General features: G+C 38.4%; 1 protein-coding gene across 2 annotated transcripts; it reads right to left on the reverse strand.

Moving 5' to 3' along the window:
- Positions 1 to 29,862: 29,862 nt before the first annotated feature.
- Positions 29,863 to 49,692, reverse strand: CHRM2 (cholinergic receptor muscarinic 2). 2 transcript variants are annotated; one of them, XM_027897214.1, is made up of 3 exons: positions 49,560 to 49,692; positions 33,667 to 35,099; positions 29,863 to 30,450 (listed from the first exon to the last, which is right to left on the reverse strand). In XM_027897214.1, exons 2-3 carry the CDS (start codon positions 35,058 to 35,060, stop codon positions 30,429 to 30,431), a joined length of 1,416 nt encoding a protein of 471 aa, XP_027753015.1. In that variant the 5' UTR covers positions 35,061 to 35,099; positions 49,560 to 49,692; the 3' UTR covers positions 29,863 to 30,428. The 2 variants fall into 2 exon arrangements, with proteins under 2 accessions (XP_027753015.1, XP_027753016.1); XM_027897215.1 differs by lacking the exon at positions 29,863 to 30,450 and having other exon boundaries at positions 33,614 to 35,099; positions 49,560 to 49,691.
- Positions 49,693 to 72,029: the final 22,337 nt, after the last annotated feature.

Genomic DNA, 72,029 nt, shown 5'->3' on the forward strand with positions numbered 1-72,029 from the left:
GTAGTAGCTTGGTTTGCTTTTATAAGTCTTGTTGGTTTTATGTAGTCTTGCTTTCAGGGAACAGAGATGGGTTCACTTTCTTTAAGATCATTCCTCTCTTTTACGTTTTGATTTGGCCTATTTAGAAAGGAAGATAGATCCGTTGCAATGAAGAACAATATGACATGGGAAAAGACAGAGCTGGAGCCAGGGCTGGTACAGGCCCATAGGCTGGTCCACTTTTTTTTTTCCAGAGAGTTAGAGATCTTCCAGCCACATTCCCTCACTGCCAATAGTGCTGTCTGTGTGTCCCAGCTCTACCCATTCACCTGGTCAGTCAGCAGTGCTGACTCCTCCTGTCTGCATACCTGGCTCCAGCACAGCACTCCCAGTACAGGGAAATACCTCATCTGCCTCCTGGCACACACTCTCTCCGACTCAGTTTTTGAATGGCTATCTAGTGGTGATGCATTTCCACGCTTTTGCTATAGTAGCAAAAAGTAAGAAGGGAAGACAAGAAACTTCAGTCAAAGAGAACTGATTTCACTTCCAAAAGGAAACAAACAAACCAACCAAACAACAAAAAAAACCCCTTGTGTTTGTTAGAAAAAAAGTAATCTTAAGTCAATTCAGAAAGTGTTGAAATTGCAGGCAATATGGTCCTGTTTTGTTCCCTACTCAGTTTCTGTTCTGGTTGTAGAGTGTTTATGTTTATTTTTTATTTATAGCTATTTTTAATCTCACAGTCAGCTGAGCTAAAAGAGTTTAACCTTAGAAACACGCTATAATTTATTATGAATTGTCTCATTTGCTGTGTAAACTGTCCCAGTCTTAGGCATTTGCACCTTTTAGCATCTTATGGCCCAGAGAATATAGTGATAAACCTTTTATATCTTCAAAGTCATACCCTTGTTCTATATTATTCCAAAATCCTCTAGACTGAATCAACACTGAAGGTAGCCTATGATAGATGGAAGGAAGGAAGGAAGCAAGGAAGGAAGGAAGAAGATTAACTTTCACAGTAGCAAGAGACATGATGCAAAGAAAAAAACTCATTGAAGGAAGAAAAAGGTCTAATTGTATCTCCTGAGATAAAAAACAATGAAAGAAGCAGTCTCTTAGGAGGTGAAATAAGACTTAAGTCCTGAATTCTGCTGTGACTATTTTATGCTTTGGAAGATTCCTTTATGCAAGGGTAATCTGGCAATATCTAACTGTACAGGGAGCTTTGACATTATACCTAAAAACTATGGAAGGGTATAAGAAGATGGTTGAGAAAATGAGACATGATTTGAGCAATCCTGGCCTTCAACACAGTTAGCATCTTGAGATATTAAGTTCACTGGAAAATATTGTCACGAGTGTGTAGAATTTTCTCTTATAACCATGCATTTAACATGACCCTTAGAGAAGCTTTCTAGTGCATAAGTCTTGGACACTGATCTGTAGTCATCTGTAGCCACCTCTCTTCCATTTGCTGATATTTTGCACTTATTTTATGTAAAGGATGACAGTGGGCAAATACACCTGTGAGCTTTCTGTCAGACTTGTGGGCACGTAAATGTGCACTGTGCTGTGAAGAGTGATGCAAAATTATGTCAGTGATGTAAAAACATTGTAAATATATAGTGTAGCATTCTAGCTTCGAGGATTTAAAGCAATACAGCATTGGTTGGAAGATTTCATTGTCATTAATAACAGCTGTCAATGACAGTAGACAGTGGCAGAGGAAAAGCATCAGTTTGATTTACACTGAATTCTACTTGTAAAAATTCCTAACTCCTGTCTGAGGGGTTTCCAAACAATTACTAGTACTTTGCATTGAAGATGACAATTTATTCTATTCTATAAAGAAGATCACAGTGACTGCATCTTGTCTGTGACCCTTGCACTGATAGAGGAAAAATTTTAGGGAAGCCTCGGTCGTAATTTTGCTTAAATTAAGTGAGTTGCTCTGGATCCTACATGGCATTAAATTCCTGGTATCCTCAGGCAAAAAACTCACTTGAGTTAGAGACACTTTCTCACAAGATCCTTTGCTGAACTAGAGCTTAACAACAATCAGTTAGTTCTTTATCTATTTGAAATTATGTGTTGTCAATACCATGGGATTGGAATTAACATATAGGTATTTTTTTTAATATTGGAAGGCTTTGGGAAAGATAAGCCTATTTAGTGTAAGTGTTCTGGAAAAATTACTTAGTATTGCCACAGAGGAGCTATTTTTTTACTTTTAAATATTTCAAAAAACTTTGGTTTTCACATCTCATGTTGAAGAAAACATGATTTTTTTTGTAGTTGGTGAAGAGACATGCCAAAACTTCCCAATAAGGGACTTTTGAAGAGATAAGCCATAAAGTGGAAGAAAAAACAACTTGCACTGGAAAAAAATGTAGAATTATTCCATAGTTTGGAAAGTAAAATCTGAAAAAAAGAGATATCTTCTTTTTTCTTTTATCTGAAATACACAGAAAGTGTAGTAGTTGTTGATTCACATTTTTCAGTCTACAGAAGTATTGTCACTACAGTTAGTGTACTTGCTACAGAGTATGTAAATGTAAGATATACAGATGTATAGTTTCTTATGGAATAGATGGATATGGCTGCTGTTGTGTTTCATTGACTTATCACATACATCAGGAGTGCAAAATGTATGTCTATGTCAGACAGCAGGATCAAGGGCCACACTAGGAATTAAAATCTTTAGCTCTTTTTTATTCACAAGTCATAAACCAAATTATCTCACACTAATTTTATAGATATTTACAATTAAATTAAATCTTGCCTCCTCTGTAAACATCCCCTCTTTTGACTGCATTTGGGTTTCTAGTGAAGGAAAATTATGCTGAGCTTGTGTCATCCTTAGCAAGATATTATCTTGACATCAACTGCAGGATCAAACAAGGGCAGGTGCCTTATTGTAAGAAGAAATAGCTTTAACAGGAAGCCTGTCTGGTGAGGTAAACGTTCCCATCACTCCAGGTTCCTTCAAGGGAGTGTTAGCCAGCACACATATGTCGTTATCAGTTCTAAGTAGTGCAAAGACTAAAGGAAAAGCAAAGATCCCTTTTGCTTCTATAACACACCTCAAACATACTGAAGGTCAGACAGATGTGTCAGTTTGAGAGTTGCATTTTTCAAACATTGAAAAAACCAAAATAATGAAAACTATTCTAAAAAAGCCTTCTATCCTGCAGAAAGATTATTTGTTTTTTTCTGAACTTGAAGCCACCTACTGACCTGAACATTTCAAATGTCTTTCCTGAAAGATAATTTCTTAAAATGTGGAGCACATTTTAAACCATGAACGTAGTTAGGCAGAAGAATTTCTACTGAATTTTGATGGATTCTCTGTTCTTGAAAACTGTGACATTAAAAATGATCATTCTTCCACAGAGAACACACTTGTCTAAACAGAAATAATTCACTCCTGAAAATCATATGACCTGTGTTGTGCTGTTGGCCAGACTACCCTGTCTGGTACTGTGGGATAATTTATGGGTATAACTGTGTGGTACTGTTTACTGAAGAATCTGTCACTTACTTTTGTTCAAAGATTTTTATTGATTACTGGCTTTGTTTTAACTAATTTTCTTTTTCTCAATATTCGCGCACTAAAATTAAATTTTAATTACCTATTTGTGGGGAAAACGTGGGAAAATGCTTCTCTTCATTTCCTCATGTAGCTGTTTTGCTGCAGTCTAGAACAGTGTGTAGGAGAAGCAGAAAGCTGTAGGCAAGGGTTATATCAGCCTGTTAGGTATGTGCCTCTTGATGTTCACAGTGCAGACAGCCTTGGCAGCTCCCACCTGAGCAAATCACAGGCACAGACAATAGCAGCACACACATGTTATTTAAAGGATGAGAGAATACTGTTTTCTGCTGTTTCAGCTTTGGTAAAGTACATAGTTCCTCTGTTCTCCAGATAAAGTAACTGCTGAGGGAAGTGAGAGCTGGGCTGCAATCAGCACAAGGACTAGGAAAGCAAATGCAGTCTTTAGTAGCTTCAAATTGTTTTCTTGACACCAGCATCAAACTGAAATGGTGAAAAGTCCTTAGTATTGGTCCTGCTCTATCTCATACTACAGTTTGAGGAGAAGGGTCATTACCCTCTAACCACCTTCCTTCTACCCTGCCTGTGAGCAAAGGGGTACACAGACCTTTTTATGGAATAATAGAATTGTACAAGTTGGAAGGGACCCACAAGTACCATTGAGTCCAGCTCTTGGTTCTGCACCAGGCAACACCAAACCCTATACTTCTGCTGATATATGAATGCTTATGTAGATTGAAGAGAAGTTTCTGGCTTTCTATACCTCTGGCTGTTCTTTCCTATACCTCAAGATTTTACTTGGGCTACTACTCACGAATGCTTGTAGTATTTTCTGTTTGAGGATTGATTGCAAACAAAGCATAACTTCTTTTTTAATGTTAATATAATGTCTTATGACCGGAGCAATTAAACTGTTGTTGTTAAAGGTGAATATATATGGCAGGATTTATTTATGCATATTCAGAAAGAGCTTGAGGGTGAGTCTAGTGGAAAAATAAATACTGACAATGTTTTGAAATCTCTAAGTGAAAAGTGCTATGACTAAATCAATGATGATGCTGGTTTATATAATGTCTCTTTTAGTGAGAAGAAAGCATGACATATTCACATGACATTATTTTTGCTTCCCCAGATGGCCTTTCTCAGGGAACTGGAAAATTTGCTTTTTCAAGAAATGATTGCAGTATTTATGAGTTTTTTGGTTTTCAAATTTTCAATGTTGTGAATAAAAGCAAAAATTCACTGTCAGTATTTCCCATCTCTGAAGTGCTACATCAGTGAGTTACTGGCTACATATGTAGATGTTTTTTTTCTCACACACCTATAACTGTTTCTTTCCCCCAAAAAGATGAAGAAATTGAATTAGCAAAAAACTCAACAGAATTTTTTCAAGATTCTGTTGAACAAACATCTTTTTCAATTATTTAAACTAGATTTTAACTAAGGTAGTGAAGAAGAGAAACTAAGAAACTAAGAGAGAGCAAAACCTAGCTATCCATCATCTATATCAGTCTAGCTTTTATTAGGGCTCTTCTAGTTTGAATTAATCTCTGCAATGAATTCAAATTTCTGATACCATAAATTCCCTTAACTAGTTTTGACACTAGGGCAGTAATTGCCGTGCTCCCTAATTGTGATCTTTTACAAGACATCATGGCATGTCATTACACTGAATGTGCACTTGACAGAGTTAGAGGGATGTGTCACATCTGAAACAAAGTCTATCTATTTCTGGTTTTGGAAATCTACTCCTGAAACAACTGTACTGCCACACTAGTAAAGAAAGATTGTAACAGGTCAAAGATGCTTCTGAAATGTCACCTTTTTGTTATCCTGATGGAGTGGAACCTGCTGATCGCTACTTTCTGCATTGACAAAAAAAAAGTCTTTTCTAAATTGACAAGGAATTGTCATAATTCAGGTATGATGAAAGGAGACAGAGAAGGTGAAGATTCATTTTGGTCACATTGTATGGTTTTACCTGATAATAGTTAAATAGTTCCACCTTGTTATTTCCTGCATTTCTCAAGGAAGTTGAAGTTCCCTGCAGCTCGAGGGCAAGGCAAGAATGAGTACAGTTCATTTGTCAAAATGTCACTGACCTATTTCAGAATAACCTGTACAGTATCTACAAGTATCACATTTATTTCTCTGGTGAGACAGTGAAAGCAGTTTTATTGCAGATAAATTGACACTGGAAACAAGCTCTCTCTTTCCCTTGCAGCATTCCTAAGGGCAGCAACCCAGATGGTACCATGGGAGCCATTGAAGGACTCTGTATGACTGAAAGTTTTAGTGCACAACAAATAAACATGTATAAACTATCAGATGCCACCAGATAACCTGCTGGAAATGTAAGGTGCAAAAAGGAATGTACATTCAAACACTGACACAGGCATCAGCCTGTTTCCACCTGTAGGCTTACACAGAATATATAGGCACACCTACACATACCTCCAAAAGCATGTTAGATGAAACAAAGGTTTTCCTGTTTCACTGTATCCATAAACATACAAAAGCTTATTACTTTCTCACCTTTAAAACTTAATACCCACATAGAGAGGAACAATTAGGCAAGTGTTAGACTCCTATATTTATCATGTCATTATTAGGGGCAATTTGTTACCATTGATGGAGTATTAAAAAGGGGGTGATAGCATTATATGGACTTGGCAATGCCCTAAGGAGAGAGGAAAAGTGAGGAAGGGCTTAGAAAGCCCTTTCCTGGTAGGCTCCTGTAATTTGTGATCTCCAGGAGGATAGAAGAAAGGTAGGAATGAGTTGGGACTTTTGGATGTATTACTTTTTCCCTGTGGCACATGCCAACCCCCAAGACAAGTGTAGTTGTAATTATCTCACTTGCTTGAGGACCAGCATTGTTTATCAGGAAAAATATGTTTCACATCCTTCCTGCATTTAGTGGAAATAAAAAACTCCTACTAGCTCGGTGACATGAAGCACTCTCAATTTAAAAGAGATGTTTTATTTTCTTTTCAAGTGCCTTCTCTGTTAGCCCCATATTTTTGAGACCATTCACAGAGTAACAGCATGATGATTGTTTTCTAAAATCCTCTTGAAGTGTCATTAGATTTTGTTGAAGCTTGTAATAAGCCGTGAGCAACTCTTTGAGACCCATAAGTGCATTTATTTTGCTAAACTTTAGTTTGCTTTCCTCTGTTGCCCAGGGCTAATATTTGTTTTGTGTGACGCCTTGTAAATGTAATAAAAGCCTGTGGACATGCAGAGAGGGAGGTGACTGCATTTAATCAGTAAATGACTGTAAGAACAACATTTGATTTCTCTCTTGTATTACCAATAAAGGAAAAAAGAAAGGTAGAGAGGAAGTAGTGGTGATTTCCATGTTTCGTGTTTAAAACCTGCAAAGGAATTATCAACTGCATCAGCCTCAGAGTTGACATAGTAGATAAGCTGAAGCATAAGCAGCCCAGTCTACCTTTTCATTCAGTCTGTGACTTGTACTGGGGCAGATGAAAATGGAAAGGGCCAAGATGAAGGATTTGTGGAGGGCAGTCACACCAAGGTGGTGCATGGCTTCAGAAAGCCATCTGCTCACAACACTTTCCTAAGACGTGTTTCCAAGGGAAAATAGCTCATGTTTATAATCTCAATTTCTGAATTGCCCTCTTGCAGGTGTAGAGAGAAAATGCAAGGCAAGGGAGAATCAGACACCAAGCGTGGGATCGAGAACATAAAATTAAACCATTGAATCCAATTTTCTATTACTCTACATTCCAATTAAGCTAACAGGCTTGAAAAGATATAGAAATAATGAAATTTCTTCGTAGTAGCTTGTGCATTGCTGTTTGGGTTTTGTGATGAGAACAGTGTCGAGAACACAGGGGTGGCGTCAAAGGCCTTTTCTACTTCTCAAACCGCTCCACCAGCAAGGAGGCTGGAGGGGCATAAGAAGCTGGGAGGGGTCACAGCAAAAACAACTGACCCCAGCGGACCCTGGGGGGATAGTCCATGCCATATGATGTTGTGTTCAGTAATAAAAATCTGAGGGAAGAAGCGGGAAGGGGGGACATTCGGAGTGATGATGATTGTCTTGCCTAACTGCTTAGGTGTGATGGAGCCCTGCTTCTCTGGACATGGCTAAACACCTGCCAGCTGATGGGAAGTAGCTAATGAAGTCCTTAATTTGCTTTATTTAGATGTGCAACTTTTCCTTTACCTAGTGAACTGTCTTTGTCTCAACCCACAAGGTTTCTTATTTTTACCCCTCTAATTTTCTCCCCACAGTTGTGTGGAGCTGAGCTATCAATGAGGGTTAGCAGGCAGTCTTTTGTGGTGCCCAGCGTATGGCACGACCCATAATGCTAGGATTAGTAGTTTCATGCTCCCATGCCGGTAAAATGTGTCTTTTTGGGCTTAATGTTATTGTCTTGAAGCAGCAATTGTTTACAGCAGATCAAAAGGGACACAAAATGGACCCTGCTTATACATGGCAGTAATTACATCTACCTAATATAGATTGAAGTGCAAGTTGAGTATAAAACAGAGGTAAGCAGCTCCTTTTTTTGGAAATGAGTCCTTTTTCTGTATGCTAGAAGAAACTGAAAGTTGAAGCCTTTTCTGCCCTTACACTGAATTAATTGGTGATCTAACCCATGATGTTGTAAAGGCGTGTTCTTTTATGAGATTTAACATATGTACCTGGGCGATTCACTGTCAGTTCATTAATCAATATGGAGTTGAGTTTTTATGCAAAACTGAGCTTCTAAAATTTTCATGATTGCTTAATGAAAGGGACCAAAGAGAAGGCAGCCAAAGCCTGTGGGCTATTTGGAATTTGAATATGAATAATTTTTTTGTTCACAGTTAATGCAGTGATGCACTTGGCATGACGAGCAAAGTCACAGGTTGTCCCTGAAACAGTTTTTGTATGAGTTGGAGGCACATGGTTTTGTCCTTTCATTGTGTACTTAGGACAATAAAATCCCTGAGGGATCCTACTGGAGACATGTGTCGGGGTAGGCGGCGGGTCCCCCGTGCCCCTTTTGAGGGATATAGAGGAAGAGGATTTTGATCTAGACACCCTAAGGCCTTTCCCCTGAAAGAAAAGCAGGGGCCATAGAGATCTTGGTAAAAGGTGCCAGTCCTGACCATGGGAGAAAGAATGTAAATAAGAGGTGAACATCCAATCATATGTGAAGGCTAGTGGTAAATATAGATAATAAAGCTAAGAATAGTGTTAGTGTGTAAGATTCTAGGAGACAGTGTGTGAGTGCAGCTGTGTGAAGACAATGTAATATTCTGGATGAAGAATAAAAGCTGAATTTAGGTCATCATCATCAAGTGCCCCGTTTTATTTACATGGCCGTCCTCATATACTACATCAGACATGACTTGGATACTTTGTGCTAACTAATTCCAAGTGAAATGTCATAGCTGCTGATTAGAAGCATTCATTAAGTTAGTAACTAGTTTTAAAAAGTTTATGGTATTTCTTTCTGCGTTTTTGTTTCACTTAAAAATTCAAAGCCTCAGTAGAGCAGAATAGAGAACATTAAAGATTTGTAAATATGTAGGAATAAATGTTCTTTGAGACAATCCTTTGAGAACAGAGTTGTTTTGTTTTTGTTTTTGTTTTTTTCCTTCCTTTCAGGACAGTGCAAATTTGCCAAGATAGAACATCACTTGTGTATTAGTAAAGCTGTCTGTTAATACTAAGTCTTTTGGTAAATCCAAGTGTTAAGAACTTCTATAAGACAGTGAAGGAAATTGTATGTGGAAATCGTTATAGATGGAACAAGATAAACTGGTGATAGTAGTTTTTCATAAATGATAAAAAATAGAGGCCACTTGTGCCAGTTTAACTTCTTGTGTTAGGAAGTTAGATAACTGGGACACTCTACTGACACAGGTTAGAAGCTCTTGGTCTGTTCACAAAGAAGATGATTATCATTTTATAACTTACTTAGGTTCAGATTAAGCAGTAATGTAATATTTCACTACCTAAATAAGCTATTTATTCATATAAGTTTGTGCAAATAATAAAAATAAATGAAAGACCATCATGGAGAAGGTGCTCTCCTTCTATTAATCTTGTGCTCATGTACAAATTCTCATCTTTTGACACCTTAAAAATACCTCTGTGACTTTAGCTCATGAATTTAGGTAACCTGGATAAGGTTTCTGGTTTAATAAGTTAAATTCTTTAGAAATAACCTTTACATTTGCTTTGTATAATCCTTCATATCATATGGACTTTCCAGTGTAATTGTTGGCTGCATACCCTTTATATCTCTGTGTGACAGGATATGTATGAGATACTATTTACTTATTTAGTCATTGTGTTGCAATTTCAAACAAGAATTCTTTTTATCCCTTACAGTTGCTTGGGGTGGGTTACTTGAACTCTCTTGATTCTCAGCTAATATCAACATGTGAGAGAAACAGAACCTGTTTGATTCATGTTCTTTTTTGCTCAAAACTTATTTGTTGCATGTTCAAGGAATTTGCAGCATTGCCAAATGGATAACCCCATGGAGACTGACATTATAGCTTGCTGTGGAGTGCTTGTGCCTGGGATGAAGCAAATTCCAGAGCAGCGGGGACCTGAACATCTTTGAGCACAATCTGTCTGATTTTACCGAGTATCTCACAGAGTTCTGGCCTTTAATCCAATGCAGAATGAAAACAAGGCATTTTCTAAAAATGTAATTTCTGTTTGCTATCAATCTAGTCACATATTCTACTGATCAAGACAGCATTGATGGAGAAAATGAACTACCTTAAGGCTGGATATCACCCCAGACTTAGCTCAGTCTGCCCAATAATTTATATTATGCTTAGAAACAGCAGCCAAGCGTTGCTTTAAATGGAGGAAGACCTGTACTTGAATTCCTACTAAAAATCCATCACATTTCTCCATAAGCTACCACCTGTTTTCTGTGAAAGCTTTGATCAAGCTGTGTGAAGTAAACAGGAGTTCATTGGTTCAACCTAGTTGAGTTGAACAGACATTATAACAACTGCAGACTGGCAAGGTAATAGCTCTGTGTGATTGTTTCCACTGTTCCACCTCACCTTTCACAAGTTGTCACTATTTTACCCATATTTTGTATTCAGCCCAACGCATACATTGTTTGTTTCCTGCAGCATCAACAATATCAGTTTTGGGGTTTGTTTGTAAACTGCGGCCCAATGGAGTCCAAAATCAGTACCTCAGCACCTCAATAAAAAAGTTAAAATAATAATAATAATAATAAAAAAATGTCTGTCTATATTAGTATCTGTTTTAGGAGCCAAAAATCAAGAAAAAAGGGATATTAAACTTGAGTGGTACACACACTTTCCTATTGCCCAGAATAGTCTACATGGTAGCCTTTGAAGATTTACTTCATTTGGGGATTGTCTCTTCCCCCTGCCTCAGGAGCCTGGATCAGAGCTATTTGCCCTTGAAGGCTGCTTCTGGTTAAGAGGAGCTGCTGTCCTCCCACACTCTTGATAACTGCTCCTGGTGAGGATGGCTGAATTAAAAAAACCAAAAGCACTGTGGATGTCAGAAATATTATTTTCCTTGTGATATTTTAATGAGGTTACAGCTTATGGTAATGAAGAAATTCCCCACTCTGGAAAAGAAAAGGGTTTTATGCTAATCTACTGTGACGCTGATTGTTTTCCTCGTGTGAAATTGTGTTTTGCCTTCATAGCAGCAGCTGCAACCCTTGCCCCCTCACTGCCGAGCCTGGAGGTACAGAGCTGGGCTTGTGCAAAGGGTGATGGAGAGCTACTCCTGTTTGACACAGGCTGTCTTTTACAGGCATTTTAGTGAAGTCCTTCCCTTTGACCACCACCTCAGGGAAGGTACAGTGTTTTCTGTGTTTTTCTGTGTTTCTGTGTTTTGTTTTTGCACGTGCGGTGGTTTGTGAGACCAAGAACATATTACACATTTTAAAACATGCAATTACATTTAATGAGAATCTTCCTGTTGAAATATAATTTTAGGGTTATGTTAACTCTCTCCCTTAAATATTGCTTTCATAAAAGCTGTCTGTTTTCCCTGGCAATTTTATTGGCTTGTATTTAGAAACTTGAAAAACCAAGAGACTGAGTTTTCATTACAGTTGAAGGGTGAGAGTGCTGGGCAGATTTGGACATAAATATTTTAATTGTGGAATTTAAAATAATTTTCCCAAATATCATAACTTTAAAATTTGGACTGTATAACTAACCAGGAATATATTTCAATGAGAGGTATAACTGTTTTGCCAGTAGACATTGGGATATCCTGAATTAACCTGTAATCATAATATGTGTACATATCGAAAGCATTGTCTTGTTAATTTACAACACACTTTTCCATGCAGGGATACACCCTGCTCCTTCAGGCTGTGCTCTGTTGACCCTTAAAGTCCACTGGCTTAGGGGAGATGAAAGAGAGGCAGAGGAGGAAAGGAACCTTCTTTCTAGTTGACAAAAGTTAATATTTCCAAGAAAAACTTTTTAACTGTCTACAAGTAAAAAAAAAAAACAACAAAACAAAACAAAAAAACAGCAAAAAATCAGCAAAACCCAACTGAAAGTTATTGTCTTCTGAAATGGAGGGGTAATTCAGGAATCAACAGCACAGTAAATGCTTCAGGGATCACTCTCTTGAGAAGATGGAGTTAGCTACCTTGGGAAAAAAATATGGTGTGAATAACTCTCTTGTCCATCCAGAGATAAATAGGAAAAACAGACACTGATGAGAGGAGTCCATTCAAGCTGACGAATTACAAATATTCTACTATACAATTCTACACTGAAAAGACAAACTCCACAGACAAACTTTCATGTATAAAGTGTAGTCCTACAAGAGTGCTCCTGCATATCTTTGAAAAGCTGCACTTTATATAGAGGAAATTGTAAATAATTTCATAAAATACAGGCCAAATAGAAAACACTCCATTGTTACCTCGAATAGAGACAGTCACTTCACTAGTTCTGAGCAATCTTCTGGGAATGTTGCTCTGTATTAGGAGGCTGGAACAATTACTGAAAGAATCAGCACAAGTTGAATAGTCATGAAAAAACCCCCACACCAAACATTAAATGCTACCCTGTGCTTGAGACAAATAAGAACTTGGCTCCCATGGGGTTTTGGTCATGCAACAGCTGAAAAATACTTTTACCTGGAAGAATTGTGTGGGACCTAGTTAAGCTGTGAAATTGTGTGCCTACAGGCACATATTCTTTCTGTGTCTCTTTTTTTAATTTGCCTGAGGCCCAGTAATTATATCTGTATTTTGGGAAAACACAGGCAGACCCCTCCCCCAGTCATATAAATTCTTCTGCTTGGACTGCTTTTTATTTCTTGTCACAGAGAGAGTGAGAAGGCTATGACTAGCTTTCAAAACTGATTGTCTCTATGGGTGACTGAAGCTACAGGAGGGATGAATGTTGTTAGTTTCAATCTGCAGAGCAAGAGAGGACTCTACAAGATGTGAGATTCTCCACGTTTCCCAGGGACCTGGTTTCCCTCAATGGGATATGCAGCTGGTAGGTGATTAAAAACTAGAAATCTTTTCACTGCATTTTTTGGAGTTACCTTTCTGTATGTAAGGGCAAATCTCACTGGGTTTCCTGTTTTCTCCCTTTTTGTCCTCATCCTTTTCCCTTTGCTCAGTTCCCTCAGCCACATCAGCTGTGGAAATCTTGTCTCCAACTGTAAGGATGAGATGGATGGAAACTTTCCAAAGTTACGTGTTGATGACAGCATAGGGGTCTCAGCCAAACAACTATCACTTTTTTTTTTTTTTTTTAAGACAGCTAAATAAAAGGTTGTTCATCTAAGAATGAAATTGTAGGCCTTATTTATACAAGATGAAGGCTGCATTTAAAAATCATGATTGAGATAAAGGACTGAAGGATCAGAGTGAATAATCATTGCAACATGAGCTCTAAGAATGGTGTAGTAGCAACATAAGAGTCTAAGCAGTCCTTGACTGTGTAAATAAAGATAGACAGAATGACAGTTACTACCATATGTAGTGAGACTATAGACAGCTTTCATATTTAAACCAAGATTATCTAAGAAGCAGGAATATTGTTTTGCAGGGTATTTCAATGCACAGTCATTGTTTTTAGTCCTGCAAAACAAAATTGTTTGATACTTGTTGTGCGAAAGCTAGAGAACACAAAGGAAGTCAAGTTAGCCTGTGGCAAGCAGTGGTACAGCTCCCCTGGGGCATTGCGGACTTAAATTCAAGTGGCTGGATTGAGTGTCCCACTGGGTCTCCTGGAGCCTGGGTACATCTTGGCCCCTGATGCATTTGAGCCTCCTTGATGGTCCCAAACCACAGCCACCTCCTTTCCTTGCCATGGCAGAGCTCTCATCCTGTGGGAGTGCTGCAGCAGGGCCTGGGCATGTTCATCCTTTTGGACACTCCCTCAAAAGGAACCCCAGGGTGGTGTTCTTCCTACTGGGTCATGGCTTAAGGTTTGTGGGTGTCTGCTTTGCTGGATTTGGATTAGGATTTTGAACCCAGGAGGTCTTGTGAAACACATGATGAACTACTATTTTCTCAGTTTAGGTCCCCTGACCTTCAGTGACAAAAACTGCAATAACTCCAACCAGAGACAATCAATGTAGAGCATTGCTGGTTTAGTGAGTAGGTCAATCCCTTGGATTATGAGAGTTAAAAATTCGAGATCCCTGCTTTGAACTTAGATGACTTGAACACGTGTCAGCCATGTCCCTGGAAAATATTTTCATTGTTGGACTAATTTGGAGGCAGTTCAGCAATCTTCTGTAAAACAATATGTTTCCATGGGAAGCTTTGTTTTACATTGAGAAAATGTGTTTCAAATAAAACAGTATTCACAATCAGCTCTGTTTCATATTTTTAAAAGCATATTGACAAACTGAAAAGTCTAGAAAAGAGCTGCAAGACATACTAGAGTCCTGCAAAATCTTTTTTATGACAAAAAGTCTTTTTTTTTATCTTTAAAGGTAAATGGTGCCTGTTCACAGTAGATAAGTGCCTATGAGAGGAGTGGATTTACTGTGAGAGAGCGTTTTAACCTGAAAGTAAAAAAACCTGCAAATGGTTCTCATGGCTTGAAGATGAAATTCAGAACAGAAATCAATGGTAAATGTTTAAGATAAAAATAATCAATCACTGAAGCATCTTTAATATAAATGGATTATACCTGCCAACAACCGCTGTCATTAAACCAGGATTATTTTAAAACTGCCTCTAGATTTAGCAAAAAGTTTTCTGTAAACCAGTTTTTAATTCAAGTGGAATTTCTGAACTTGTTGTAGGAATCACTTGATGGTAACCCATGCCCTCCCTTATGCAGAAGGTGATCATATTGAAGTTAAAGTTTTGCAATTAATTTCTGTTTCATAAGTTAATAGAAAGTTAAGTATAATAATAAAATATATTTATTTAAACAAAATGATTTCTCACCAGGTATTCTGTTAAAATATACTTAAATGAAACAATGATTGTTTTTCTACTCCTTTTCTTAAATTTTCCCCTTACTAAAATACAATATAAGTGATTTTTAAAAAATATTTCTTTGTTTTTGACATTTTCATGAAAATGTTTTAATTACTCATTCTAAAACTTTGGCTTTCAATTTTTTTCAAGTGTCATTTGTGAGAAACATTAGACAAATGCTTTGCTTGACTCAAATATGTATTTTTTTAATCCCAGCACTAAAAGAGTCTATACCTTATCTGAGCTCACAAGTTAGGATTTTGGGAAAGGAATCTGAACTCTCTCTCTGGTGTCTTGTCCTGTATTGGAGGGCATGCAAGCCCTTGGCTTAATGTCATTTTTTTCCTTGAAGATTTGTTAAGTAGCAGTCTTAATTCTCCAGAGGTGATAGAAAAAAAAATTGTAGATTCTTGTTTATATGGCTGTTCACTAGTAATATTTAATAAAGAGTAGCCAATTGCCATCATAAAGGCAGATAAATAGCTGATGAAGGTAAATTAGTATCAGACCACCTTACTGCTGAATAGGGTTATAGCTGGCTAAAAGAGAAGACTAATGCTGAATTTCACCAGTATTAGTGATGATTTCAGCACAGGGAATAGGTTGTTCTGCCAATTTCACTCTCTTTCTACTGAGAATTTTAATATTTTTTTTTTTTATGGGACAGGTCATGGAACTTTCCACACAGATGAAAGAGAAAGGTTATGAGAAAAATTTTAACCATAAATATGTGATGATTTGTTTTCAAAATATCCTCTTTGTTTTCTACTGAGTGTACCATAGATGAGGAAAGCTCCCAGGGATATTTAGAAGTGAGGTACCTAAAAGCACAGAGATGACATTCTGGAATTACATCCCTCACGCTTTCTTACTGTGTGGTGAATCTTATAAAAGTATAGTTCTTTTAACTTTCTTTCATTTACTGTAAAATGAGAAGACTGCAAATGGATTAAGTTCCAAGGAAGGTTTGGTACATGCTTTGGATTATCTGAGTGTCTGTCTGAATCAATTTATATCTAAAATAAATAGTGTCATCTCAAAAATGTCTCAGCTGGATGACTCTAGTAATAGCCTCATCTCATTATTTTCAAAAATTTGCATGTTGTTACTTCAGAAGAGAAAAAGCTTTCAGAATCCTCCTTCATTTTTGTTGGCATCCCCTTTCAGAGAGTCCTAAAGGTGAACAGCGTTCTCATCAACCCTGCAATTTAGTTTCAAGCAAGATTCCTGCCTACAAGGAAATGAGTTCATGTTCAAATGCAACCTCTTGTGCAGTGAGACCATCACCACTGGTCACTCCACAAGGTCAATAGCCTGTGGCCGTAAGCACAAGGCTAAGGCTAAGTCTTTCCTGAAGGTGAAAGCTGAGAGAAGGAAGGGGAGGGAAGAGGAAGGATGGTAGGGCTGGGGAGAGTTGGGTGAGATCAAGAGCTCAATTTTAACTCAAGGAATAGTGCCGAGCAATAAAACCCAAGTTGATTCATCATCTCAGCTCCCAGGCCTATTTCTGTGTGTAATTCTAGTTAGCCTACTTTGTGTTTTTGGTCAACTGTCAAATCAGGTTACAGAGCTGCATATGAAACACTCCTCTTCCAGTGCTGGAGAGAAGAAACCCTTTGAATCATGGTTTGAAGAGCCTGAATCATTGGACAGGTGACAGAGCATCCTGGGTGACAGCCTGGGGTCCCCAGCTGGAAGCACTGCCTGTGAAACTCCTCCATGGGAATGATTTATCACTGCAATGCATTTCCCTCTGGTTAAACAGCAGGCAACAATCATCTTCAGCTGCAGAAACATCTGTAAGGAATGAGGAATATACTGCCTTCTCAGAGAACAGAAGAAAGTGCAATTTTTTTTCTAGGCTATTGCCATAATTAATCTGTTGTGTTTGAATTACTCCCAATATATGTCATGGATGGGAATGAACCTTATGGGATGTCCCTGGATGCCGAGCTTCAGTGCATTCATCTACCTCATTTATAAACTCTGAGTCACCGAAGGAGCTGGGGACTCAATGCCAGACCTTTTGGTACTCTTCCCTTCCATGACAGGGCACTGAAAACCTCCCTTTAAAAGGAGCTGAGTGCCTTGTAGTGGAAGACCTGAAAGCTGACTTTCTGGTATGGAGCTGCTTTTTTGATTAACTGGGGACAGTGAGGAATAAAAGAGGGCTTAATAAAACTGAACACTTTCTTCTACTTTGTATTCCTAGGTTCAAATTTGTGCCAGCTTGCTGCCTGTTTCTCAAATTTGAAGCAATACCTTAGTGGCCCTGGAATTTTTCCCTACCTCTAGAAATCTTAGTTCATATCCCTCTCTGTCATGTCCCTGTCATGAGGAGAAGAACTGGGAAAAAAGGAAAAAAAATGAAAACTCACCGGATGAGATAAGAACACCTTAATAATTGAAACAAAGTAAAGTATAATATCAATAATACTAGTGACAATAATAATATTAGTAATGAATAAGAGAGAGAGAAAAATAAATCCTAAGATGTGCAGTGCAAGTGTTCACCACATGATGCCCTGCCTGTCCCTGAGCAGTGATTGGCCACCCCAGCTGACTTCCCCCCATATACTGAGCACAATTTCTATGGTATGGAATTGGTTAGTTTAGGTCACCTGCCCTGGATATGCTCCCCTCTGGCTTCTTGTGCACCTACTTTCTAAAAAGTCCTTGATTTTGAGTAAGCACTACTCAGCAACAACTAAAACATCAGCATATTAACAACCTTATTCTAGTACTAAATCCAAAACACAGCACTGTACCAGCTATTAAGAAGAGAATTAACTCTGTCCCAGTCAAAACCAGGACAGACGGATAGACGGATGGACGGACAGACAGACAGAGGAATATTTACTTATGAGTTTTTGAATCCTGGTAGATCTTGGGGACAAACTGAGAGCCTCCTTGGTCAGCAGTCAGCAGGCAAAAGCAGCTCTAGCAATGCAGCTGCAAGTATTTAGGCACTAGGGATGTGTTACCAGTTCTCTACTTAGTCTGCTGCCTGTGCTCGAGTTACTGCACAGGAGATCTGTGCCAAATACTCGCAAACTCAAGGTCCTTGCTCAGCTACCATGCAAGTTCTTAGCTCCTTTAAATAAAATGTTTTTCTGTGACATTTTCTATGGATGTTTCTCTGTTCTTATGACAAAGAGCTTGGATGTGTCAAGAATGTTTTGTTGTCTTCATGTATTATAACTCTTGTTGAAACTTCTGGGTTATTTGTTTCTTATGTCAGAAGTGTGGGCACAGGGGAAATGAGACCTATTTGGTATTGCTGACTTCTGCTGAAAATGTTTCATTCATTTTTTCCCCTTGTTGTGGTCTAGTGGCAAGAAGTCAATCACCTTTTTTTTCTTCTTTGTCCATTACAATCTCAATATGAGAAATGTCATAAAGCCAGGATGGAAGTTGCTTTACACTACAGAACATAGCTGACACTACTTGAAATAACTTGTATACTGCTAAGAAACACAACCAAGAAAAGAGAACTTGTCTTGCTTTTTCCTGAATATAAATGTTATATGTTCAACTTCTTTTTGCACTGTCTTTAAAATCAAGTGAATTTGCTCTGGTTTTGGATTTTTGACCAGCAAACAGAATTTACTACTTCCTGGAAAAGAGCTGTAGGTAATTTTTTTTTTTTTTTTTTTTTTTTTTTTGCTTTGTTCTGCATGCTTCTTTCAAGCTGTTTTAATTTTCTCTCTTGCTCTTGAAGACCACACAGTAGCCAGTTCAGGTTGCTAAACACAGAAGGACCTGGGGAGTTGACAGCTCTGTACAGCCCTGCCACTCTGCACCAGACAGTACCCACGACAGGCACCAAACCTGCTGAAAATTCCTGATTAAGACACAGCAGCATCTGACATCTAAGTGCTTTGTGTGGGAGTTTTCAGCGAAACATCCTGAGAGTGTAATAACTTTTACAATTGATGGCATTTCTTGGAGTCCTTCTGGTTATTTAATTGATTCCAGGCTGGTGCTAAGAAAAATGCTGTTTGTGGGTGCTTGGGCTGTTTATTACCCATTAATAACCATGTGGGTGGACAGCTGCATTGTGCTGATCAATAGGCAGAGCTGTGCTCCTGAAACAGAGGCACAGGAAATTTGGCACCCAGGCTTGCCTACAAGGGTACTTGTCACCCTTGCTCAGCTGACCCGAACTTTTATAGGGGTCCATCACTCCCAGGTGCCTGGAGAGACATCTTTCCACCAGGCATGAAGGATAGGCTGTATCATGATGCTGAGAAACTTAACAAGACAACAAACATCCATGCTCCAGATGGGGGAAAAAGTACTGCTTTTCAGTGTCTTTCTGAGGTTTAAAACAGCAGATTTCTTTTTTTTTGTTTACTCAAAGCATATTCACTGTACAATTACGTTGAATACAAATTTTAAATTAAACTTGAAATAAATGTTTGTACTGAGGAGACAGTAGTTATCTATACTTCAGCTTCTGTGCCTGTTTTTGTAATGTCTAGTATGTCAACATCCTGGTCTTCAACATTTTCCAACAAGACTGAAAAATATTTTCTGTTGTATGTATGTCTGTGTTTATGCACATGAAGAAGACATGAAGAGATATTAGGGACACTGAAATATAGTTTTTCAATTAATGTAAAATTAGGAAATCATTATTTTGATTTTTTAGTCTTGGCACAAAAACTTGTTTCTACAACTTCCTTTGAAATGAGAAATCTTGAAAACCTTTTTCAATATTGTATGTTACACGGTGCGTGACTTCCACTGATTTGTCATAACATCATTCAGAAATACATAAAATATTCAATGAATAAATGATGGGATTGTGTTAAATGAAATTTTTATTTTACTGAATTTTCCACTTCTGTTTTCAAATTGCTTTTCTGATGCTTATGTCACCACAGGTATGATACTACAAATCCCCCTTCCCCCCTCGGTTTCACCCAAGTATAATTTCCTGAAAAATATTGAAAATGGGTGAGATGTATTCACAAATGGTTACTGGGCTTGTATTTGCTCTAAGTTCAAGATTAGTTTTGAATTTGTTTCAGATAAGTTACTGACCTGATCAAAATCAGCAGAAATTAAAGATAGAACTCATAACCCTCCCTCCCTAAGTTCTACATTTTCATCTAGGTTCTTTCCCTAAGTGGTTTGCTTTGGGGCAGCAGTAGCCACCACCATTAACATATTTTGTCATCAACAGATTATGATCACTTTTAGCCACTGAGAAACTAGAGGCGGTTTCAAGGCAGCGACCTAGAGATGAGGGGTACTTTATCTCATTAGAAGATAATCAGCACTGTCTGGGCCTCCTAGGAATTATTTCATGATTAGGCCCATAACCTAATAGAGAAAAAGCCCCTTGGAGGAGGTTGCTTTGAACAACAGGCAAGAGGCAATACAGCAGGAGATAGGCTGTGCAACGGAAATTACTTTAAACCGGAGTCTCAAGGTTTCTGCTGGCAAATTAACAGCCAAGGGTGGATTTATTTTTTTGTTCAGTATATTTATTGCTTATCCATCACAGTCACAATGTGAGTGTCCAGCATAACAGGAAAAGCAGTGACTTGTATGGAATCAAATCCAAATCTTCTATTTTTTTTTATCCTTTGTCCCTTCTGCACAAAATGCAAAATTAGAGAGGGAGGGGAAGATGGAAAAAATGCATGTCCCTTCCTTGCCCTTTGGGTGATTGTCACATTAGGCCCTTGCAATCTGATTCACAGTTTCCTCTGTAAGGCTCCTCTCATTTCAGGTTAGTATTCATGTGGGGTAATGTTGTTGTGAAGTGACTTTCCCAGAACCTTCGGTAAGATGCATGCTAATAGGGAGTGATGGAGAGAAGCTAACATGATGGGGATGTCAGACATTGTTAATAGAGAAGGACTGCTCTGCTCTTTTCAGCTTGTGCCGGAGTCTTTGCTGTATTTTTTTGTTCCCTTCACATGAAGATCCTTTGTAGAGAAAGAAGAGGGCAGCTTCATGCCAGCCATGGCCACTGCAACTAGACCAAGGAAAGGAGACTGTTCTTCTGTGCCCTCAGGAAACTTATCTCAAAGGTAACTCTGCTGCATCCAAGGACATTCAAAACTGGACATCAGAGCATCCGCAGCAGCTGCAGAAAACCAAATGTTCTCCAAGAACAAAAAACCACTACTGGATACAGAACGAAGGCATAAGAAACAATCAGCTTTATTTTCTTCCTCTGTACAGTTTGCAGCTTTGCATAATGAATTTCTCTTCCTTCCTCCCTTCTCTACTTCTTGTCCCATCCCTTGCACAACCCATATCAGGAGTACACCTGAGACTGTGACTCTGATTGCAAGCACAAGGAACTAATTAATCATTAAGAAGTAATTTTTTTTCTCCAGCATAATACTAGTTATTATAATTATTGTTACAGCTGCATATAAAAACTAACAAAGTCTGAAACCCCGGGGCTGTGAATACATGGGCTGGGAAGCATCTCATCTAACTGTAGCTATTCAATAAAAAGGGTCTGCTGAGCCTGTACCACTGGTTCTCTCTATCATCAGTATAGGCAGGGAAAAATGTATCCAAAGAGGCCTTAAAACCATTTAAATAAGGTTTCTTTTCTAACAAAAATTATGTTTCTACAATGCCCCTAGGAGGGTGTCCTGCTTTTGACAGCTGAAGCATGACATGCCTCATCTTAATTTCTTGCTGTGGCTTCACAATTCTTTGCAAACACCACTGACTACTTTTCAACCCTTTCCACTCTGAACTGTGTCTGCTGAGGGATTAACACATATTTTAGCATGTATTTTTTAAGGTATATATTCTTCCCTTTTATTCCTACTTGCATTGTCCAAAGTATTAGAGCAGCCCCACTGTAAGTGTACATAAAAGCATAGTCATGATGATTGTGTGCTCTGGAGTATGACACAAGCATGTGTAGCCCTCCACAACACTCTGTACTTGGCAACCTAAAACATCCCCTCAAACAAGCCAGCAATGCAGGAAAACAAGGTTTGGACAGGACTTTGGATTAGCATGGAGACAGATCTGTTGCAAGGATGTGCCTAAGAGGTGTTTTCACTAGTAGATGGTTCCTAGACTGTTGTGCAGGCAGAGTTGTATGCCCAGTGATGGAAGATCAGGGCCCTTGTGTCCACTGTACAAGGGAAACTAATAAAGGGCTCTTGAGCAAGAGCAAATTTTTCCTGTTCCCCTCCAAAATCTTGGTGTATAGTTAATCTCTGAAGAATTTGATGTTTCCTTCCAACCAAATAAGGCTGGATAAACTAATATGCATTTTTTAAAAGGCCTTTTTGATTGATTGGTGGGTTTTTTTATGTTTGTTTGGTTTTGTTTGTTTGTTTGCTTTAATTTTTTTATTTAAGCTTTCTGAAGAAAGGATATCTGAACCAGAAAAACATACTTTCTAAAATAATCTCCTAAGACAAATTTGATTTATTTACCTAGAACATTTCAAGTCCAGGCATTTTATAGTGGAAAAAAGTTTCACTAGAAAGTTCCCAACCAAATACATTATTTTCTAATCATCTAACTCATGTCTTCTCAATTTGATGTAAAAGCCACCAAACAGAAGACATTCACCCTCCCTTGCATAAAATTATGGGGGTTTTTTCTATGTATGGAAATTACCTTCCATGTAATGGAAAAAATATTAATTAAAAGACTTAGAAACTTTTGGCTTCTTTACTTCTCATTTTAGGAAGACAGCATAAACAAATCAGGAATCTTATGACCATATTTGAAATACACAATTTATATTTTCTGCAGAACATCCACTATTTTAATAATTAAGCCTGTATACACTGTATTCTACTCTCATCTTTACCTCTTGGCTACTGTCAGGAAAGTTGAAACATAACTTTCCTGTTAAAAGACAAGCAATCATATTCAGTAGCTTAGCTCTTGTTACCCAAAATGACAACCTGGTCAGAAAAACTAGGAGTGTCTTAATTTGTCCCAAAGAATGAGATTCTTTGGGATCAAGAACTTTAAATGTTCTTGCTCCTTTGAGCTACTGGCACTTCTTGGTCTTCCATCTGTAAGGGCAACTGAGGTATAGCTTCTGTGCTGGAGGGATTTAACTGCTTTGACCTTGCTCCCTATTCTTTTATTTAGGCTGTGTTTTAGCAGGATGAATTTTTCAAAGCCACAGATCCATTGTGTCTATACTTCCAGAAAATGATTTTATGCAGCTGCCATCAGTAATGCTTCCATTTAGGAATATTGCTTCTGTGCCATATGGATCCAATCACCTCTGCTCAGCCCTGTTTTTAAGTGTTTTTCAACTGCAGGCAAAATCATAGTAGTGATTATGATGGGAGTCAGGGGAAGCCTTTGGCCTGTAAACTAAATGAATTAATTCAGAGTTTTTTTGTGGCATTACTCCTTCCCTCCTTCTCTGCTACATTGCTTCACATTTTTAAGCCAAAGGTTTAGATTCCATAGTGATTTATTTAGCGCCTTTAGCAAAATGCTAATGAGAGAGTGAAACCTGGAGAGCTGGCTGAGACTTGACAGACAGATGAGGAAGAAAAGTGAGAGGGAGGAAGGAGCAAGATAAGGAAGGAGAGGGAGGCAAGGACTGAGGACAGAAAGAAATGGGGTATTTTTGTCTCTCCATTTCTTCAATGTAATTCTTGCTGGTTTTATCATTTCCCCTGATTCTGTGTGTTGGTAGAAATGAAGCTGGCAAGCTCTTTTGAGAAGAGGGCGTCAAAGTCAATTTCCTAGTGCTGCCAAGTAGGTTCCCATGTCTAGACGGTGCATACAATGGTTGGCAAAAGTCCAGAAACAGTGTTAATGGATTTACTAAATAGCAGCATTTTTCTGTATTGATTTTCCTAGGTGTTTCCAGAACTCAGGGTGAAGTAGGTAGTTACATTTGACATAATTTTTTCTGCCAATAAAAGACCTCAGAGAGAAACACTTAATAAAGACAATTCTGGCCTGGTGAACATTGTCTAAAGATGTCTCTCCAGATGAGAGATGATGTACATTATTAGATGGTACATTAACCACCAATATTACTGGTTGTAATTGGAGATTGGGGTAGCAACTTTTATTATGCTTAAGTGTGACTCTTTTAAAGAAAAAGGTAGCTTTGCTCCCAGTCCGGTGGTGAAGTTGGGAGTCTGAGTGAGTGGCTTAAGCAGGTAACTAGGCATGTCTATGTCTCTTTTCCACTATGTACAATCAACTCTCCAAACAAAATTTTCAAAATATGGGTGGTCACTGAAACGTGTCTAAATCTCCTCTGGGAAGACAACGGAAGTTTGGCTTCAGTGCTCTGAATTTATAGGTAGCTTTAGTTGTACATTTCCATAATGTTAAATGAACTTAAATACATGTACAAATAAGAAATGTGTATGCTGTAAAAAGGGGGTTGTTTGGACCCTGCTTTCCAAAACACACAGGGCAGGGAATTGAGTCTTGGCCTGCCGTGCTGTGTTTCAAACAGTCATTGGCAGCTCCACCCATTTGGAAGTTAACCCCTGTATTTGCAGAAACATCTTACATCTGTTAAAGCTCACCACTGGCATCTCAAGGCTCCCTTGAAGCCACATGTTGGTGATTGTAGGGTGGTTTAGTGTGTATGAGAGAGAGAATGATTTGGACTGTAGCCTTATATGACAGTCTGAGTTATGCTTATGGTCTGTGATGAGATGGTTGGCAGAGCAGGGTCTGAGAGAGGTAACTTGTTCTTTGAAGGGAAGAGATAAATCAGAGCAAGTAGCCTTTGCCTTGAGAAAACAGAGTTCAGGTACCTATTTGTGTCTTTACTGTGATCTTGACAAGTGTCAGGGTCTACTTGCAAAAGGGTACTTTCCCACGTTACAGGCTATCAGTTGAGTCTAAGCTCTGCAGAATGCAAGGAGATTAAATACAGGGCAAGCAAAGACATCTATTCAAAAATATCAATCTATCTGTTTATCTGTTGAAAAACGCAGATGAAAAAGAAAGTTGGTGAGCAGGAGGGTGGAGAGATGGCTGAAGGTGAGTTTGGACTGCAGAAACAACAGAGCAAATGGTAGAGATGGAAAATCTTAGGCAGAGAGAAAAAAGACAGGTGTAAAGTCCATATTTTCACTGTGTAAACAGTGAAAATCCTCAAATATTAACAAAGGGAAATTTCAGAAAGAAGAAACCGGTATATACCACCTTATTAAAATTGCTTCTTTCATTCTGGGGCAGCTGGGTTAAAGCATCTTGATCCTGACAGAGCTGATGCACCCACTTTGCCCCACGAGACCCACTCTTCAATCACTTGTCAAATTGCTAGACTGACTGTGCTCCAAAACCTAAATTTACCTGGGCAGAGATGGTCCCCCGTCACTACCACCTGCTTCCTCTGATGCATCTGAGCCCTGGCTGCTTCTAAGTGGGGGTGAAAGAGTGTCCCGAGACCCTGAGAAGCTGAACACATGCAAACTATTTTTTGCCTCTGCTCCCAGAAGCTTTCTGGGTATGCCATACAGCTAGGTCTGCATTCATAAAGCAAAGGGAGCTCAAAATACATGTGGTTGTTAGTGGTGCCATCTCCCTCCATAACTAAAAGTTTCTTTTGCTTTGATATAACACCATCTCCCTCCATAACTAAAAGTTTCTTTTGCTTTGATATAACAGGATGGCTACAGAAGAATCTTATCTATTCCCTTTCAATACTTGGATGACAGAAATATATAGAGGAATGTCTTATTGGAGACCCTTGTCAGACTGCTCAAGGGACAGTGAGATTAATGGTGAGACCTTCTGAAGGTGGAACAGAGATGTGGACAAGATAAGGACTAGTAAAATAGTGGTCTAGACTTCCCTCAAACTTCATGCTTGCCCAGAAATTCGGGGAAAAGAAGGTTAGAATTTTTTCTCATTACTACAAACAGTCTTATAGCCAGTGGCTACTTTAGGGCAGTTATTTTTCTATTTATTCCCATTTCACATTTCGTAGTGTATCTCACTCAGTAAAAAGATAAAATACACAAAGATACCACATACAAAAACATTTTTATTATTGTTATAATTCTCTGTTTAATGCAATGCTTTAACTAGGAATACAACTCAGCAGAAGTACATACACATACATTGCATGTAATTTTAGTTGTCTCTTCAAAATGTTTCAAACCCTCATCATGTCATTCTTTCCAGCTCGTTTTGGTGAAACACCTTCTTTCTTCATCCTGTGTTGCTGAATAACGCAGACATCTTCTTCCAAATGGATCACAACATTACATCCAAATTCCCAGTTAATACAACTTTATCAAACTTTGCCTTTACTGTATGAATGTTACATATAATATGTGTATATCTATACAGCATATATAAATATATATCTATAATGTATATATAATCAAGTGGGTCAGCCTTACACAGCTAACCATAAACTTGTGCTTATCTTATTTAAATGAGATCAAATGGACGGCATTAAGAATTTGACCAGTCCCCTACTTGTAAGATCCTCAGTTCCCAGTTTTACCACGTGATTTTAGATATCACATACAGGTAATGCATTCCCTTCTTTCTTACAGTAGTATTTTCTTTTGAAGAAAAGAATGCAGGGGTTTATATATAAACAATTAACAGATTTTTCATACCCTTAAGTTAAAAAAGGTCTCAAGAAGAGATGAGGTTCTTTCCTCGTACATAGAGCTTGAAGAGTAATTTGACATTCATTGTAGATATATTTACAGTATAACCTTATCTGGATAGTATTACACATAATGTATTATTTTGTACACAGTCAGAATATGGTGTTGGTCATGTTAAAACACACTATCTAAAGGTATTTACAAATTACGAGTCTTTACCTTTACCAACCACCTCTGCGAAGTGGCAGATAAGGGATAAGATATAAGAACATCTGTTGATTGGCAACCATGGTACTCTCACCAGTGTTTTTATTATTATTAATACCACTACTACCATGAAAGAAAAAGGTTTTTTTATTATTATTAATACCACTACTACCATGAGGTGCTTCAGGGAAGAGCTGTCTTTGGGCTAGAGATGTAGAGACAGAGCCTCTAGTGGGGGTAGAAATCCCTACCTCCTCCCTGAAGGCTACACATGAGCTGGTGGGTACAAAAAACCAATCCACCTGTGACTTCCTTCTCCCTTTGCAAGTAAGGGCACACCAAGCGTGTTCCCCTGTGCTTTCCTCAGTGCTGTCAGATGAGTCAGTCCAGACATTAAACACTCAGTGAAATCCTTCCTTCCAGTGGCCACTGTAACATGGGCTGCAATCAAACGACCTGATGTACCACACAGAGATGCTTCTTCCAGAGAGTCAGAACATTTTGGGACATCTCTTAGAAAATAGTTTCTGTGTACTTCTTGGTAAGTATGAATAATAAAAAAAAAAAAAAAATAAAAAGAAAGAAAGGAAAAAGAAAAGAAACTCACTGTGGGAAGATGAAAAGAGCAGTTATCAAATAGCACTTTTTCAGGTAATGCAGAGCTTGGGAAGGCACCAGAATTTATTTCCCTTAATTTGAATAATACTAGAATGAAACTTGGGAAGCAAATCTACCCATTATCCTGAAATATGAGGCCTAAGAGGACTGATACACTCATGGAACCCACTGGTTCCACAGTGTAGCAAAAGAGGCCAAAGCAAAAGGAGGGAAGTAAAAATATAGCAGAAATAATTGCATTGGTTGTGATAAATGATTCATGTTCAACTCGGCCTTGCTATAATTACACTCTTAGGCTTGGATTGTCAGTAAATGCCAATAAGCTCTGGAATGAAAGAGAATTCAAGGGAAGGGAGCACTGCCTTATCATTGCACAGAGCATAAAATTAATCCGTGCATGTTGCTGCATGATATTCCACTACAAGAATATTCACTCTTTGACATTATCCACAGTTGTTTCTAGTAAAGAGATGACAACAGTGGGAAACAAAAGAATTGTTTTGGCTTTGTTTTATACGAGGGTTTGTTTTACTTCCAATTTAAAACCCATGCAGAAAGGATTTATGGAACTTTCCACTTCACACAGTAGTTTGGGCTTCAGTGGAAGGGGATTTGCATGCTAGAGCAAGCAGTATTTTGGTGGGGTTAAAGAGGTTGAATACCAACATTCACAGTGCCTAAAAGACAAGGGAAACTGCATGCCTGTAGCTAAAAGACAGGTGACATACTTGTTAAAGTGAAGAAAGAGAAAAGCTTTTTGTCAAGACTGTGACAAAAGATGAAAGACAGGCAGAGAAAAGAAGCCACAGCAAATTAATCTCTCAGTTTCCTTCAAGGATAAATTTTCTATAAATTTTTAGAAAAACAAGAGGTTTCAAGTCTAGAGCTTTTCATGATGTACAAAACCAGTAAAACAGTAAAAGCGATATTGGATAGAAATCATTCTCATATGTCTCTAGGCACTGTAGATAGACCCAGGGTGAAAGAAGAGTTAGCTTCTTTTTAGCTTCTCAATTTCTACCACTTGCACTGCTGTCAGGTGAGAGTACAGAACCATTTAAGAGAGCTTTAAAAATATCAAAGGCTGTTAAACTCCAAACTCATTATCTGTCAGTAATAGCCCCCCAGCAACAGCGCCAGCATTTGTTTTCCTGCATTTTCTTTCTTAAGACTGTATGTTCTCACAAGAAACACACAAATTTGTTAAAAAATTAAGATTTTTAGGAATTATTTTAAGAGGAGGGAGGAAAAACATCATCATCACTCTTTTCTCCCCCACCCCCCCCCCCATCCTCCAACTGCATTCATGACAGATTTGCAGGAGGATGGCTGTCAGGATGCTTTACCTATTTGGTCCTGCTAGGCTGGTACCATGAGTAGTTTTGGGAAACAGAACTGGCACGGAGAAGTGCTGTCAATTGAAGTGAAAAATTCAAAGTGTGCCCCCTCAGCACCACAGAAGAAAATGGGAACACTATAACAAGGTAACATTCATCCATAGAAATTACTCATCCATGGGAATGAAGAACAGGGATCAAAATCAGTCAAAATTGGGGAGAGGGCAATGAGTTTACTAACAAGGCCCACTGCAAAGCAGACAGATGGACACATTCAAATCCATAAAGAGATAAAACCAAAAAAATGTCCCTCCCCTCCTTCTCCTATCCCATATGGGATGGTGAGGAGTAACTAGGCCGTCCCAAGGATTTCTTCACTGTGTGTGGGCTGTTTTCACCACAGACACTCTTAATAAAAGCACCTCTTCTTGTCAATATGTTTTCCTCCACCACAAGAGTATAAAACAAAGGGCTGATAGATTTAGCAGTTGCTTTTGTCCCCTTCATGCTTTGTGAATGCCAAACAACAGATCCCTGGGGTCCGTTTGAGCACTCTCATCCCCATGAGCATTTGTAAGACAAAAAAGAAAGAAAGAATGAAAGAAAGAAAAAGGATTCTGACCTGTATAGATATGTTGTATTTGGAGTATTTTTCATCAGGCAACATTGAAATACTTTGCTACCTTTGAATGGATCCTATGATTCCAAGTAAATCAAAGGAAAAATCCCAAATAGAAAGGACTGACAAAAATTTTTTCTTAGATTTGCTCTCACTGGAAAACAGATTTTTGATATTACTTCAGTTTTCTTTCTTTCTTTCTTTCTTTCTTTCTTTCTTTCTTTCTTTCTTTCTTTCTTTCTTTCTTTCTTTCTTTCTTTCTTTCTTTCTTTCTTTCTTTCTTTCTTTCTTTCTTTCTTTCTTTCTTTCTTTCTTTCTTTCTTTCTTTCTTTCTTTCTTTCTTTCTTTCTTTCTTTCTTTCTTCCATCCTTCCTTCCTTCCTTCCTTCCTTCCTTTCTTTTCTTTCTTTCCTTTCTTTCTTTTTCTTTCCTTTCTTTTCTTTCCTTTCTTTTTTTATTTCCTTTTTTTCTTTCCTTTTTTTTCTTTCCTTTCTTTTCTTTCCTTTTTTTTTCCTTTCCTTTCTTTTCTTTCCTTTCTTTTCTTTCCTTTCTTTTCTTTCCTTTCTTTCCTTCTTTTCCACTGGACTGACATCTTCAGGCTGCTGTTCTCCTTCTGGAGAGTGAAGGTAGGGCTGGCCTGTGACAGTACAAGAGATTACCCTTGTGTTGCCAATGAGACAGATCCTGCTGCAGCAGGGCTAATGTCAGAGGTTGATTGGAACTTTTCAGTCTTGGCCTCTTTCTGGAAATAGTAGAGGAAAAAAAAGAAGGGGCAAGAAGCACTAACTGCAAGTTTTTTGTTGGTGGTTGTCTTTTTGTGGCAGGTTTTTTGTTTGTTTAGTTGGTTGTTTTTTTCTCTTGAAACAAGGGCACAGTTTACTCAATTTCTATGTGAAACAAAAGTAGCCAGTGCAGCACATGGTGTGGATGTACCACTGAAATGTTCTGGCCAAACCCAAGGTGAAGATGTGGCAGTTCCTGAAGCAGGGCACCTGGGGCCAGTGGTGTGCAAGGTGACAGCCAGGGAAGCTGGAGGGGTTACCCAGGAAGAGCTGCTCTTCAAGACCAACATCTAGATCTCGCAGAACTCTCACTCAGAAGGGAAGCGAAACCTGGTGAATGTGGTTTGGACACAAAGGAAAGACATGAGAGCTCAAAGGATATTGAAAAGAACAAATTATTTTGGGGCTTTGAATGATTATCACATTTTTATCTTAGTGAGCCACAACCAGACGAAGATTCCAGAGGTTCCAAGTATCTCAGGGCAGACTCTACCTCTTCTCTGCCTTCAGGAGAGGGTAGACAGTGTAATATGTGCTGGCTCTGCACCTCCCATCAGCTGGCAATGAGCACACAAACAAGATTCCATGCAATGGTTTGAATATTAGATGATATTTTCCATGTATATAAATTAGGTTGGGGTGTGTGCTTGCATGCCTGTGGATACATACATAGGTGTATTCTGCCATCTATTTTTACATTGTTTAATTATCTGTAAATGTGGATGTGCCATGAAACTGTTACAAGGTGGAAACACAGAGGATTGTGTGTCCCGCAAGTTTTTAAATATACTATAATACAAATCAAAGCATTTTGTCTTTTAGGTTCAAAAATGGGGCTCATGCTAAATAAAATGCCAGAAAGCTTCAAACTGATGGGTTTCATTTGCTTGTTTGTTTCACGAATGCTGGCCCCAAGATATTTTTTTTCCCTATGGTACTGAGTGTCATCACATGATGAAGTGTAATTGTAATGTTTATCTTGCACTTCTTAACCTGTAGAGGTGTCCTTAGCTGCTAGATTAATTCATTATGAGCAAGGGACAGCTTCAAATGGGAGAAAAAAGGATTTGCACACCTGCTGGAAAAATGGAATTAAAAGATTAAATAAGACTATACAAAGCAATATTTCCCAGTTTGAGTATCTGTACTGTTGACATGCACAGCTCTTGCCGAAAGAAAGAAGCAGGTGTGTTTCTCTTAGGAAACTTTTCTAAAGAAGTCAGATTTAGAAATGAAACAGATTTCATTTTATCTTTGTTTTTTTTTATTTGGCTTTTTTAACAATGTAAAAGAATGAATAAACTAGAAATGATAGTTTGTCTTTCCTTTGACCTGCCAAGATAAACCTAGTGAATGTAGTTTTGAAAGGCAAGCAGCAAGCTTTGCCATTGAGTTATTCTTCCTTACAAATAAGACAACGAAAATAGTGATAGTAAATATGACTCAAGGCAAGTGAGGGTTGCAAAATTGCATCCTTGGCTGTATGGAGACCCTTAGCTATAGTAGGATGAAATCACTAGAGGTATAAAATCAATGATGGCATACTAAGACACATTAATCCTGAGTTTATTGTGGCCTTAATTTACTGCAGTTTAATCCTCCTCATTTTCACCTTCTGCTGGGAACTTGTACTATGAAACATGAAAATTGTCATATTGCCAAAGTGCTTTGACACTGTGTTCCAATAAGCTTGTTAAATGTAAAGCTTAAATCTGCAAGATTAATTTTTCTGTAATCTCAGAGGTTGCTGTTTTGAAATGCATTTTGGAAGACTTTAATGCGGTAACATGGAATAACAGAATGATTTGGTACCCTATTTGGTGGGTGGCTTTCACTGAAGAAGACAGACTCTCAGGACACTGTCTATACTTTTTTGAGTAATGAAATCTGTAAATATACTTTCACTAGTGCCTGGAAGTTTGTTACTAAGAAGGAGGTAATATGCATAACTCACAGACAATTGATGTTTTCAGTAGTCTGATACCCTTTGACTTGTCCACACAGTACCCAATTGTGCTACAGTAAATATCAAATATTGAAATAGTAAATTCTTTGTCAGGCAGAAAGAAACTAAATTTGAGCTGGTGTGGAGTAGGAGAAAATATTTGAACTCGACCACTGCCAGACTCCCGTTCAGACTACTCAGTATCTGGTTTGGTGTAATTACTGTTTTTCTCTCCACCTTTTTATTAATAATATCCCTCAGCTTACAGTCAAAATATTGCTCCCAGCTGGTACAAAAGGCAGTTTAGACAACATCTTTTCCAGAAGGTAAACATCTTCTCCAGGATACATTCAGAAAACATCCTAGTCTCACACGAAGCTCTTAGGCAGAACTTGGACTTGGACCCACATATACTTGTGGGTATATATCACTCTTTTTATTTTCCTCAATAAATTCATCATAATCATCTTTTGATGAATCAAGAACATGTTCATCTAATATTAGCTATTCATTTTGTGAAGCCTTAACATACCTCTTAATGGATACACCTGACTTTAAAAGGATGTAACCTTCATTTTCCTAGTAACAACCTCGTTTCTGTTCTTCAGCTGAGACCCTTTGTCTGACCACTATTATGGCTGACTGGATGAGACCTTTGAATTTACAACTTTTGATATTCAGTCTTTGTGCCCTGGACAAGTATGCTACAAACAGGAAGAAAAGGTTGATGGAGGTAAAAGACAAGTCCACAGTTTGATATTATGTGACAAACAAAGTGAACAAAATTGTCTCAAAAGCTTTGGTTTACATGGATGCTGAAGTAGTCTTGGGATGCAGCAATCTGGAGGAGACCACATCTTTTCATTTTGATCTTGGCATGATGAAGTAGTCACAGAACAAAAGCCTGTAGAATGGGACAAGCTGCAGACTTCGAATGATATACAAGTTAGGCAATGATTATGTGTTGAACATAAGTACACTTGCAGAACTGATGCAGTTTTGGAAATGGTGACGTCATAAACAACATAACTTTCATCACGATGTACCCAACATTAAGCTTCTTACACGACAGTGGCAAAAAACAGTTAGACAACTTCAAACTTCAGAAAATTTCTGCCATGATGCCTTTAGATTATGCAGTGATCTTCTATACTCCTATGCCTCTTCCACACAGTTATTATTAAAATTCCTCTTTTTTTTTTTCTCCCTAGATGAAGATGTGTTAAACGGACACAGGGAAAAAAAATTGTAAAAGAAAGAAAAAAGAAGAACAACTATTTTGCACAGAATGACCAAAAATAGTAGACTCTAAAGCCCTTCTGCAGAATATTCCCCGAAAGTAAGGAACTGTGCCTCCAGTTCACATCCTTGAATAATTTCTCAAACATCTCCATGTCCTAAAGACTTGTTTTCAATTATTAAAAAAATGTTTTTAAATGTAGTTCTCAGGGGTACAGCTGATGCCCCTATCAGTATTTCCACAAAACATCCTGGATTGCACATTCTATAGAAGAGCATAAAGTGCTATAGCATTGTGGGTTTTTTAACTTAATTTGGAACTTCTTCACCCTTTCCATAACTATTTCTACTTTTATTTTTACCTTGTAGCTCCTATATTTTTGTAATGACACATAAGGAGGTGCTTAAAGGTCTTCTTGAAGGTAGCATTGCAGAGAGCGTAACAAGCAGGGTTGATGGTGCTGTTGATATAACAGAGCCAGTAGCCTATGGTCCATACAGTGTTAGGGATGCAGGATGTGCAGAAGCTGTTGATGAGCACCATCACATTGTATGGGGTCCAGGTGATGATGAAGGCCAGAAGGATGGCTAAAATAGTCCTGGTCACTTTTTTCTCTCTAGAGGGGGGTGGTTTCTTTTTGGCTGGCTGCTTTGTCATCTTGACTATTTTACGGGCTACACTGTTCTGCTTCTCCTCCTCATTCGTACCTACGATCTCCACGGTGGTGTTGGTAGGGGCGCAGCAGTCTCGCTTTTGGGACTTTGTGACTATCCTGATGCACGTCAGCTTGGAGTTCTCCACTTTAAGATGGTCTTGGGAGGCAGAAGCCTGTCTGGCATCTTTGGTAGCTTCGTCCTCTTTCAAGTTGGAAGCAACCACACTGACAGAGGTGGACTCGTTGGAGCTCTCTTTCTCCGCTTGAACACAGTTATCAGTCACAGTCTCCTCACTGGTTTTTCCATTTTGAATTTTGCTGTGCTCCAACCCATCTCCACTGGTCGGGATGTTGTTATTGTTTGGTTTCACTATTTTACCTTGGACAAGGCTGGGGGAAACTGTATCTTGGTTTTGGGCAGCTTCCTTTTTCCCCTTCTTTATTCTACTCTTACTGGCTCGAGAGATTTGCCAGTAAAGGACAGTCATGATGATAACAGGCAAATAGAAGGCTGCAATGGCAGTGCCAAAAGTGACAGCAGGGTTGGAAAAAAACTGAATGTAGCAGTCCCCATCTGGGACAGTCCTTCCTCCCACGATGAATTGCCAGAAGAGAATTGCAGGGGCCCACAGGATGAAGGACAGGACCCAGGCAGCTGCAATCATCATTCCTGCCATCTTAGTGGTCCGCTTCACAGGATATGTCAGAGGCTTGGTGACACAAAAGTATCTGTCAAAGCTGATAATGAGGAGGTTCATTACAGAGGCATTGCTGACCACATAGTCGAGAGCCAGCCAGAGGTCACACACCACAGGCCCCAAGGGCCAGTAGCCTATCACAGTGTAGAGGGTGTACAGGTTCATTGAAAAGATGCCGATGATCAAGTCAGCGCAGGCCAAGCTGAACAGGAAATAGTTGTTCACAGTCTGGAGGTGCCTGTTGACTTTGATAGACACCATGACCAGGATGTTCCCAATTATGGTGACCAGACTGAGAGACCCTGCTACCAGGACGATGAAGACCACCTCAACAGTTTTATAGGGGCTCTCCAAAGCCATCACATTTTCCGTGGAAGAGTTTATGTACGTTGAGTTATTCATTTCTGTTCTGCTAACAAGATACCCAGTTACCGCTTAAACCTACAGAGAAAGAAAAGAAAACAGTTACTATCAGTAAATTAGTCTCTTTGCCTTTAAGAAATGGATCCCAGAAAAACTACTTGGAAAGACTTTAAAGATAGAAGATGTATTCAGAAGAGCCAGTCAGCTTTGGCTAATGAAAACACCTTACAACACATAATATCCATTTATGAGTCACATAACAATAAGCTGCCTCTAAATAGGTAAGAAAGGCACACATTTGAAGCCAAATCTACATTTTTAGGTTCCCAGATGATTTCTTTTTTTTTCTCTTTGCGCTTTTTTAAAGCTAATATTGACTTGAATATTTTGGAACCGAATCTGCATATTGTTTTCTTTCTTACTGACAAAATAGTGCACTCTGTTTGTTTCAAACCCTAATCCAAATAAAAAAGTCCAGACCTGAGGGTATGACATTCTTATAAGCCAGAGTAATGCTGTGATTTACTGGGAGACAGACACAAGAAGGCAACTTCTGTTTCCATCTTTTCTTCATGTTCCACTTGGGCATGCTTCTGTGAGATTTATGCAACAAACAAGTTTGTTTCATGTTTCCCTCTAATTTTCTTATCCTGCAGTTCCTTTTTTTTTTTGTCAACACATACAAAGATTTTGGCCCTGCATGAAACTAATTAGTCTGTCAATAAACAAAAAAAAGTAGGCCTGTTGAAGTCAACAAAATAAGGAAACTCACCTCAGTTGAGCATCTAGCTATCTAGTTAGATGCATAGTTATTTTTTCTTTTTTTTTTTTCCCCCAATTTCAGTGAGATTAAAGTTATTTTTTACATACTTTTCAGTATTTGTACCTGGAAAAGGCATTGTTGTTCGTTTGATTTTTTTAAACCTGATGAGATTATACTTGCTAGGTGCTTGCTTTCTTGTATTTTTCTCAAATCACAATGTTTTTAATCTGTATCACGTAAAGTTACAACAAAAGGTCTATGGAAATGGATAGTGGGATAATGAGAAATAAAGAAAAAGATAAAAATCAGTTCTGTTTATACACAGCATTCTTTTTGTGTCTTGTATAGCCTACCAGCAGTACTCAACAAGTTGTAATTAAACTACTAGCAATATATGTATGATAGAAGACTAAGAAAATGGCACATGCTTTTGCCTTCAGGATATGTACTATTCTTTTGTGCATCTCCTGGAAGTCAATAGAATACACTGGAATTGTACAGCCCAACTCTGAGTGCTCATTATTTATGAGCTGCACTCGAGGGATTATTGAGGCATAAAGGCCAGATGTGAGAGAGAAGTTAGATTTTTTCTAATTACAATATTCTCCTTTATTCCCCCCAACCATACGGGATCACGTTTTTAAAAAAGAGCTTCTAGACTTGGTGGTGCAATCAAAGGAAGACAAAAAAAATCATTTAGGTTGGCTCCCTTATACACCCAGGGTTAAAGAATTCTCCTCTGGTCCCTTTGACTGACCTGCAGATGCACAGACATATGCAGTCCATGTCACTCAAAAGGAGTAAAGTATTTTCACTGCCATTTCAGAACTGTGGTTTGGTTGTTTAAGTGGTTTTTTTGTTTGTTTGTTTGTTTTTTGTTTTGGTTTTGGTTTTGTTTTTTTCAGATGCAAAAGGAAGAAGATGATGCAAAATGTCAGCGTAGCGGCAGAAAGCCTTCTACCTCCCAGAAAAATAAGCAAGTCTGTCTCCATGGAAAAGTCAAAATGCTCTACCAGGTTAAAGGTTTCCTGTCTGTAATCTTGTAATTTATACATAAAGAAATACAACTGGCAGAATGTAGGACTCATTTGCCTTTGCTTTCAAAAACAGCTAAGACATGTTTGTCAAATCCGTATTGAAGTGAATATACATGGATAAACACAAGGCTACACAGACATTTTTTTCCAGCTATCTCTTCACAGGTATATCCCTAAAATCCTTGGGATCAGGGTCAAGATGACAAAACAGGGAAGTAAGACTAAGCTGAATGGAATGTAGCAAAATTTATACTCTGTGCAAAAAAATAGACAGGATACCTTTAATATACAGGACTGTCGTTTCAGCACTTCACAGCGTATTTTTCTCCCAAAGCTTCACAGCTGAGCAGCTGGTTGTCCTGTTAGAAGTGTCAGATATCAATTTTTGGGACAAGCTAAGAACTTCTCCCAAGCAGATTTGTTTATGAACATTCTTAACAGAATGCATTTTTAATGAAGCACAGAGAAATGTATTGATTTAAAAAAAAAAAGTGCAGCTGGAAAGCCTTTGTGATCCAGGGCTCTGCAGCTACCTCTGGTGACAGAGAATGAGTGGGGAAGCAAAATGGAAATAAGTGAGAGAGGATCAGAGCTGAAAAAATTGTGCTTTATGATAAGAAAACAAATGTTCCTCTTCAATTTATTTTTAACAAAATGTTCTGAAGTTCATTTTATCCCACTGAAAAACAATAATTTGTTTTAGAAAATTGAAACTTGTGAAACCAAATTACCGTCTCCCAGCTAACTTTATTGCTACGTCTTTTCAGGTGAAATTTTTAGCCACTTGCACTGGAAATATCGGTAATTCAGTAGAAGTTCTCCTGATTTTATTGTCTGGGCTGTGAGGAGTAGGATGAAAGCTAATGGCTAATTTTACTTGCTGGGAATAGGATTTCAGTGTGTTAATGTGAATGGAAGCAAAGCAGAGGAGTTGCTTTCCCCATGATCTCTTGTGGCACAAACCTTTCCTCCCGTAAGAAGGCTGCTAGTTCTGGACTTCAAATTACTTTGACTATTACAGATTTCTTAAGTATGGAAAAAAACATATCTGCTATCACCAACTCCAGTAAAAACTTCCTTTCCTTGCATCAGTATGATTGTAAAGTGACCCATGTTTTGCTGTGTCTCTTGACGAGAAGGCAAAGAACTGGAGAGAAACATTCAGTTTCAACTGGTATTTATTGTAGCTGCTGATAGTATTACCCTTATATGAGCAGAGACAGGGGTGTGCATGTTTCCTAACCCAAGACACCCTGAAATCTTCTGGGCTCTTTCCTATTGGCTCCAGGAGCGTTTGAATCAGGCACATAGAGAGGTTTCTGTTTCTTATTGTGATCACTTGCTGCCTTGGTAGAGGATTGGATGTGGACTGCTTTTGTTTTTGTCATGCCACAGAGCCCATCTCTCCTGCTGGAGAGGCAGTTGTTATGGGAGCAGATGTTATTCATCAGGCAGAGCTACGGGGCAGAGGCATTTCAAGGTAATATGACCTCCTGCATGAGAAATACCAGATCTTATTCCTGAACAAACAGAGCTCTCCTCTGCAAGCCCATGGGTGTTTGTGTGAGTTGCACAATATGGCACTGACTCCCAGGGGCTTCTATAATTTATCCTGCTTTACTAAGTGCATTCTTGCTAAACAGAGAATACCCAGAAAAGGCAAGGAATGTTTCTTGTGACCTGAAAACCAACCAAGTTCATTTTCTGAAATATATTTCAAAATATATATGACTCTGTGGAATGGAAACACCGTAATCACCACGTGGAAAATGTTCAAAGCTAAGAAATCCACATATAAAGTAATTCATTGTTTTATATTTGATATGTACTTGGGAAGTATTTCCAGTGCAGTTTTTTCTCCCTCTAAAGAGCTCATAGTACTGAGAATCATTCCCATCTTTTGACTAAGCAATGGTTTGGGGCAGAACTGGGGGGTTTGGTAGAGTATATGGCACATACACTGTTGGCCTGATGTGATCCCAGGTCTTTTTGCAGTGAGCACCTGACAGGAAGAAGCAGAGCACGTGTGTGTTGACTTGGACGCCCAATATCACCCATTAGGAGAAACCTAGTCCAGGCTGAGGCAGGCTGAAGTAAGTCTTCTCAGAGCGTGTTGGCAGCCACTGCATGCCTTGTTTTCCTTCATTTACCTCCCAGCAGTTGTGTGGAACAGAGGAACAGGTCTGATGAGTGAAGTCTTTAAGTTGGTTCACTGCAAAAGGGAACTGCTGTGAGTGCGAGGAAGTAAAACATTGCTACTGAGGGTGTTCATCCTATTCTGTTGCAGGTACTGAGGAGGAGGCCAGAGGAAATGGGAGGTCAAAGAGAAGGGACAAGGACTGCATGTCACCCTTAGGATCATGATCTTCAAACAGCAGCTACTTAAGGACTGCATCCCGCTGGGTGTGCTTTCCACTTACCCTGACAGGATCAAATCTATTTGGTACAGGTGATTCTTATACAAATCATTGTAATTTTAAATTTAAAATATGTCTCCAACATCTATCACAAAAGAGACTATACCAATGTTGTGTATGTTGAAAAAAGTGGCTGATACACCATGCCTGTCACTGTTTGTTAGACAAATCCTTCCTCTGTATTGTCCATATTGAAAAGTTAAATTTGGTAAGGATTTAATGTCTTTGAATTCTCTGGAATCATATGATGGTCAGGACATGAAAGAGGCAACTAATGATCTGTACCTGAAAGTTATAAATGGGATTACCCAGGAATCTCTGTGTATTTCCACTCTGAGCACTTTTCAACATCCAGCTCTCAAGCAAAAGTAAGAAACACTTTAACTTCCCCTCTTTGATCTAGTTCCTCTTCAGCCCAAACCTATGTAAAATGGATTTGATTTTTGCTCTAGCAATAGCAGATCTTTTTTCCTGAACTGATTTTTATCCTGAACTGCACTGGTTTTGATTCTAAATTTCTTCCTGCCACTATTTAAACCCACAATGTGAAAGCGAAAAGAGAGAAACAAAATCCCCGAGCCTGTGAAAAATATCCTTAGTCCATTAGTCAGAATTTGTTATGGTCTTTAAGAGAGAATAAAGATATAATCTAGGCTTTTGGTAAAAATACATTTCAGAAAATTTCCAAACACCCGAAGACTAGAATCTTCACCACATGGATTACTTTCTGCAATCCTTTGAAACTAGAAACATCTTTGCAAATTGTTAGTGTCTCAGTATAGTCCATTCTTTTTATTTTCATGCATTTTTGTTTATCTCAATCAACAGATGTCCTACAAAAAAATACCCTGTGGGCCTGCCTGGATCTACTTTTTCCTGTCTCATTGTGAAGGATACCATAAGTGCAAAATAAACGATTTCTGTACATATCTTGAAACAATGAATAGATCAGAGTCATAGACCATTAAAAAAGCAAAATAACATTGTGGCACTAACAGCAGTTGAAATAAATCAGAAATAATATTACTCTCCCAAAAGCAGCAGGGGACTATACATGAGTGGGTGTCAGTGCTGGCATCAATACTGCTGCCTCAGTGCTATTGTTAGGGTCTGAGGATTTGTACAGCTATTTATTACATCTTGCTTACTGCTGTTCTTATAGTCTAATAAGCTCTCTGATTTCAGGAAATAATAACAACAACAAAAGAGCAGTTTTTTCTTAAAGATCTGGATAGTTATTTCTAATATATTGGTATTGTTGCTATTGCTATTACTATTACTGTTAGTCACCTATTGCTACTAGGGCACTTTATTATCTTTCTGTAAGTATAGTTTTGGCTGCAGATATGTCTTTTTTTTTCAGGACCTGTGTATTTAAGAGAGAATTTTCATTCTGTCTTTAGGCAGCTGATATCACTGCAAGCTAAATTCTGCTTCCTAATGCATTGGGAAAACCTGAAAATTATGTTTAAAAGGCATAGTTTTATCTAATTGGCTTTGATCCACAAAAATGAATCTTTACCTCCTGGACTAGAGAAGATACTTTGACTGACATGACTCTTTACTCTTGTTAGGATTATATATAAAACACCCTTGGCCCAAAACAAGCGAGAAAATAACCAAGTCATTTGGTGAATTATGGCAAGGTTTTCCTCTCCATTCTGATAGAACCATATGATATAGTTGCCCATATGATAATAGTGACTGAAAACATTGGTCCATATCATTCCTTGTGAGCCCCACCTGCAATATTGTGCACCTCAGCTTGTCAGAGGTGCTTACATACTAGAGGGAATTTGCAGAATAGCAATTGAAAATCAGAGGGTTTCACCACTACATTTCAGGCAAATAGTTAGGGACTTTCTTGCTGTTTAAAGCTAGAACAGAATAAGATTTTTTGGTTTGATTTGGTTTTTTTTCAGGTAAGGTGTGAAATGGGTCTAGTAAATAAGATGAAAATAATTTTTTTTTAATCCACAAATCAGAGAAAAAAGTAATTTTTAGTCTACGGAGCATGAAAAGCAAAATGGAGCTCTTACTGAAGCATCCCACAGCTTTCTCTAGAGGGTTGAGTTAAACGGAGAGGATCTCCATCTAGAGGCACAGATAGGCAGTTACCACATAAAACAGACATTTCTAGAAAATTTAGATACTTACTTGTCTCCTAGGTGGAGGAGCCACATATTTTATTGCAATTTATGTTTTATTAGTAGTAGTAAGCAGAGATATAATTTAATGAAAATCTGAAACCATTACAGCTAAATATTCTTACAGCAAAGAATGAATGAATGAAAAGGCATGGTTAGACTGGGGCAATCACTGAACAAAAACACATGTTTGGGCCTGAGCTTATCCACTGCAGCCACAATTGTTGAGTCATCTCTTTGGACATGATCCAACTCAAATTGTTGTTTCAGAACAGGCTATAAATGGGTCAGAAGAGTGGCTTGATGTCATCAAAAGATTAAAAACTAGGGACTAGGTCATGCCATGCACACATTTCATCAGCGGACCTATGCTTTCCACTTACAGAGGTTATAGGATAACTAGAAAAGGGAGATGAAAGCTACAGATTTCAGTAAGTCACTTCTCTTTTCCTCCTTGTGCTGTACCGCTGTAGCTGGAAGTTTGGCTGAAACTTCTCACACCAGTCAACCCAAACAAGACAGTTTTTATTTGACTATAACTATCTTCTTCAAGCATTTTAGATAAAACCCTTGTACTAGAGCTCAGAACTCAGACTAAAATTTTACCTATCCTCAGCCATGAGAAAGGTTACCTCTGCAGAAGAGTTATTAAAGTTTCTGTTAAGGTTGAATTGAAGATCATTAGATTCAAGGACAAATTCTCTAAAGGAAAAGTGTGGTGAGAGTTAAGGGATCCCTCAGCAGCCCAGCACGAATTGGAGGAACAGTATTTCATTATCCTCATATCAGCCACCATACCTGTGCTATTAAAGAGAAAAACCTTATGAGAGCTACTCAAAGTCCCTGAGTGACAAGTGGTGAAGCTAGTGAAAAAGGAGAGGGAAGACTGACTGAAGCCAACCAGAATTTATTCTTACCTGAAGCTAGTGCATTAGGGTAATGCATCTCTCACTTAAAATATGTATAGGTAGAACTAAAAAAATGCCCCCAAAACAGAAGCAAACAAACAATCTTCCCAAAACAAAACAAAATAACAAAAAATCCTCAAACAATCAACAGCTAAATCCACACTCTTTCTGTTTTTCTTCCTGGCTTTAATTATTATTTTTCTTCAAGGGCCTGAAGGAATATCGATCATGAAAAAGTAACAGAGAGCTACAATACAGTACAGATAAGGTTTCTCAAATAATCACTGATTAACCCCTCAACCTGACAGTGAGTCCAGAAAAGATGCTGTGATATTTCAGTGAATCTCTGCAAATCCCTCCAAGTCATGGAGGTCCTTTTGGGACCTTGAATAAACCCATGAAGACTCTTACAGTTCTTCAGAGATTTTTCAGCCTTCAGTAGGGCTTCTGACAGGAATATTAACATACTGAGGGCCCAAAGAGACTCTTACTGAAGTTAAAGAAAAACTTTCCTTTTCCCTTGGTTGTAGATGGTGTCAGTTCATTGCTTTTGCCAAGGATTTTCTTATTCACTCATTTATGATTACTTATGATCAGATTCACTGGTGATATGTTTAGATGATACTCTAACCTGTTATAGACAGTACACAATTTCTTTACTCAGCAAATGCTTTTAAAATTCTTTTAAACCCATTATGGTCAGTCTTACATGAAGTTCTCAAGAGCTTGAAAATCTAATCTGTTCTGCTTCTGTGTCCATTAATTTTTGGGATTTTTACACATCTTCCATCTTACTTAACAGCTTACCTGGGATGTAGATTAGAAGCACAGAGAAGAATGCCAACTCAGATATAAAAGGAAATGACTCACATTCTTTGCAAGCATCTAAGCATATATTGAACAGAAGTTCAAATTCGTTTCTGAGAGGGCAGCCAAATCTTTTTTATGCCTGTATTACTGTAGACTTCATTTGAAGCAGTGATAGTGAAATACTGCAAGAACTTGTACCAGAAAGGAGTGACACCTCGATCGCCAAATCAGAATCTATTTTTCCAAGTTTGTTCTGCAGTCTGAGAAAAGTTTGTGAAAGGTGGAAAGATGGTAGCAATACCTAAGAAAATATTTATTAAAACATTTGAAAATATCAAATGAAGTGTTTGCTACAGATAATTATAAATATATTATGATCACATCTATGAATGTTTGCTGTGGGTCTGTATGATCATCTTTCCTTTTGTGAACCTCAAAGATTTAATTTTCCTTGCCAAAGGAAGGAAATACTTAGTTATCATTTTTTCTTAGGTACTACATTATTGTATGTTCTCTAAGTCTCTGACTGTGCTGTGTTTCACTAAATGACTGGTACCTACTTTATTAAACACAGACTATATCTGCAAATTAACTGCTTTTCAACTCCATTACAGGTTTAAGAAATCCGTGTCTAAATCTGGCTCTGGTGTGTGGGTATCAGATATTGTTCTCAACATCCTGCAAATAGCCTTACCCAGGAAAACAACCTTATCTTTGCATATGAGTAAGTCACCAATCATTAAGAGAAGCCCTACCCTGTACTAAAAAATAATATAATGTTAACCTAATAACTGGAAAACTGGGAGACTTGTCTCTGACCACATAACTTCTGTAAAAATAATACTCAGACTAAAATTCATAAGGAAATACTCTAAAGGTCTCTGCTAATTTTGATTTTTTAGGAGACATTGCAAAGGCTGCTCAAATCAAACTCTAATCTCTCTTGAATAACTGCAAAAATAAAATATTGGGAACATTTGAAATACAAGGTTTCAGAAGGGCTAAACTAGATTATTTGAAGCTAAAACTACCAAAAGCCTGAGGGGCTTTAATTAGCACAGGATAGAGAAGAGCAGGCCATTATTGTATGGACAGATCTGCACTTTGCAAACTGATCTTGTCATTTTAGCAGTGAAGTCTTTGTGGTAGAAAACTTCTACAGAATGATGGTGATGAATACACTTGATGTTTCACACATTTTATTCTAAGTCAAAAGTGAGTTTTTAACTAAAAGAGAAAGATTGATTTTGAAATTCAGAGACTGTGATGTTATATTTTACCTCATCAGAACCTCTTACATGTCATGGCAGAAACACCATGTCGGCTTCAGCACGACTGTTTCTAGAATGAATCAATTTGAATGAAGTCAGTTCCTCTCCCATTTCTGGTGTTGAGAACCTTAACATCTTTTTATTAATGTCCTGAAATTCCACAATTATGCTGTACAATACTCTCTTTCTACCTTTGGCAGGCTTATCTGTTGTCTGCAAGTGTGCTGTTTCTGCTTCTACATCTCAGATCACCTTTCTACAGCAATTATGTCTAAGGAGAAAAACATTACTAACTAATATATTTTGTTTACTGAGGTTTCACTTTACCCTGTTCTTCGGCAGTGTCACCTACATGGTCCACTTCTCTGAATCTAAATCCATCTTTACATAACAACTCCTTAGTTTGGGACTTCATGGTAAAGAAAACATATGGAAAGTAAAATTAAATCTAGATACGAATACTGTCTACTAATGTACCTAGGGAACAATCTCCTCCATCAATCTTCTGAGTCCCTGAAGTGTCATGTCTGAGATTAAATCCCTCCCACTGTGCCATGCAACAGCAGCAGAATCACTCAGCAGTGATTGCTGCATTGCAACGTGCCTCCATACAGCACAGATCTATTTGACATCCCTAGAGAAAGACATATAAGGATGTGTGGGGCAAGAGAAAAGAGAAATAATAAATAGGTGGAAATAAGAGGGAGGAAATGGGGACAAGAGTGAGATGTGAATGAAAAAGAAAGAAGTTAATAAGAAGAAAGCAAGAAAGAGTGACTGCAAGAGTTCTGCAAGAGCATTCACCTGGATCTTCAAATTTTCACCCCTTAATGCTGGTTTTCAGTAGAAATTCCCCACTGCCCCAAGTTTCAATACTTGTCTGTATTTACTCCATTACAGCCCACAGAGAGATTGGCCAGCATTTCTTTATGCCTTGCCTGTTTAACAGTGTTGTGGAAACACTAAAGTGACCTGAAGTTTTGAAATTTCACCTCTGATAGTCATTCAAACATTTAATTTCTTAAATCTATTGCCATTCATTGACACTTGACCTCCATAAACTCTTTAAAGAAGAGAATAGAAATGATTTTTTTCAAAAATGTATCATTTTATTTTTGTAACCAAGAATTCCAGTATTTAATATTTGTATAGAGATGATTTTTTCCCCCCACTATATTAGTTCTGTTCTTTTCTGTGCTATTATCTGTGCTATGGGCATGAACTTATTTCCCCCTTTTCTTATCATTCTTCTCTTACTCAGTTCTGCACCAAAGCCATGACCTTGGGTCTGGGACCATTAACAATGCATTTCAGGAAGGGTCTGCCTTCTAAATGTATGAGATTCTGATAAACAAGTGGGATTCAGATTTTTATCTCCAGGTGAAGCTGGCATTTATCACAGAGTTTCTCTGTTTGTGCTTGTCATCCCTGGGGATGAGTAAAATGTCCAAAAACACAGTGGAAAAAATCTACATAAAGTAAACAGCAAAAGGCTAAACCTGGGGGACCCCTGGAGTGGGTGGTCTCAGCTGGACTGGGGTGTCAGTGCTGTGAAACAGCCACAGCCCTCCACCGAGTCATGCTGTGAGGATTCGAGTTGTCTTGGTATCTCTCTCCCCTGCTCTTGGCTGTGTTGCCAAGTGCTGCCTTAGCATCTTCTTTCCCTATCAGTGACACTTTTTCCTCAGATATTTTCAGCAGCTTTGCTTTAGGACCTGATCTGTAACCTATAGGTTTGGGACAGAACTCTATCACTCTTTCCACTTATTGATTTCACTTGTCATTTTACCTTACTGCTTAGTGTAACACCTGTTAGTCTCAAACCTCTCTGGTCTCTCTCACCTTGTTCATCAGCTCTGTACTGTTCAGAGCAGACTTCTGGTTATCCTTTTTCCTTGGGTTACACAGTGTTATTTTTCTCATCTTGTGTTCTAACAGTTATTCCCTTTGCTGGCAGTGCTCAGCTCCCATTTCTGTGAGCACTTTAAACTGCAGGAAGAAAAAAAAAAAGATTTCTGCAGTCTCAAATAAATCTCCTAAGGGGTCTAGCATGAAGTGATGCTGTAATGACACACTATGGTGCTGCCCTCCCACCAGAAATAAGTATTGGGTGACGCTGATCACTGGCTCTACCAGACAACTTAGAAAAATAGTTCTAATGTTCAACAGCTTTTCTCTGAAGTTTGTAAGAAACTGATACATCCTCATTGACTGTTCCAAAATCCTGAGGGACAATTTTGCTCCATATTTGAGAATTATCAGTGGGGCATAGTATCTTCTCTCCAACAACCCTTACTTAAGAGAAACAATGAATATTGTTTTGGATGACAAATGTAGAAGATTCACAACTGGAGAATCAGGAGACATAACTAATCAGGACTGAAGTCTTCTGCTAATTGGTGTGTTTGATTATGAAGTGAATCAGATTCATATGAGCAGGAATTGTTCTAGAGACTATGAAGAGTGATGTCTTGTGAGAGTAGTTTGAAGGGACATCCTTACAACAACAGAGAAGTGGCAGTGTATTTTTACCAATAAGAAAGTATCCAATGGTAACAGAGCAATAGCTGAAACAGAAGGTAGTAATATTACCCAATTTATGTACATATAATAAACAATTTTATTATATTATATACAGAATTTATGTATGTGTTCAATTATTTCTTTGTTAGCTAATTATATTAACATAGTGACTGCATACAGTGGAAGTGAGAAAACCCAAGTGGGAAGGTAGACCCAGGATATGAGGTGATTTTCCCCTGCTGAAGTTTATGGTTCTCTGCAGCTCTCAGAGTCTGAGGCTGAACAAAGCCTCAGTAACACCACGCTGATTTGCAGATGTCGTGTACCCCAGTCATATACTCCTTGTGATACTCTTTGAGAAATCTATGGCTCAAAGGCGCATTTCACAGCTCCTTGCTCTCAGTCACTCACACTTTAAGCCTGTGACTTCAAAGGGACATCTGAAAGGAAATGTTTGGAATGAAAAAAGGAAAAAAAGAAGAAAAAAAAAGAAAAAGATTGTCTGCTTGTCTTTTTTTTTTTTCTTCTTCTTCTTTTTTCTTTTTTTTCCAGTTCATGATATAACAGGCTTAAGATGCTTTGGTATAACTGCTTCTCAGTGGGTTATTTTTCCCTTCTTACTTTACAAAAACCACAAAAAGAAACTGGCAGTGAGGAAGAAAACAACTGTGTGATCCCAATCCAGACGCTTTCATCTTAGAGGGGGCTTGTCAAAGAGCAGGCAAGTGACTTTCCATCTCTAAGCAGGCTACTTGGGTTGAGCTGGAATGATGTCCAAGATAGTGAGTTTCAGAGGTTTTCATATTAAAACTTAAAGCAGTAGCACATGCTAAAGCATATACTGCTCCCTGCTGCAGATCCAGTCAGAGTAAACAACAAAAATCTCTGAGGGTTGTGTTGCCCTTTCAGACGGTAGACAAATCACTAATGTGACATTTTCACATGTTTCTTAGTGTAAATGAGTTTCAGATCTAAATTCAATACTTCTTAAAACTCTAAACATGTTATCAATAACATCAGTGTCCTCCACATATATGAAGTCCTAAACGTCTTTCATGAAGTTTTCTAAAGTGTTGAGGTGATTTTTTGTGGGGTTTTGTTTTGTTTTCTTTTTGTTTCAGTCTGTGATATGCAATGCAATCATATTGAATGTCTGAAGCACGAAACAACACTGGATAATAAAATGGAAACACTCTTGTTTGTAGAAAGACATAGTGGAGGGATTTGTAGTCAGGTTCATGTTTAACCTTTTAATTTTGCCAATGCTGTGGTTGGAAAATGCCTTTTAAATTTAAGTATTCACTTCTGTACATTTACTACTTTGCAAATGAGTATTTAAAAATGTCATTTGTCTTTACAGAGACCTGTAATAATTTTGTATCCACTCATGATGATGCTGGTCACCCTAAGCAAATGCTGTCCGACCCACCATGCCACTGACAGCAGCATTTATTCTCTTCCTAATTGTCTAAGGTTTGCATATATCAGACCATGTAATTTAAGGGATTTTATGCTTTTTCCTTTACTCCACCATATATTAGAAGCATTTCAAATCTTAATAGATTATGGGTTTGCGTCTAAATAAAGAGACTTTTAGTAACTCAGGTAGTAAAAATCTCAATAGCTAATTGAGGATGGTTTTCATTTTTCTGACAAGAGACTTATTCCAGAAAATAATCTAAATTAATAATGTTTTGATAAATAGGAAAAAATCTCAGGAGGTAACTAATTCTGGTTTCTACATAAGATGCAGGTCTACATTACTTATACTTTCATATCAATTTCTCAAATGTTTGGAAGAGCAGGCAATGATTTTGGATTTTCTTGTAATGGAGGATTCTGTGGGTGGGGGGAGGTCTGCTGTGTTTAACAACTCCTACCGTGGTGACTGTCCAGAGCAACAGAAAGTTGAAAACTGTATGGTAAGGATGGTTGCTGAAGGAGTAGATGGCAAGGAAACATTTATCAAGACACTGTCCAACAGTATCCAACACCCTCTTGCCTAATATCAGATAACATGATCCAGGCTGACCACTATTGCCAGCAGGGTGGGCAGTGGAGAATGACAGCACAATTAGGTCAAAAAAACATGGATATCTGCACACTTCTCATACTCTTGCATACAAGAGTAAGAGTCATGGGGACTCTATGCTGAGACAGAAAGGACACTGAGAAGTGGTAACATCACTATTCTTTTTCATCAGCAATCTTACTTACGCTTCTAATACCTGACACAAAGGAAGTCTCAGTTATCCACACAGGCTAGAAACCAGCATGGGATAAAAGAATGTAAGGGTTGTGAAAAAATACAGGACAATTCCTTACCTACATCCTGTACAGAAGTGCATTAATTCTTTCTTTCATTATCTCTAAGGTAGGTGTTGGAAAGGTAAAATCAGTTTAGACCAATGATAGCACATTTGCATTGCATCACCTTTGCAAAGAATATCAAACATCCAAAAGATGACACTCACAAATAATACAATTATATCTGATAAGAAGAAAAATGTCTTTTCTACCTGCTCCTGCTGGATCTTGTCATTTACTAAAGTCACATTCCGTGTTTCTGAACAATTTGTTTATAATTGAACATAGTAACACAGTTTCATAGCTATTTTCAACTACAGGTACAGCAGAGATATTAGGAGAATGAAACTCTTACACTTTTTCTGGGAGAATCTCTTCTTGCTGCCTTGTAGTCTTCAGAGGTAAAGGGGGTTTGTTGCTCTACATCAGTGGACTGGTTTAGTGCTCCAGATAGTGAAGGAATCTGATGCAACTTGCCTTGCACTAAGTAGAGTCAATATGACTTAAACTCCCATGTAAATACACATGGACTTGAAACACAAACAGAAATTTAAGTTTCAGGCATTCTAGCAAATTTGTCATGAACCTGCTGCACATGACTTGTGACACCTTCTGTTCTTTCAACATTGGGAAAGAGGGATTTGACAATAAGTAAATGGCAAATAAATGGTAATGCAGCCTGTTCCAGTATTTGGTTAAATAAAGACAGGATAAAGACAATGTATTAAAAAGAGGAAAAGCATGTAGGTTTCATAGTTTCTTCTTCTAAATCTTGTGATGCACATTGTTCTTCTTTGCAGAACCAGAAAGTGGTTCAGTCTACCATGTTTGTTAGGGTCAGTATAAAAATAAAGTTTATGTAGTAAATTTAGATGAATGAGACAGAAATTTTGGGTTTGCAAGGCTCTATACAGGAAGTGAAAAAACTACATTTGAGATTTTTCTTTTTCTGAAAAGAAAGTTCATAAAGTTGTTGAGACTTATAAGCAAACTGATAAAGGTAGTAGTATTAAGAATGGAGTTAAGAGTTTCATTTTAGATAAAAAAAAAAATTTAGAATGTACATATATGACTTTCTGAAGTTTATGAATGAGTTTCAGTTAAGATTGTTTCTGAAACAGCGGAGAACTGTCCAGCGCACCAGGGTCATCACCCTGTCTGAAACCCTGTGCCATAACCAAATTTGGGAATAATGGTGTTTAAACCAAACAAACTATAAAATCATGACAAAGGTGTACAGAGAGACCTTCTGGTCACCAAAACAGGTGTAAATTATCTTAATTTAAGTTTAATTACAGTCCTTAAATCATCCATTACTTGTCTATTGAGCGCTTTTAGCAGATTAGACTTTCTGTAGAGTTTCACTTCGGTTATTACTAATGTTGGACAACAGTTACTCTCCAAGGTGTCCCTCACTTTCTATTTTCACAGTGGCAAACACGTAGTCTGCACTGAAGAGGCAATTTTAAACATGTACCTGTGAGGAACTTTCAGTATAACCCAATCAGCAGAGCCAGCAAAGCAGCACAGCCCACAGCCTATCTCCTGCTACTTTGAGAATATTCAGAAGACATCTTTATGCCTTTTTCTCTTGCAGGACATATGTAGTAGACTGTGATCAAAAAGAAAATACATCCCAGTGTCAGATATCTCTGGAATCTGCTCTTTCACACAGTGGGAAAATTCTCTTTTGCATTGTATATGTGATCCTACTCAGCTCATCTGACACCATGTAATTCAGTGTTGTTTCCTCTATTTTAAGGAATAGAGCTGAGTGTTTTCCCTACCTTTCTTCTTTTGTTTTACAACCTGGATGCTTTATTCCTATTGTGTTGTCTTGGTTATCTCCTTTTCTTTTCCTTTTTTTATACAAGGAGCTGTTATATCAGTGATGGTGACAGCAGCTACTCCAGAAAACACAGAAGTTTGTTAGAGCTAATAGCTATTCAAGCAATCATTTTGCCTGCTTCCTTAAAATGAATCTGTTCTGAAACAGACAGAAAATCAAAATCTAATAATGTCTGCAACGCCTAATCTCTCCTTCTTCATATGTGTATGTACATAATACATATTTATGCTCTATTGTAGTTTTACTTCCTATCCTTTTTGTTCTTTACTAATATATTTCTCAGTGTGGTTAATCTGCATTGCATTTTTTCCTCTTTATCTTCCTGTCATGGTGTACACAAGAGGTTTGGACAAAGGACAGTAAATCCAATATAATCCAAATTATATGTGCTAATCAACAGTAACCGGTGTTTCTGTCAGAAAGTGCACACCCATTGAATGTGCAGTGCCTTCCACGTTTCTTCTTCTATATTGTTTGGGTTTGAGATTCACAGGATTAATTCTGAGCTGCCTCTGTAATAACAGACCTATCTATTCATGACAAAAATGAATAGATGGTATTTGCTTCATAATAAATTCACTTTATCTGCCCTGCAAACATGCCACTTTTGTGCAGGTTTATATTCTTAAGAATTAAATATCAGGCTTCTCATGAAAACAGCAGTCACTAGGAGGATATTACAGTGTGTTCATGAGGTCAGTTGTGAAATTCCATACATCAGCATTGGCACTGGAGGCCTGACTTGGAGAGTGCTGAGAGCTGGGGTCTACTGTATAAGATACATTACTCATCCACACACCAATTTCAGAGTCTGAAATCTCATGGTAAATTGCTCTGAAAAAAAATCAATAGGTCAAAAGCCCTGTGTATGCCAATGGCAAAACTTCTGCTGCTTTTGGTAGGCTTGTGAGTTTTCTGTAAAACAGGAAAAAAGCAGGATTGGTATCTGGGGACTAGTCCCAGTTCATTGTTTTATTGGATCCAGAATCTTATTCTACTGTTCCCTGCTGTAAAGTGTGCTGGGATCACACTTGCTATACATCACTTAGGAGAAAAGTCTGTCTTCAGAGCCTGTTTGTAACATTTAGAGTGCCCAACCAAGAATTTCCTCCTTGTGAAGGACAACATTTCTCTTTTATCCCCTTAGCAGAGGGCCATGCAATGCTACCTGGGGCTGTGACTGTTGCCAGGTTATTGCCACACAATATTTTTTGGGAAAGAAATCTGCAAAGTATAAAACTGGGTTCAGGGCTGGAGTTTAATGGGCTTCTGGGTATCCCAGAACTGTAGATACAGTCTGCTTTGAAGACTTTTTTCCCAGGTGTCTTTACTGGACAGTGCTACCCTACTTTTAAGCATCTGCTGCAGTTCACTCATTCTGTTTGTGTACAAACCGATCTCCATGTACATACAACTATTTTAAATTTATAAAGTAACATGGAACCTTAATTGATAAAAGTACTTTGTAAATGACAGAGACTCGCAGAAGCAGTATAACAAGGACCATAGTAATAGTACTGTGAAGAACACAATAAGCAGCAGAACAACTGAGGAATAAAATCCCATCTTTGCCATTCACCTAGTCTATGGAGGAGATGTGCATTACAGGCATTCCTTTATAAATTGGAAATTAAAACTATAAAAAGAACTACAGGGAAAAGAACATTTGTGATGACATAGCATATAGCATGGCATGCCATGGCACGGTGTGGGTTGGAGGAGGTCCTGACAAAAATGAGGTTCTCGTAGTACAGACAGAAGGAGAGGAAAGAAATTGTATGACTGCAATGGACAAGCGATTCTCTAAACAAAATAAATTAGACCTAAACCATCACCATTTTTACTCAGGTCTTGTCCTTGAGTCAATAACACAAAGAAACAAATAAACAGCAGCAAAACAAATCGAACTCCCCCACATTTGCACTCTCACGTCCTAAATTCCAAAAACTATGTTCCCCGTAGTAGAAGCATTAGTACAAGATTCAGACTTTTCTGTAGCTCCTTTATGCCACTCCTGTGGTGTAAGGTAATGGAAAAGCTTCCAGGCAACTGAATATTTTCCCCCTGCTAGAAAATCCCTGGGTGGCTTAGACCCAACATTTAAAACCACTTAAAAATGTGAATAACTTCAAGATACCACAGGTGGCCACATCTAACAGTCTAACACAAAGGCCACTAATTAAAGCTCTCTCTGTATAAAAGGAAATGCAAAAAGCAATGCTAGATATATATGTCTCCCTCTCATAAAAAATCAATGGAGGCTACAGGAAATTTCTTGCAGAACTATTGGACAGAAGATTGTTGTTTCAATTCACTCATCAAACACACACAGAGTGACTGAAGTGATGCAGTATTCCCAGGGGCAACTGGGCTCTGCCTGCAAGACTGGAGGTAAGAATCACCACCGGCATAAGTATGGTGTTTCCTCCTTCCATTCACATTGCTTTCTGCCTTGATTCTCCTAAAAGTTACAGTTGCAGTGGCAGTTATCACTGGGCAATGGCTTTGGATACCTCCTTATTTCACACAGAAGGTAGGTCCAAGGAGGACTGTGCCCGGCAGATCAGAAGTATCTGTAACATAGCAGGTATTTCTAATTTTAAAAAATGTTTTTCCCCAGTAACTGATGCATCTCGGAAAGTCTAAGATCAGTGACAGAGAATATAGTATTTGACAACCTGAAGCATGTGGCCTGTGAGAGAAGGTTGAGGGACATGGGAGTGTTCAGCCTGAAGGAGAGATGGTTTCAGCAGCAGCTGCCAGATACCTACAGGATATCGACTGAGAAGATGGAACCACTCTTTTTATAGTGGTGTGTGGTGGGAGGATGAATGAAAACAGACATAGGGGTTTGATGATATTTAAGGGAAAAAAAAATCACTATAAGGACATCAAAGCACTGGACACAGAGACTGTATACAGGCTCCATCCTTGGGAATTTTTCAGGCCACAATGGATAAAAACCTTAGCAATTTGGTGTGAGCTTGACACTGACCCTGCTCTGAGCATGAAATTGGAGTGGAGACCTCCTGAGACCCCATCGACATGAGTTATTCTGTGCTTCTGTGGACATGTGATTCTAGTATAGGCCATGAAGTTTGCAGGTACTGTAAACCAGGAAAGCAGGAACACATATACCTTTATTTAATATGGAGTCAGATATGATGAAAGCACATTGATTGTGCCGAAAACAGTCTGGGAGTCTGGCAAAAGAACAATAAAGAAAAAAAGAAGCCACCGTAATGCAGATCCTTGGCTTCTTACTCAGAGTAAGTTAGCATCTGATCTGCACTAGAATTAACTGCCCCAAAGTTTGCCCAAGGGGAGTCATCTGCCTGGTGTCTGCAATGTGGGATGTCTGCTGCTTCCCAGGAGCTGAAGCTAAGAGATGGCCTTGTTTGTACCCTTGCCCTACCACAAGTTCACATACCTGTTGACATGAATCAAATAAGAGGGTCCCAAGCTCTGTACTTTCTTCCATGCAAGTACTACCTTGTGTGAACAAGCTTGAGCAATGACTGTTTTAGCAGGCTCTAGCAGACTCATGCAATAGTAGTGAGCAGGATCACACAGCAGTAAGCCTTTCTATTTTGATTACATGATATGTATCTTTTCCCTCCCCTCTGAATTGCTTTTACCAGCAACAATGACAGCTGTCCATCTCTAGTCCCAAGCACGCAGAACTTGAAGGAGCAGCTGTTTCCTCTCTGAGCATAATAGCCCTGACATGAATGGAGCCTGCAATGATGATTCAGCTTAGATTCATTTTTCAGTGTAAAGGCTCAGCACAGAAGCATCAAGAATGTCAACCACACACAGTTCAAACACAAAGGCTTGCAGAAATGTTGCCAGGCTCATTGGGTTATCATTTCAGCTGTTAACATGGATGTTCTGGTTTTCATTCATCGTTGAAGAGGATGAGGGTACACAGAGTCAATCCATTTGAAGAATACTCCAAAAATGATATTGATGCTTAGTGAATAGTTACCTCAGTAATTAATCCAGCTCTAATTGCAATGCAGCCAGATCAGTATTCTCATTTTTTGACTGTTATTATAGTATCAGAAATATACTTTGCAAAATACTTGAGAATGAAAAAAAGTAAGAGGGTATGTCAGGGCAAAACCATTACACTAGAAGTAATGATGATATTACATATGATAACACACAGATTTGAAGGAATAAGGGTTTTGATGTAAAAACAATGACATAGATTGAACTTGTCTGGAACCAATGTCTGTCCCTGAAAAATGTGGACATAGCACATCACCATGGACCTCAAAGGCAGCCCTGTCACCCAGAGGTGCTATACGTTACAGCAGTCTGTTTCTCTATTTCAGTCTCCTCTCTGTCCATTTTTTCTCTTTTTCCTGCTCCAAATTCATCTTACAAGTCAGAGCTGAAAGATCTACAGAGCATAAATGATCTCTCACCTCAGAGCAATGCCAGGTACAATAGACATGCCAAGACACTAGATCTAGTATATAACTGCATGGCATGCCACAGTTCAAGGTATGGAAGGGAGCTGGAGGGTTTTTTCACCTTTTCATTTGCTTGTTTGTTTACAGGCAGCACATCCAGCGAAATGGGCAAAGACAGTTCATTTTTAGCACATTTCTACACAAACCCTTTTCTTGCTGGGAAGTGGTGGAATTTTGGGACACATCACTAATGGCAAGCATTTCCTCATACACAGACAGAGCTTTTGCTAAGGGAGAACTACAACAACTCTCAAAGAGAAAGAAGAAAGCACGGTCTGACAAAGGAGGAAAGGAAGATAAGAGGATTCATTTAATGCAGTAGAGCTGAGCTAAAACCTGGATCAAAGCTTTGAAATGATACCATGAAGTTGGTGGGAGCCTGGTAGAATGGGTCCAAATGAGACTGCTAAATAATAAGTGACTCATGCTTATAATTCCCTCTCTCTTTCATCTTTATATGCTGAAGGTAAGTGAACCCTTATTCCATATTGCTACATTCAGTTAAACTGTAAATAATCAAGTGTTGAACTCCAGCTGTAATAATAAAAACTGACAAGAACCTGCCAGGTTTTCAGTATTTTCTCTAAAAACAGAGTTGCCATCACCTTCTTTATATATTAAACTACTCTGGAAAGAAATAATATCATCAATCCTCATACATTACTGGCTCACAGATCCCAGCTAGGCTGTGTCACCATAACCACCTCTCTTTTGCTGTAAAAGATCTATCAGTGAATCCAGTTACAGAAAAACTACCAGAAATATCTTTACATTCTGACTCATTAATTCATCCTTTTCCCTAACTGGTCCTCTGATGCCATTTGAAATGAAACTGCTGAAAATATTTCAAATACATTTGCTTCCCTAAAGATTTTTGATGCATACCACAGTGTTTTCCATCATTTGTATCCACTAAGCTGTGCACCATCTCTCTCTCTCACTTCTGTCTTTTGTCGTCCTCCCTGGAGATTAGCAAAGATATGTTATTTAGGTTTTGATGACTCCACAGGGCTGCTTTCAAAGTGGCATTTTTTTCACAGTCATTTTTTCTACTTGGAGAAAATATCTTTCCTTCTGGAACAAACTTCTGAAAAAACATTCTATCTGATATTTGGTTTTCCTTTTAGTCTTTATCTCCAATTTTGTATACATTCAGAAAATAAAAGTACCAGTTCTGAGACCTGAAGTGCTGTGATGCTTAGAAGGTGTTAAAGGTCAGTCTTGTCAAAGAAACTCTTCTTTGGATTCAGAGCAAGTCCCCTACATTTGGCTGCTTCTCCTGCAAACATTTGTACAGAGTTTCTGAAGGCTCTCTGAATCCAGAAAAAGATGATCGGCAACTGCTACAGTCTGTCACTTGTAACTGCTCAGTGCTGTGTCTCCAGCTCCAGTCCTCCACGTTAGTGTCCCAGTGAGCTAAGGCAGATTTTTGCAAAATGATGCTTATGTCCCAAATTTGTTGTGCTCACGGATCATGCCAGCCCTGTTTGAACACTCTTTCTGTTACTGAAATAAGTAAACTAAAGGCACCAGATACCTCAGGAAATCTGTCCCCTGTAACCCTCTAAGTTATCTGAAAGCACATAGAGCAGTGCAAGTGGTGTTCTCTTATCATTGACCCTTAGATCATTGTCACATCAATTGACACGTGCCCAGTAGAAAGCTGCTTGTTTTTTTTTTTTCCTGCCACCTCTTCAAGTGTTTCATGTACTGTGTGAGGAGGGGTTCTATCATACCTTGCTCTTCTGCTGTTACTCAGCAGTCTGCTAGGCTCTGTTAGGACTCTATCAGTTGAGATTTCTCAACAACTTCATTCATAATTTCTAATAGTTGATATTTCAAGAGATTGCCTTGTTGAAGTGATCATTAATCTGAACAGTTCATGAATACCACAGATCCAATTATTTCTATGTTTATTCATTTCTTTGATATATTTTCAGGGTCTCAAGAGTTGCTCCAGATGGTCATCAACTCTTGTTACATAATCTAAAAAACCCCATTTTATTGGTGCCCAGAAAATTCCCTAAACTCATAGTCTAAAAATCTCCTTTGTGACACTCAGATTATTTCATTCCTTTACAAGCTCATAAATACTTAAAATACCACTTTAAAGTATACTTGAAATGGAGGAGCTCATAGCTTTAAAGAAAATCACAGATATCACATTCCTTGCAAGAAATTGCACATTATGGTAACTAATTTGAATCCTGTGAAAAAAGTCAAAGTATTGGTGTCCACTGCAGTATAATTTTTTATTTTTTTTTTAAATTTCCTGATATCTGATAATATCCAATAGAAACCTGAGCAGTTTACTGCAAAGTATATTTCAGTTACTATTAACAACACTGGATAGGAGTAAAAGCCAGGCGGGTATCATGACATCATGACAAGGGCTTTGTCATGTACCAGCTTGCAGTTTAATACCTGGCCGCTAGTGGTGGTTACTGATTTACTGATAAACTACTACAAAACAAAGAAAGTATGGAGGAGGGAGTTTTCATACCTATAGCAGCTGATGTTTAAGGGTGGAACCTAAGTTAACAGCCTTAGCTTCAGCTCTGTAATGAATGAAGACAGGGAGGTTCTTTTACAGTCATTTGGCTTTTCAGACCTCTGAATTAGGCTCCTGAAATCTTTCTCTCTGCTCTCTATTAGGCTCCCAACCCAAGCATCTCAGCTTGGAGTTGAGTGGAGCATGAACCTCCACCATGCCAAAAAGTAAACTGTGCCGTTTTGTCTCTATAATCCAGTTTATTCTTAGGGAGTCTTTCAATATCTCCTCTTTGTCTCATCTCCCCCCCTCAAACTATTGTGCAACCTCATCTGGAGTAAAAGACAGTCAAATGAGAATGTTATAAATACCTTGAAATGAGTGGACTAAACAGCATGGCAATAAAGTTGACCAGCCAGTCCCCCTTGCAAGATGCTTTTTATTGTGTTCAGCTGCAAGTGTCATTCCCCTAATGCTGCCCATTCATCTTGTGCTGGGTTACAAGTCAAACCTGCCTGCACTTGTGCGCTCTTGGGGCTGGAGAGATCCAGCTGTGGCCAGCTCACGGCAAATAAACTGTGTCGTAAAAAACAGGGGTTCCCCCATAATTTTTTTTCCTGACTTTTTTTTTTACTGCTAGGAATAGATGATTGCAACCAGACAATCCACAGATTAATTCCTTGGCATGTCAGTCAGCTACGAATCATTTATTTGAGATGTCGTGGCAATATCAGGGGGATTTGAGATAGGGAATAAAAGATATGGTACAGTCTAAGTAGCATGTAGTGGTACTATAATTGACGGCAGATACAGAAGAGTGGAGTTTACCTACTAGTAAACTGAACAGTGTAAATTTGCTGATACTCCACTAGTGTGGTAACATTTGCTGGGAAAGCAAAAAGGTGTATTTTCATATTTTGTGAGGTGAGGACGAACAAAGAAAAGAGAAAAATTCAAGCATGTTGCTGTAGAAGATTATATTAGTAATTTCTATGAAAGCAGTTGCTCAGTTTCTCACCCTGAGTCAAACTGAGGCAAAAGGTCAGTGAATACAGTGATGGCAGTTCAGTATCTATTTCAATAGGCAGCAGAGTGATTCTGCCCTCTTTCAACATGAAGAAAGAGCGCCTTGATATTTTTGCACTTAATGAAACTAAATCATGTCCAGCTCTAGAAAGGTCAACAAACCTTTCTGGTTAATATATTTCAGGAACTCAAATCAAGCCATCTAGTTAATCTGAAATCCCAAAGCAGATGCTTGTAGAGCTCAACAATATTTACATATCTTCTAATCCTAGCACTACAGCAGTCAGAGACTTTTTGTGCTTTACTGTAAAGCAGCTTTCCCGCTTCTTGTTTTTCTGTTGAGTCATTGAAAATTCACTGCTAGAAAAGATCAAAATACATTTTACATCTGTTTTTTTCATATCTTAGTTCAATTATGGTTTTCATTACCTTGAAAGTTAGCTTAAATGTTCCCTATTGCCCAACAAATAAGTAAGTAAATAAATAAGCAATTTAAGTACAAGCGAAAGGAAAGCTTCATTCCAGTATTTACCACAAAGTACTCTAAGCAACCATTTCCAAGCTGCATAATGGCTACATTGAGTTAAGATTCTTCTGTCTGAACATTTCAGACAGAAATGTCTTTCCCCTCTTCTGTCTCTACCAAGGTTTATTTAGCTGACCTACTGAGACATCGGAGACTGCCACCGTCAAGCTTGAAGAGGAAAAGGAGAGGATGCAGTGATCACATAAAATGCACTCGGTGTCAGATAGAGGTTGAACTGGATGCTTATTTTGCCCTATTTTTCTCCAATAGAGGGACTTTAGAGAAATTTGAAACTCCACAGATATGAGTCTGGTAAAAGGAGATGGATTTTCACATACTGCATGTATAGCTGCAGAGCTCACTGCCACAAGAGAGGCTTGTGCTCTCATCAGCATTTAAACAGGACTGAACATATGGGCTCAGAGTCCATATATAAAATGTTCATAATACAGGATTGAAACTCACTGGGCAAGTCCTATGTTCTCATGGTCTAACACTACTTGGCTATCACAAGGTGTGCTGAAATCAACCCTGACCATGCACATCTTTCAGCCTTTGTTAGACCTTTAGATCTCCCAAATAGGGTGCTTTCTTGAAAAAGATGTGCTCCCTTTCTGCACTCTCATGAGCTCCAGGGACCTTAGCTTAGTCCTACTATGAGAATGAGGTAGGAATGCTTGGAGAAGATAACATATTGGCTTTTGTACTTAAAGGTACTTACACTGACATAATTGCAATTATTAATACTGGTGAAAGGATGTGCCCAATCTGTAATTTGAGGTAATGTTTGGCAACTTGAGTGATACGAATCATGAATCATTCACTGAGTAATGCTTTTAGTGAGTTATAATTAATTTTTAGATGTCCTCTGTTATTTTGTTTTGTAATTTAAGGTCACCAGCATTATTTTTTTGTGTGTCATAGTTACCTTGAGGCATATATGCTATTCCCAACAAATGCAAATGTTTGACTTGCTTTAGTTCAAACCTTTTAATACTTAGGGGAAAGAATTTGTGAATGGGGTAATGTCTTAACGGCAAAGCCAGTGGAATCTCCTTAGCTGCATATGGAGCACCATTCCTGCGTTTGCAGGTCTGCAAGCCATGATGCTGAGACATCAGAGGATGTAAGAGAAGTGAATGATACATCTACCTGCTTGATGCTTCAGATCCTCTTTGGCTGTAAATTGGCAGAGCTACATTGAAGCCAGCAGAGCCCTACCAGCTTAAAAAAAAAATTTACAATATGGCTTTGAACAGGGCTCTATTCCCCAGTCAATAGGTTTCCAGAGTACCTACCACTCAGCCAGACACCAATACATTCAAATTAATTACAATACTTTTTGATTGCTTCATCAAAAAATCTCAGAGATTATGTGTCCTCAGGACATGGTGCCTTTCCATTGCGTCAGCCCAAAAAGGAAGGGGTTTAGGCAGAGCAGCCCATCTTTTCTCAGATATAAGTAGGACATCTTTTTCTTCACTGTCTTAGGTTCCCTTTTTCCTCCCATATATCTGAATAAATAACTGAGAAAATCCCCTCTATTCTGCACAGTCCTGTAGGTTCCATTTTAGTTGCACATGCTCTCCTGTCTCTGGAGACAGTCATCCTCACACTCTATCACCAGAGGAATGAAGACAAAATGCCAGCTCCCTGAGTGAGTACTAAGATGTCTTTAACTGCATAATAATTGATGTTTTTATGGAGTTCCAGATCATTTAACGATATTGAACACTTCAGTGGTTTAATCCTTCCTCACACAACGTGTAGATAAATAATAGCTTGATAGACTTCATAATTCATGAAAGGCAGACAGAGCAGGCAAACCAGCATGAAAATATTTTAATTATACTTTGTCAAAAGTATATCACAGGAGATAAGAGTGCTTTTCCTTCACCAGCTTCATTTGGGAAATTTGTCCAATCTAAATTTATTTGCTGTTGAAAATTGCACTTGGGTTCAAAGACTGCATTTCCAGAAGGTAAGAAGAAAGAGAGAGAAGATAAGAACAAGAATAAGAATGAAAAGTGGCAGAACACTACAGAGCTTTAAGTGGTCAGTTTCTTGTTTGAGGGCAAGCTTGGGAAAAAACCCAACTTCCTAGAAAACAGGAAGTGGTATGGAGAAAAAGATAGGACAAATCTCATATTTCATTAACTCTTTGCTTTATGCAAATTTAATATGGGAAAATCCTATGCAGTACCCCTGGGCACATATCAGTGGGGTTAACTCACCGTAGAAAACCTTCCCCTTGATAGGTGTTCTCCAGGTATTTTTCCCCAGTTTCACAAACTGTATTTATAAAGTATAAGTATCTAAAAAATGCAAATGAATGGCATCTGGGGTTGATAAGAAACACAAAAAACTGGCTTTCTGATCAAATAAAAAGGTTATGTCATAATTTTTTTTTATTTTTGCGGCTGAATCCAAGCTTACTAAAGCCAGAGGGAGTTTTTTCCACTATGTTTCAATAGTTTTGGGATTGAGCCCTTTTGAAACTGTACAATGGCATATTGCAAAATAGGGTTGTTGATCATTATACTGCTCAGCTTTTACTTGGGTGGGTGTTATTATTTTTATGTCATATAAAACAGCATTTGATAAGGTTTGTTAAAATTATTTTGTCTCCAGTGCAAATGTAGTATTGCTTTTATGTGTGACTGCTCTTTTATTACTAGTGGCTTATCTTCTAACAGCATGTCGTAGTAGGAAAGATGTGAGAGAACCAACAATGACAAAATAGAGTAAACCATTTAACAACTCTATTTTCTTTTTTATCAGCATTTCCATAGAATCATAGACTACAGAGTCCTCATATTGCTGAGGTAGGTTATATTATCTCTACTCTGTGGTGACCACTGACAAGACCTGAGGGAATGGCCTGAAACTGTGTCAGGAGAGGTTTAGGTTGGATATTAGAAAAAGGTTCTTCCCCCTGAAGGTGGTTGGACAGTGGAAGAGGCTCCCCAGGGCAGTGGTCACTGCACCAAGCCTGACAGAGTTCAAGAAGCATTTGGATGATACTCTCAGGCACATGGTGTGACTCTTGGGGATGGTCCTGTGCACGGCTAAGGGTTGGACTTGATGATTCTTGTGAGTTCCTTCCAACAGCACATTCTATGATTCTGTGATTCTGCATGGAACGACTAAAGATGAGGAGTAAAGTATTTACTTGGCCTTTGGTGCATGCTGAAAAAGGTCAAAAGTTTTTCTTTCACCTTGATTAGCACTGAATGTCTCAGAGCAAGAACTACAGAAGGCATTTCCAAAAAGTGTCTAGAATTTGCTTTATTCTGTTACCATTTAAAGTCAATAACAAAGTACTCTTGGCATTCATAGTGGTGGGGTCATAGCAGAACAGGGGATTGAAATTCTTCTCATCCTAAAAGCTCTACACACATTGTACTGGAAATGAGATCAAGCCACAGGTTTCCAGCAGCGTACCTCATTCAGCAGTAACGAGTTTTCTGTAATCAGCCAATTTCCAAATCATAGGCACGTATCCTCTGTGTAAGTCATACAAATGCAATCTTTTCCTTTTTTCTTTTTCTTTCCTTTTTTTTTTTTTTTTTTTTAAATCTTGCCAGGCTTTTAGTGCCAGTAAAATTTCCCTGCAGTGAGAAACTCCAATTTAATTAAATGTTGCATGAAACTATTTCTTTTCCCCTGCTGTACATTTGACGCCTATTAATGCATCCTGTGTTATTCAACTCAAGGTAAACAGACATCTCTATTCAGATTTTTCAATGCAATTAATTTGTTTTTTATAACTCTGTCATGATTGATATAACTCGTTTCTTTCCCAAGAAAACTTTCTTAGCCTCTTCAATTCCTTCTTACACTGACAGATGTGTTCCCTCTGTGCCTCTAGACCTTAAAATTTCTGTCTTTTCTTTCTTGAAGACAAGACAATTGAAACAAAAGACAGGAGAGCCGAAACCACTGTGGATTAAATGCTTCACACTTCATTTTATTCACATCCACTCTCTTCAGTTTTATGTTTCTGATTAACTAGAGACCCTTAACTATTTCTTTTTTTCCCTAGAATGGTTACTCTGATTTTCAAGCTGATGAATATACACTGACACACCTGAGACTGACCATTACGTTTACCACCTTGCACTGTAATGCAATTATTTAGGAGTACTTTGGAACCTTACCTGTTCTATCTTGGCTAACTAACAACTTTCATCAGGTAATTTTGCCAACTCTACATTTCCCTTTAGCTTATTGACTTAATTAGGCTGGTAATAACTGCAGTTAATTAAGAACAACTAATGCAGATAGTAGTCCATTTGTCTGTTGGATCTTACACTGAGGTTTGACATTATGTTATTTCTGTTGGCTTACTATGTCTTTGAGAAAGCTTTTTCCTTGAGAGTGTGGGCTCTGAGGCAAGCTGAAGTATGGAAGTGAAGAGTCTTTGCTTACACAGAACATAAACCAAGTCTTAATAGGATGTGAGGGTATTCAGGTACTTCAAAGCCTGCATGCTATAAAAATACACATTGGTCTGAACAGCTTTTCAGTCACAGAAATGTGGAAAATTGAATTGTCTCCCTGTAGGAAATATTAATAATTTGTTTTCAACCCACACTGATGAAATTTTGACATCTCAACTATTTGCACATAAAAGAAAATGGAAAACAACCTCAATGTAGAAATATTGGACTGCAAAATGTTTACATTTTGATCAAAGAGAAGATTATTAATCTCAAAAGGCTAATGTATTTGGTCTTCAAAAATTTCTGCAATACTTCTGAAAACTGGAAATATCAGTGTTGGGGGGGTTTAGATTGCAAAGAGGTTTTTTTTAAATGTTCTACTTGAAATATTCTATAACTACTGTTACAGGACAAACATCCTGTTTGGTTTTGTGGTGGTTTTTATTTTTATTTATTTTTCTTTTCTTTGATATTCTAGATTTTTAAGGAAAAAATTCAGTCAAAACATTTTAGATATCTTCTCTCCAACTATTTTTTAGCAAAAGAAAAAAAAAAAAAGCAGCATCTTTGATATGACTCTCTCTTGGTTCACTGAAGATACAGAGAACATTCATGTATGCACATCCACACCAATGCCCTTCCTGGAGAATGCCAGAGAAGTGGCATTTTGAAGATATGCGTATTTTGGAAAGATTGCACCTCATTCTGCATGAACTCAGAAATTCCCTGGTTTCCATTTAATAGTCTTGGGTCAGGGATTACTGCTGACATGCTGGTTAACACATTTCCTTTACTGTTTCAAGTTTTCACTTTCATTAAAATACTTCTGATAAATGATGGTAGTGGACTCTTTGCTGTTGTTGTGAATTTAATGCTGGGGGAAATAGGAGATAAAATCTTGTTTCAGAGGAGAAATGGATCCTAATACCCTGAAAATACGAATAAAAATCTTGGTTTTGATTGCAGCTAAACATCTGTGCAACAGGAATATCTTTTTTACCAACAGCCACAGAAAAAGAAAACTGATGAAATGTCCGAGTTACCTTGGCTATTTACATGAGAGAGTTCTATGGCAAAATACGTGCCACCTTTCAGATTTCATGGGGGCTCCATCTCATCTCTGCCACCACAGGCAAGTAGCTCATGGTGTGCTAACCCTCACTGAAGGTTAGGCTACCTGGGGCCATGCAGCAAAGGCAAACTGAATTAGTTAATTGCGTGAATTAAAGCACATTAAAAGTCCTGCAGGTGTTCTCTTTCAAGTGTTGAGAGGCTGTATGTCACTGCAGTTTAATCTTTCTCTGAGGAGGGCTTGTTCTCAGTGGAGTGTTAGCATAAGGTATAACTCCAGCATCGTTCCTGGCTGAACTGCTGCACTTACAGAGCAGTCTCTAAGTGGAAGTAGGTGATGATTTAGAGACCTTTGTTGTGGTTTTGTGTCCATGCTGGTGGGTGAACTGAAGTGCCTGTTGTCTTGCTTGTCTGGGTGTGGAGGCTTGCTAACAGCTGGTATGTAGTTGCCATGCTGCAATGGAGCTGAATTGGCTGGTTTGTCACAGGCCCAGGCTAAAGGTTGAGTAGTGCTTATTTTCAAACCAGCAAGGGGAATCACAGCCATTCACTGTCAGTTCCTGCATGGAGTGTGCCACTAGCCAGTCTTTCCCCACAGCTTCACTCTTTGCAGCACGACCGTGTTTGACCAAGGCAGGCCAGCTCCAGAGGAATCAAGCTGCCTCTCTGGGTACATGCACATAACTGGAGGCAACTGAGCTCCTCTAAGCATCTAATGAGCTGTAACTCAGTAGGACATGGGGATTTTATTGCTTTTAGTTGCACGTCTCCATACTTCGTAACCGGAGTTAGCCCTGCACTAACAATGTTGCCCAAGAAACTACAATGACATATGGCCACAAGGACATGAATGGGAAGGAGGGTGACTTATCACTCCCTCTTTTAGTCACATTAGTTAGCTGACATGACTCTGTGGTCTTTTCTAGAGCCAAAGGAAAAGAAAACCTCTGTGAGGTGGCTTGGAGCACATAAATTGGGCGCTTCCTCAGAATCTCTCACTGTACAAGTCCACCTCTCTGCATTGGTCCTAGAAGTCATTAGGAAGAATAGCCAGCAAATTTAGGCACAAGTGCTTCCTTTGGGTTTTATGACTACATGAAATGCAAAGTGGGGTTTTGGAGGACATTGCCATATATGTTTTATCTGCCAACAAATGGTAGGTTTATCCTCATAAGTTGATGTCTGATGCCAGCAGAGCCTACATATGTATGCATTTACACATTTTGGTGTAATTGAGCTGACCTTTTGTATATAACAAAAATTTGATATTTTAATTAAACATTTTTACCTCCCCCTCAATTTTGTTTTTCTCCCTAAATTTGGCCCATGCAAACCCCTGAATTTTTTCATGTTCACAGGAAACTTTCCACTCATCCTGGAAGAAACAGGTTTGTGTTGATTATTAACAGTGGAAACAAATGGCATCAGATGAAGTACAAGGATACTTGTACCACAGTGGTGCTCTCCAGCAGAGCCATCTGAGACAGTAGAAAGGGAGTTTTCCTTTTTAGTGATGAAATACGAGGACATCAGATCAGGCAAACCAGATCAGAAGTGACTGAAGAATTAGGCCACAGAGTAAGCTATAATTAATATTTTGTTTTTCTTTAGTCCAGCTGCAGGCTGCAGCTACTGTACTTTCAGATGTTACTAAATTGCGTAGAAAAATAACATCAAGAAACAATTTTATATTATAAATTAACATTGACCTTTTATTAACCTTTCATTCCTCTTGGATTACCCAAATTCCTATTAGAAGTGCTCATCTGCCTTGCTTCTATCCCCCTTCATTGGCTGTGTAATTGGAAAAAGTCAGTACAACTGCACTTCTGTGGTTTGGTTTTACTTGCTCCTGCTGACAACTGGGTAAGATATTGCTATATATTGTAGTTTAGAAAATCACTTGTATACAAAACTGATATTTCACAAATATCAGTTTTGAAAGCTCTTCTGTAACAGCATGGGGGAGATGTGTTTAAATTCACACATTTTTCAGCCAAGCTAAGGAAACTGGTGCAGGCTGTGGTAACCCTTAATGGGTTAGAGAAATTTTAACTACAGCAGTGTAAGCAGCTCTCTGCTAAGCTCTACCCAAGCAACCTAACACTGACTTTATGTTTCAAAACATTTTCAGTGCTTGATTCCTACTTATTGTCTCTCATATTCCTATTCTAGAAATACAGAGCCTTTTTCAAACAAACCGGAATTCCCAGTGAAAACTTGGTGAAATATAAGATTCCATTTTGATTTTCTGAGATAGTTGGCTGATACATTCTAAATGAAAGTAATGATAAATAGAAATGAAGAGGTCTGCCATAACTTACAAATTAAAAACTCACACACTTTCATAGTTCAAGTCCTGGTGCCTCACTTGCTGTCTCTATTTAAAAAGCAAATATACCTCTGAATGCTTTGCCACTTGAGAAATGACAGTTTTATTAGAATTAGATAAAAGCTATAGATACTGAAGAGACCAGTAATGGTCCTCGTCTCCCCAGATCACAGTTGAATTCATAAATCTCTTCTTATTATGATTCAAGCTGAATTCTCCTCTATGGGAGTTATCTTGAGGAAAACATTGTAAACTGGCCATCTGCTGGATTAGACAACTGCTCCATTCCCAGACCACCTTCACTGTGTCCTTCTGACTCATTTTCCTGCAGCTCAATGCAGGAAAGGCTAAATTTCAAAGGCTAAAAAAGCAACACTGACACTTTGCCCCAGAAGCCCAACAGTATGTCCTGAGGAGACACTTTCTCTTTTGGGGGCAAGTCCCTCTGTTTTTAATTGCCACAGATGCTTGTTTTCCTTCTCTTCTCCTCTGCTGGGACTAGACACAAGTGTTCATTGTGTCTCTCCCCGGGTTATCCCTGCTTTGCTTTTAAAACCTTGAGTGTTCTTCAGCAAATGTGAGAGCCTCCAGCTCACTTGCTCTCTGAGACACAGAGGAATCCCGATTATACAGAACCAGATATTATGTGTCAACAGTAGGCATTGTAGGTTGGAGGTGTGTTTTCAACAGTCAGTTGCTAAACCTGTAAAGACTTCTAATTGAATTGCTAAAATCACACAAGGGAGGGCTGGTCGATGCAATATAGTTCCCTCCAAAGCTGCTTTTCCACTCCAAGTGCTTCTCTTTTTAAATTGTTTTCATTTCCCTGGCAGCAATTCTCTTCTCTTTTACTGCAGTTTCTCTTCAGCAGTTATTCAGATTAAGCAGTTTGATTAAAATTCTTTGCTGTTTAAGCTCCAGAGTTTTCAGTCGTGTAAATAGTGGGGGATATTGAGAGAAAGGGAAACTCTGGAGTCCCTGGAGAACTGCGTCCTTCCTCAACTTGCTGATACAGAGACCAGTTCAGATCCCTTTTTCTAACCAACGGTCTTAAACAACAGAACTGTCTTTTGTCAGAGACCACACTGGAAACAAATGTCTGCTGCTCCCAGGGTCTCTAGCCTATGATTGCAGTGACTCCTGGCTCCTAGCAACAACTGCTGCTCTGCTAGGTGTCCTGGGTACCTGTCCATGCCACGAGTGCTCTCATGGGAATCATAATGTCAATGATCTGTGCATCTGCACATTTGACTCAGAACACAGATATTTATATACTTTTACAGTTTGAATACTTGATCAGTTAAATTTAGGACAGTCTCATTACAAAACATGAATATTTATGTTTCTTCTCTTCATCTGCTTTTTTGAGCCCGGCCCATAATCCTTTTCCCTCACTTTCCCTCCAGCTTAGGATGAGAGGCCTTTTGTTCATAAATGACAGTTTCAGGGAACTCTTAAAACAAGAACTTAGTGGGACCACTAGAGATTGTCAGTTATAATAAAATCCAAAGACAAAACTCCAGAAAGTGTTTAACAGCAGAGTTCAGGTATGTGTCATCTAAATTATCCTAGGAAGTCACTGTTTCTCTGCAAACGTATTGCAAAGATGGGTTCTTGCACACTTGCCGCTAATGTTTTGACTGCTGAAATCTTTCTGCTTGTTTGTCTTTTTTTCAATTGGCCAGTGTTGTCAGCTCTCTAAGAATACAAGGGAATTCAGACACTTTTGCATGGAAATGAGACATGGATGAGAATATCCATCAGCGCTTGCACGGTCTATATTGTGTCACTAGGAGTAGGCATGAGAGTGGAAAAGGACACACCATGCTAACCAATATTGCAGAAAAGCACTTAGTATTCATATTCTGTGTTCTATCTCCTTATATCACAACACTGAAGTTTTTTTTTCACTTCACCTTTTTTCATGCCTGCTTAGACTCATATAAGATATGTTTTGGCTTTTGAGATCTGTCAGAGAAGACATAGTTGAAGAGTTCCATCTCTGGCTGTATCTCCCCACTCCTAATGCAAATATGGCATGCTTAGAGCTGTGCTAAGGGATAACATGAATTCCAGTATTTAGGTATTCATTGCTGTTGTGCCTTGGACATTTTTTCAGCTCTACTGGTGAATATAGCTGGACTCAACTGCTATGAACACACAGTAAGCCTAAATGAGTTAATTGTGTTTTGCCTGCGTTTGGAAGGCAATTTTGATGCATAGTCAGGATGAGAGATTTCTAAATACAGAAATCCTAGGACTGTTGCCTAAAACACTTGGAAACTGCCAAAAAAAGAAAAAAAGAAGAGGAGATAGAAGTCTGGTTTTGCTCTTTGTTAAGACCCATGAGCCCCTGCCACCAAGGCCTTGGTCTCTGAAGTACTTCTAAATTATTAGGGACTGCAAAACGCCACCAGAGTCTGGGGTGCCAGTCCACACAGTCTTTGCAAAGCTACACCACCTGAAGGGGTTATGGGGAGAAGGGTGGCACTATGTCCTTCGTGGTGTTTCATTCAAAGACGTGGCTCTGCAGTCCTGTTGTCCTGCCCCCTCAGCACCGAGGAGGTGCCTTGACATTCTGTAAGTGTTTTGACAACTTTTTACTCACAATCAGAAGCACGCAAGTACACATACCAGCTTAACCTTTAAAATCATGAGATTAATGCATTCCCAAAGAAGGTGCCAGATAAATGGATTACAGTCTCTTTAATTTTAAGGGCTGATACCTGAATAAGAAAAGAGTAAATATTGAACTCTTATTTAAAGACCAACATTAGATCAGGATATTAGAATTTTAAAAATAATCATAGAATCACAAAATTATTCAAGTTGAAAGGGACCTCTGGAGGTCATCTTTTCTACCCTCCCACTCAAGTAGGGCAACACAGAACAGGTGACATGTTTTAACATTCAGTCGGTTTTTTTTCTTTTTAAGGTTTTTGGTTAAATTTGCAGTAGGTGACCCTCCAAGTACTTAACTGAATTTAGATAAGCATCCAAGAGCTCAGAATTCTGTCAGAAGAGAAATTGACTTTCTGTGAAACTTGGTAAACAAATCTGACAGAAAAATCTCATAAAGATCACTTATTTCATCCCAATGAAACAAAATGCAGTAGAAATTAATTTAGTGAATAGATCTCCACTTTATTTACCAGAACTTGAAATGTTGCTGGCCTCAATCACTGAAATATTGATCACTTCTTTATTTGATATATCTGAGAGTTTCTATTTCTTCTGTTCTTTGAACTAAATTGATGAGAACAGTTTTTATTCTGGTCTGTTACTTTTATTACTGGTATTTTCATGTATGGATAAATAACAAAAGAACAAATGCACACACAAAACTAATCTTTTTTGTAATTGAATGTGGATTTAGTTCCAGCTTTAGGTTAATATTATGGTCATTTCTCATTTTAGATAAATCGTTTATTCCCACTAACCAAACAACAACCTTAGCTGCAGCCAAAACCTAATCTGAATGCGAGCTTTATCTCAACAAGACTAACTTTTCTAGGAGCTTATGGATCGAGTAGGAGTTGCAGTTCATTACCATTCTCCTGTATTCACAACCATAACTTTCTTCAAGTTTCAATTACTCTCAGGTAACACAGTTCATGGCCAAACATTGATTCTAATAGAGAGATTAATCTAAGTCTCCAAAGTATATAGACAGTACACTTGCTCCAAAAGTAAAACAGGGTAGGGGAAAGGCATAGGAACCGACCCTGTCTAATCACTGCATGATTGTCTTGACAGTGTTATTAACACTTCAGAATTTAATGGAAGGTAACAAGGTAAGAAGGTCCAGGGTTTCTGCAGAGGATGATATTAAACACATCAAAGGCGTGAAGAGTGTAGAGTTTTCAACACACTGCTTGTCTGAACTGATGGTAGTACTTTCTAAATCTGTTTCAGAACAGAACAGATTGCTTCTTCTCTTTGGGATCAGAGATCTAGCAGGCATGAGGTATGTCCCTTTAAAATTTTCAAGGCAAAATCACCAGCTCAGATAAATCAGTATAACTCCATTGCGGATTTAATTCAATTACACCAATCCCCGAGCATCTTGCCCTTGAATAGCTGAAGAGGGAAACTCTTCCCTCTCAGGCAGTTTATTGACTAGATAGATAGGATGGAAAAAAGGAAATATTACTGTCTGTAATAAAACTTAACATATTACAGGCAAGTAATTATGGGATAAAATCATAGAGTGCTAAATTTTCTTCTTCACCAAGAAATCTCTGCAGCAGAGTAAGGACAGACATAAGGATTGTGGTTGCAGCACTTTAATTTACATGGTCAATTGCAGACAAGTAGCGTTTTAAAACAGATTTTGTGCTTGGTGTCCCCTCGAAGGACTTTCCATGGCTGGAAGGCTGGTATAAAAGAGATTTGTTGTCTGTGCTTCCTCCTTGAAGCGGAGAAGAAAGGTGACAGATGTAGACTCCCATTACAGTTAATTTGCATTTAGAAATTCCCTTGGAGTACAAGTAGTGAGGACACCGATCTTTTTCACAAGTGGTGTGAATTAAAATAAAAATAAAAAAACCTGTGCTCAAAACTTTTTTACAAAGGAAAGTCTAGGAAGTCCATGACACTGCACA

This window comes from Empidonax traillii, unplaced genomic scaffold (assembly GCF_003031625.1).
Source record: "Empidonax traillii isolate 1590-97213 ecotype Southwest subspecies unplaced genomic scaffold, ASM303162v1 scaffold533:size792476, whole genome shotgun sequence".
Taxonomy (NCBI): Eukaryota; Metazoa; Chordata; class Aves; order Passeriformes; family Tyrannidae; genus Empidonax; species Empidonax traillii.

Bases quoted from the DNA above. Each gene is read 5' to 3' on its own strand.
- CHRM2 (XM_027897214.1), bottom strand. From the start codon at position 35,060: ATGAATAACTCAACGTACATAAACTCTTCCACGGAAAATGTGATGGCT. The intron at 30,451-33,666 runs GTAAAAATAAAA...CACATTCACCAG, and splicing joins AAAAATATAGGAGCTACAAG to GTTTCGCTTCCCTTCTGAGT.